Below are 55,925 nucleotides of genomic sequence, written 5' to 3' on the forward strand. Positions count from 1 at the left end.
AATTTTGCAATTCGCACATCACTACAATACATAACATGCTACATTACCTAATGTGTAACATACATAACATAATTCATTACCTAATGTATAACATACCACGAGTTTAGAATTATTTTGTTCTATCTCTCATATTAAGTGTTGGAAGAAAATGAGTTAGTAATTTTAGTAATTAATAATTACTTTTAAAATATATTTTAATTTTTAAATTTCTTCTAAATAATTTGTTTAAATCAAAATTATTTAAAGCATAAGTTATTATTTCTTTAAAAACTAGCTAAAGTTTTAAGTAATTTTTACTTTTAGAAAAAAATGAAAAATTTTCTACCAACGTTTAAAATGGGAAATAGAACAAAATAATTCTAACCTCGCGGTAAGTCTACAATTCATAACATTACCAACCAAAATGGAAATGTTGTTTCTAAACATTTACAATATTGAGGTGTTGTTAATGTTCTGAGTTTTTATTCATATCTTAGTAATTAATGATTGCAATAATTACATAATATTGTAGTAATAATGAGTAACAGTAAATTAACTCGTAAATGGACTAAAAAAGTGTTGGAGAAATTGATAACAGACGGAGCGGCTCGCTTAGTACCTGCATCATGGACAAAGAGTGAATGCTGGACACGCTTCCGTTGCGTTGAAGTTGGGGATGAGGTTTGTAGCTATACTTACTGCATATAAAATTATTTAGTTTTATAAATATTTCAATAAATCAATAATCACCTACATCTCTCAGGCATTGCATATTGCACACAATGCCAAACTGAGCAGCATTCAGGTTTAATAATTAATTGAATATCAAATGCTAAATAGAGTCAATTGACCTTAGTTATAATACACTTTATTTGATTTTTGTATAACTGTGAGTAATCATGTTATGATCAACAGGTTGTCAAGGAGTTTGCCGTTTGTAAGCAGTGTGGATTATGATTGTCAGTGCCAATTAATCATACTACAACTTTACAAAGACCGAACCGAACCGAACCCGAACTGTGCTTAAGACCGAACTGAACCGAACTCGAACATTAGATATAACCGAACCGAACCGGACCCGAACTTTAAAAAAAGGGTTCGATTCCCATCTCTAATTTTAACCCAATAATATATTTCCTGATGAACTATTGTCAGTGTCCATGCTCCAAAAGCTTGTGGGCTAGTGCTTTGTAATTTACTGAACTTTTTAAACTCAATTTTTCGGAGCTATTTAAAACTTTTTTATAAGTATTTAACTACATTTTTTTAAACAGAGTAATCGTTATGTTCATTATCTCTAGTATTTCGTGTAAACGCTGGAAATTGGGCAATATAAAGAAAGCAGTATCAGACAGGCATCAAATGTGGGAAATACATTTATAAAAAAAGCCATGCAGTTTTTTTAATTCACTTTATACCGCCTTTTTCTTCAAATTGTATGAAATTCGGTAGCTAAAATTAACAACCTATAAAAAATATACAAAGTTGTATAAAAATTTTACAAAATTGTTTTTTTCTAAGTAGATAAGTTTAGCCTTTTGCCACAAATTATTAAAACACTTTAAAAGTTGAAAGATGTGAACTGCTGTGGTCAGTGTGTCTAAAAAAATTACCTTAAATGTGGAGAAATGATGTGTGCAACTGCTGCTTGGCCATTAGTTTAAATTTGTACAAATTATTTGTAAATTTCTAAATGTATTCTCACAGTTAATATGGATCCTGATAATGTCGACCTAGATGACCCAAGAATGCCACTTATATAGGGTGATAGCGTATACATTAAGGTACCCTATGCAAATTTTGAAATCTTTCAATTTTGTCCGCGCAAAATAATTTAGTTTGAATAGGATGCCAAGCAAAATAATTATCGCATTACATCTTTTTCATCGCTTCTAACAAGGCTGAAAGCAACCACTATTAGAGTTGGAAGTTACTGGAAGAGAAAAGATAAAGTTTGTAGAGCAAGTTAACCATTGACAGACAACTTAAAAGATCGCAAATTATATGAATCAGGAAAGCAAGATGAAGGAAGTGAATTCCAAAGAACTGATGTTCGAGAAAAAAAATTAGACAAATAAGAGTTTATGGAGAACTTAATTAAATGACGAGTAACACGAGAATGAATTTTAATAGATGACACAAGAGATGCTAGCTCTTTAGAGCAGTGCCCATTACAGTATTTGTAGAAAAGAGAAAGAGAAGCAGCATTACAAAAATGTTATAATGGTTGGAGGTTGGCGGCAAGAGCATGCCCAAAAATGTTTACAATGCATTTTTGTACCTTGTCAAAAAGAAAAAGGGCATCATTAGAAGGACTACCCCAGATATGGCAACAGTATTTCATACAAGGACAGATTTGAGATTTATAGAGAAAAATAATAAAATCCGGAGTAAGAAAGTGTCGAGCACGATAAAGAGATGCAATCTTAGCAGATGCTTATTTTGCAATTGATTTGATATACCGTTTCCAAGAAAGATTGGAAGTAAGAGTTAATCCTAGAAGATAAAGAGTAAATGACTCATCGAGTACATTACTGTTCATAAACATAGGAAGATCTAAATTATTGCGGTAACAATCGACTGAAAAAAATTGAGTTTTTTTCTGAATTAAAGTTCACCAGCCACTGTAAGCCCCATGCTGTAGCAGAAGTGATATCTTTCAAGCTCAAATGCCCCCTACAAGCAATAAGATAGTGTGCCTTCTTATCATGACAAGAATAAATGGTAGTATCATCAGCAATGTAAGAATGTCAAGAAGCTGGTTAATGTAAATTAAAAAGTGTATAGGGCCAAAGATAGAACCTTGAGGAACTCCTGAAGTTACAGGGTATGAAAAGAGTGCTGTCCATTGAGGACAACTTTTATACTACGATTGGAAAGAAAGGACTCAATAATCTTAAAGATGTTACCAGATACACCGTAAGAAGAAAGATTATGGAGAAGACCAGCATACCAAGCTTTATCAAAAGCTTCAGATATGTCAAGAGCGATAGCCTTAACATCCTCACTTCTATCTAATGCACGATAAAACCTATCTGTTATTATTGTTAGCAAATCAGCTGTAGAATGATAAGATCGAAATCCATATTGATGATCAGAAAGTTATTTGATTCAAGATGAGAGATCAAGTATTTGTTAATGAAAGTTTCAAAAACCTTGCTTATGATAGGAAGAAGACTATTGGAATGGTTGTTAAACAAGTCAGATTTCTCTCCAGAGTTTTTAAATATATGGAAAACTGATGCCGCTTTCCAGCAGGCTGGAAAACAAGACTCCGATAAACACTTGTTAAGTAGTTTTGAAAGTATAGATGACAGCTCTGGAAAACACTTCTGCAAGACTACAACATGTATGTTGCCTGGACCACAAGCTGTAGAAGAGTCTAAGCAGGAAATCACTTTAGATATAGAAGCTGGAGTGATACGAATATCAAGCAATGGATCAACCTGTTTGACGGCTATAACAGATAGAACGCAACTAGTGGAATCAATAGATGATATTGATGAAAAGTTCTTAGCAAACAATTCAGCTTTGTCTTTAGGTGAGGTGACAAAGTCTGACCATACAAGAGAGGTGGAATAACAAATTTACCTTTATTATTGATACTGTTAAAGATTCTCCAGAAGTCATGAGAGCCTAACTTTTGTGATGAAAAATGAGATTTTATGACCTGAGCATAACGGGCGTTAAACAAAACCTTTTTACAATGGTTTCTAGCAATAGTAAACAGATGTCTGTTTTCTGGAGAATTGTTTTGCTGATAGATATGGAAGTAACAGTTTCAATTGGAAATTGCAGCAGCACAATGCGAGGAAAACCATGGAGAAGAGTGAAACTTGGAATCGTCGAGAGAGAATGAAAGATTTTATGCCAGCCTGAATCCATGAAGTTATGTAAGAAGCACATTTTTCAGCAGGAAGGTGAAAGGTTTCAACCCAAGGGCCATAACGAAGAAAATCACGGAAAGAATCCCAGTCAGCTTTAAGGTAGTTGTAAGAGGTACAATAATAGGAGGAATCTGATGATGAAGAAGAATGAGATAATAGTTTTAGAGAGATCAAACCATGATCAGAAGCACTTAAGGGTGAATGTGGAGAAACTGAACACTGACGAGGATCAGAAACAAGACATTATCAGACACAAGAAAAGTAAAGTAGAGAAGGTAAATGATTCAGGAAAGTCGGAAATGCGAGTTGGAAAATTGACTATTTGAGTTAAAGATTAAAAAAGGCAAAAGTTGAGGGCCTTAACGCCAGCAGTGTCACAGACACAAGAGCCAAGTCATTCAGTGTGATGAGCACTGTCACCAACAGTCACGAACAACAGCGATATTGGCTGATGGATAAAGAGAGAGGGCTTGATCAATTTGATCAGAAATAACATCGAAAAGAGTGCAGGCTTGAGATGAAGGAGAGCGAAGTAGAACAAAGAGAAAGGCAATAGAGTGATGTGGTGCTAAACAAAAGCGCATAAGAGTATAGTCTGTGGGTTCAAGCCTAGTTTCCCAACAAATGGGTGAATTCTTAAGAATGTAAATGCCCAGGCTAAGCATGTGAGTATTGCAGTCTTTACGAAAAAAAGGAAGATAACCATTATCACTAAGATCACAAGATGAGACAGCTGAACTCAAATTAGTCTCACAAAGAGCAAGTAGGTCTAGTGAACTTTGTAAGAGATAAGACTCAACAGAAGAAAAATTACTTCAAAGACCACCTATATTAGTGAATTATAGGTTTAGAGAACTTGGTGATGACAATGAATTTTTTGTGTTTTATAGTTTTTGGTACTTTTGTCATTTTAAATTTTTTAAAGAACTTGACTCAAAGCATAGATAGTACTCAGTACACTATTTAATAGTCCAAGCAATTGCCTTATTACTATTAATAAACCCTAAGCCGTAACAATGGGGTCCAAATGTGGTCTTGACAAAGCATACCAAAAGTACTAACAGAAACACCATCCATGTGCAACATGGCACTGTTAGTACTCTGATATTTTTCAGCTGTTGATGGAATCAGCCTCTCTGAGAGCTACCACAGAGTTCGGGAAATCTAACTACCAGCCGGTCTTAGAACCATAAAACTTAGTTTTAAAGCTGTACCCTCATTAGGAGATAATAGAATGAGTTGCCTAGTCATAAAAATAAGACATAAGCAAAACCTATGCATTGATGCAAGAAGATTTAGCGTTCAACATCCTAAACCGGAAACAATGTACTATAAATACATCTGTGCCAGCCTAATAGATGAAAAAGGGGTGCAAGGCTGGTCAACAGATAGAATCTGTTACTCAGCCAAGAGCCCCAAGGCAGAGGGTGTTTTAAGTCGGATTTGGCTTCTCCTCGCCTTTATTAGAGTTTTCTTTTAAAAAAAATAAAAAGAATGATTACAATTAGATATAGCTGTTGCACAAACAGGTGACAACCATGGAGTAGAATGAAGTTTAACTTGAAACCTGAAAGAATAAAAGCTTTCATAGTTACCATGATCTAGGAGGTTATATAGGAGGCACATGTATCAGCAGAGAGAGAGAAAATTCATCAGCCCAAAGACCATCATAAAGCAAAAATTTTCAAAATGAATTCTAGTCAGCTATAGATTAGTAGTAAGTATTGCAATGATAGGGTAAATTCGAAGAAGAAGTACAAGACGAAAGATTTTTGGAAATCACTGCATTCGCGGAACCACCTAAAGGAGAAAAAGAAGAAACTGTATACAAGCTAGGGCTAGATTTAAGACACATATCAAGGAGTTAAGGTAAGTGATTAGGTTGTCTAAAGAAAGTTAACTATTTTAGTAACAGATTGATAAATACAAAAGATATTGTAATGATGACAGGAAATGCACCTCTTCTTGCCTTTGCTAAGAAAGCGAATCCAACAAGACAGCAGGACATGAAATGGGTTGGACTGGATTTCATGTTTCTAGTTACTGGGTGATCATGGTGATAATATGCCAATGAACTTTCTATATTTTGTATTTGCATTGTTTCTAAATTGTTTTTTCATTAATGTTAATTTTATTAAAATAAAATATTTAATTACAAATGAAGATGCGGCATCATTGAGGTTTGAATTTTTGTGTCATGCCATGTATGTAAAGATAGTATTTTTTATTTATTGGTATTTTTTTGTCAAAATAACTATTTTTATAATGTTTTTAGTTGGTTTGTAGAAACATTTAAAGGAAACAACTGTTTTTAAAACTAATGCCATAATGACAGATAAGTACTTGAACAAGAGAGTTGTTTACTTTGCGTATTTCACACTCAGGTAAAGTAATCTAGTAACAGCTAGTAAGTTAAATTGTGAAAATAATTGAAAGATTTTTATTTTCAGAACTTTTAATTGTGAAATTTCTTCTGTAAAACTTGACATCACAAGTAAGCAACAAACGTCTTGTCTAGAACTCATTCAAAAATTAGCATATGCATGATCAGAAGCCCAATATAATGAATTTTATGAGATATTTGTTTCTTCATTGCCAACTACAGTTCTTGACTATTTTAATAATAATTGGCACAACATTCGTAATAAATGGGCCTTTGGCTTAAATTATGCATGTGCTAATTTTATGATCACCACTAACAACCATCTGGAAAATTTTAATGGAAAACTGAAAGAAATGGTTGACTGTAATAGTACGTCAAATAACTTTCTTGAGAATTTATATATTTTATTTGTCTCAACGCGAAATGATAGAGATTACAAAGCTATTTTCGAAATGCAGAAAATTTGTTTTGACTTTTTTGAACCTAATTCTACTGAATCAGGTTATAAAAATATTCTGACAACATATGCATTTGAGCAAGCATTGAAATAATTTTCCTTGCGTTCTGAAGTAAATTTTTTTTGTGACAATGAAAACCATATAGCTAAAAGCAGTGAAGGTATGCTTATAGTCACTTCTGATTCGTGTTGTTGTACATAAAGAAAAACAATGGGTCTACCATGCCGCCATATCTTTGCAGTTCGCCAGTTGCTTGGTTTGAATCTATTTGATGCCAAGCTATGTCAAGAAAGGTGGACAATGAAGTATTATTGTCAGCATCAAAGAGTTTTTAATACTTTGTCCGAAACTAAGGAGTCTTGTGTGGAGATTTGTGTTCCTCCAAGAAAAAAAACAATCCTTTCTCAGCACAAAAAAGTTCAAACTTGCACTTCGTACAACTTCATTATTAGCTACATTAATTTCAAAGTCAACTGGACCTTGTTTTAAACAGAAAATGGATCTTCTATAAGAACTGCAAAAGGGTTGGGAGCATGGCAAAGTCATGGTGTTAAATGAACTTGGTGAGACTTAAGGGTATCTGATATAGTCTCCCAGCAAGCAAACGACGTCATGTCAACGTCTTAGGGTGGTTGAAGTGTTAACGTCAGAAGTTTCAACGTCTATTTCACGTTGATTTGTAGTTGATAAACTAACGTTGAAGAAAAAGTTGTTGATTCAACGTCTTATCGAGGTGGAAACCTCAACGTCAGAATTTTCAACGTTTATTCCACGTTGATTTATTGTTAATAAACTAATGTGGATTTAATCAACGTTAAATCAACATGTCTTTTTACTTTCGTTTTGATATCGAGACAAATAAGACTTCTTATTAAAATAAAGATGGCTAATCACTCGCAGAAATGTGCTATTTTTAATTGTATTTTATTTAAAAGTGGTTGTTTTTACAACATTACATATATGTTTTTCATTTATGGGTAATAATTAAAGATTTTTTAGTTTATAATTTTCGTTTTTTATTCTCCTGGTTGGAAGTAAAAATGCTTCAATTTTAATATTATTAATGATTATTGAAAAGAATTCTCTTTTTCTTACGAAACATTGTTTTACACAGCTTCAATTACAAAAATACATTTTTTTATTTTTTTGTAACTAATTAGTTACAAAAATAAACTGGGTGTTATTTTAAGGTTTTCTTTTAAGTTCCATTTGTATTTGGAAAGGGTGGTTGAATTTTGTAGTTTTCTGTTTACAAATGATTGTTTGTGGTTTGCCCATCTCTTTTTCCATTCTCTTTCTAATAGTCCAATATATACTTTTGTTTAGGGCTGACACTATACATTTGTAAATTACATTTAAGACTCTGTCTACAGCTTTAAGTTAAAAAAAATTTAAATATTTTTATTTAATCTCGTATACAAACTTATATAGCTCTGAAATCATTCATCGAGCACTGTTAAATATACGCACCTAAAATTTTTACTTATATTTAAATATATATATATATATATATATATATATATATATATATATATATATATATATATATATATATATATATATATGACAATTTTATAAAAAAATCTTAATATTTAGTAGAACAATAACAATATTATTCCCAATATTGCAAAAACGGTATATAAAATATATTCCTGGCTAACCTGATAATATATTTATTTATAGAAATAAAAGTATTCAGTTGATATGTCATCACAGAATATGTAATGGAGAAAAATGAATAAAATAGTAATTGATTTATTTACTGAGACAGATAATACAACAAAAACAAATAAACAATAAATATTTATTACAGATTATAGAGTTGTTTCAAAAGAATCAATTGAGGAAAAACTTAAAGGTGTTGAAGAAACAGATTTTGACTCAGATTCCAATCTTGACTCGGGTAGTTCTGATTCTTGTGTCTTGAATTATGGAAACGTATAGATATAAATGTTTCCATGATTCAAGACACAAGAATCAGAATCAGACATAGATGACATAGAAAAAACAGTAAATGGAAATCTTCGTGAAAAATTAGTGGAATGGGTTGTTGTGAACCAAACTTCTTATTCTGCATCGAATCAACTCTTTTTTATTTTGAGAAACAATGGCCATGCGGAACTTCCAATTATTGAAAACTCCATGTAACATTCCTCTGCAGAATAAGTGTGGTGGCGATTACATTTATTATGGTTTGGAAACTAATATTTTAAAACATTAAAGTAAATTTCCATATCTGGAGAAAATTGAATTAGTTGTGAATGTTGATGGGATGCCATTATTTAAAAGTACTTCAGTCGCTTTATGGCCCATACTTTACTCATTTTCAAGTATTCAACCATTTTGAAAGAGCAAACCTTCTTCTGAAGAGAGCTTTATGTTTGATTTTGTAAACGAATTATCAATTTTATTACAAAATGAAATCAAAACTCCTGACAAACATTATTATGTTGTAAATGCAATGCATTTTTGTGAAGCTGCACCAAGCAGTGAACGCCTTAGAGATGAATAATAAGTTAAAAAGAGTTTAGCAGAGTGAGATAAAAGTACAAAAGAACAGATGTCCAGTGGAAAAAAAGAGCCTCAAAGTAGAAAAATATTTAAAAAATGATAAGTAAAATATTGTAAAAACAAAAAATAACAATAAACAATTGTCGAGATATGTAAGAGTCATTTTCTGTTGTTCTCCTAAGTTTTCGTTAGTGTCCAGCATAAGTGTGAGTGTAGACAGTATCAGTGATGGGGTAGAGTTATTCGTTTTATAAGTAGTTATTATGTGGTCTGTATTATTAGGGTGGTAAACATACATTATTGATATAAGTGTGTCATAGACGTCTCGAGTACCTTATGGGTTTGCGCCTTATGGTACAGTATGAACACAAGAAGACCTCCAGCTTTTGCCTAAAACCGACATCCCAAAAGAAGTTCCACTCTGGGTCTACACCAGGGTATTTTGTTAAGGTATCCCATTCTGTTATCCCAAAAAGACTATTCTTGGAGTATCCTGTCAGGGCAATTGCCACAGACTTCTGAATTGACACTGGGACCAGAGGACACTTAGTGGGGCTCAGTACAACTTGCATACAATTGTAAGTCACTTTTTTGACATGAGTGTCGATAAGTGCAGTGCTTTGTTGTAGTATAACGAGGGTCAGTGAGAGTTGTGAACTGTTTTGAGTCTTATAGATGTGTATGTAATGTAGACAGTCAATGCAGTGTACTTGTGTGTGTCTACTGTAATAGAATGTCTTGATGTTATGAGTTGTTAGTATAAAATTGGTTGAAAGTCATTAAAACTAGTGTAACGTAAGCTAGACGTGAATACTAGAAGTCCGATAACATGTATTTTAAAAATAACAAACTATTGCAGACTATGTATAGCATGGCTGACTTTGTGTCATATACAGTGAATATTTAATAATAAAAGATAATGGTAGGTTTCTTTACTATATCATTTGTGAGCTTTAGCTGTCATTTAACTTGCTGTTGTTTTGTATGCAACATTCATTCAAGTAAATCATTTAATATAGTATATATATATTATATATATATATAATATAGTATATATTATGTATATATATGTAATATATACTATAATATATGTATTATATATATGTAATATATACTATAATATATGTATATATATATATATATACATATAAAATATTTATATGTATATATATATATATATATATACATATATATATATATTTATATATATATATATATATATATATATATAATATATATATACTATATTTTATGTATATATATACTATATTTTATGTATATATATATAATATATATATATATATATATATATATATATATATATATATATATATATATATATATATATATATATATATATATATATATATATATATATGTTAGTTATATTTATAAAGTACTTTCTGTTTTCAAACTCAGGATTTCAACATATAGTATTACGGAGGTTGGTCCAAATAACTTTGCAAATAAGCGAAATGTCTAAAAAGTTACACACAATGGAACCAGAATGGTTAAATGTTTACAAAACAGTAATTGGTAGCTGTAATTTTAATTTTAAGTGTTGAAAATTGGAAAAGATGTTGATCTATATATTTTTATATATTTACATTTCTTTTTAATGGCTGCATGTTAAAAATAAATGAATTTAGTTGAATTTACAAAAAATAGATATAAAAACTCAAAAAATAAAATATATTAGTTTACATTAAAATTGTAAACTTCATGTATTCTTATGAAATAATGTAAATTAAAGATATTCTTTCCTCCTTTCTATACAATTTTATTCACTTGACCAAATTAGAATGTTTTTGCATTTATTTTCTAGAATCGATTAAGCGCTTTGAGCCTAAGGCAATAGACAAAGAAACTAGATTATTTATAGTCTCTTGCCTAAAGTATGCACCTTATCGTTTGAATGGAGGTAAACGGAAATCTGACAACCACGAAATAGACGATGAAGACACGAAAGTGATAAAGAAAAAAATCAAGATGAATTCGTAGTAGACGATAACGTTGAGTCAAGTGAAAGCGGAAGTAGTTTCGAAAAAGAAAAAGAAATTATCTCCTTTGTAAAAAACTTTAACATACATTTTAGTAAACTTTTTAAAGTGTTATGTTTCAACGTTGTTTTTTTGACGTTGAATCGATGTAGATATTAGAACGTCAATTTCTTGTTTTAAATCAATGTTTATAAATCAACATCAGTTCAATGTTAATTTATTGACGTTGAATCAATGTTGATATTTCATCGTCGATTTCTTGTTTCCAAATCAGCGTTTGTAAATCAACGTCAGTACAACGTTAATTTAATGACGTTGAATCAATGTTGATATTTCAACGTCGATATTTTGTTTCCATTTCAACGCTAAAATCAACGTCAATAAATCAACGCGTTATCGACGTTGAATCAACGTTGAAATGCTTGCTGGGCTATAATAGGATAGAAATGAGATCGATTTTAGAAATGTGTCTTCAGAGCAATATGTTACTGCCGATAATTCGCAACAAAACCAAGAAGAATGTTTTGTGCAGGACAAAGCGGGTGTTCTAGATATATATAAATTTCAAAATAGTTATATGCAATTGAGAGTGATAGTTATATTAAATAGAATTTATTAATTATGTAAGAATAAGATGGAATAATAGCATTTTGTACATATATTTTAGACACTCAGTTAAAAAAGATTTGCTTGCCTCAAAGTGTTGTCCAATATGGACGTCCTAAAGGTGCTACTCAAACAACTATAGGTCTTCCTAAAAAACGTCTTTGTCGATCTTCTGATGTGCCAGTTCCTTTTATAAAACTTGAATCTGCTAAAAGACATGCTTGTATGTTAAAAAATTGTTTTACATTTAAAGCTAATAAATAATAAGCTATTTTTAAAAGTTTTTCTTTTTAATTTATGTTGGGGATCATTCATAAAAAGTTTAACTAGTAAATAGTAGCAAAAGATTTTTTTTCTAGTATTAAGAAGATTTCTTTTCTTGCACAATTTTAAAGTTATATGTTTAATGACGATCACTGTGCAAAAACGGAAATGATCTCCTATCCATATTAAAAAGTCAAATACAACATGACATACTTTATGGGTGACCACTTAATTAAAATTAATAAATGTTTAAATTAATTTTTTTATTAATAGATGGTTATACTGCATTAGTTATTAAGATCAAATGGTTTTGTTATAGTGATGCTTAATTGGTTTTTAAAAGCTGACGACGTACAGAAAGCTCTTTCTGGTACCCTTATCAATAAGAGTGCTATAGAAAAAAACCGAATTGTATTCCATCATCTATTCTTGATGAAAGTGCATTAGAGTTGCTTCTTCATTGCAAATATACTTTAGCTTGAATGCATGGAAAGCACTTGATTAAGTAATCAAGGCTAAAAAAAATCAACGTATCTGGCCATGTGCTGTATGCCTGAAGAACACAAACGAAGAAATATTAAACTGACTGTTTCAGATTATATAGTTATATTTAAATAGTATAATATAGTTTCTAGTAATCTTATTATATTTGTCATTAATACATTTGTTAAATAAAAATTGAGTAAATCTACATATTATATATCATGTTACATACAATGTAATATATACATATGGTATAACAAATATGTTTACATGTTTGTATATATACAGTGGCGGATTTACCATATGCGAGGCCATAGGCAAGTTTTCTATTATATTAGTTGAGTTTTTAATTCTTGTGTTCTATTGTGTTTTGGATATTTATTAGAACGTAACGAAGCAAAAAACGCATATAGGTTTTAAATGTACATTAAGTATTTTTTTTATTTTGGATGAAGATGCACTAATAAGACTACTCAAAATGCGATACCATTTATTTTTTTCGCAGATTTTAGGAGGATCGATTACATTGACTTAAAAAGTTAACCTTTCTGACTTTTAAAGACGCAAACTCATCAATTAAATCAGAACAGTCCAAGGACCGACTTATTTTCAATGGAAATTAAAGCTAATGCAGATAAGCGGTCTTGGCCCATAGTGGAACGTAAATAGTTTTTTATGAGTTTTAATTTGGAAAATGACCTCTCTGCGCTTGCCACTGAAATAGGGGAAGTTAGTAAAATTCGTAGGGCAATAAATAAATTTGGAAAAATTTCGATTAAAGAATTTGCCGTAATATACTTCAAAATTTCCAGTGCATCTTTCGATTCCGCCGAAGCTTCCATTCTTAAAAGTGTATTTATTTCCGAGTATAACTCTTCATGGTTCACTTCCGATTCTTCTGTACTAGGATTTCTCAGTGATATTTCTAAATTTTTACAATCATTCAACAATTCATTTGCATCTAAACTTCGCATTTTTTCGGTACGGGTTAAAAAACCTAATATTTTGTTGTATGAATCAAGCATTTTGAATCGATAATAATGCGTGAAAATTTATTTTTAAAATGCCCTCTCCAGTTTGGGATTACTTCAAAAAAGTTGAAGGTAAGTTTATCATTTAAAAAATTTTCCTTAGTCACTAAAATCTTTATCACCTTCAATAAAATTATTTTAAAAATATGTGATCAAGGAGTTGTCTTTTATAAAATGTGGATTAGTAAGTAGAAGATTCCAATAGGTGTTAAAATTTATTTAGGTTTGTGAATAAAACAATAGTGAAAAAGAAAAATGTTTTTTACTTTCATTTTATTGATGAATATGTACGCAAGTTTTAAACAATAATTAATCATGGGCAATGATCGTCATTTGGAGCTTTGATGTCATTTCAATATTTTTTTAATATTATAAATTTACTACATAACAATCTTCAAATAATACGGTAATGAAAGATTTCTGGTTTTATGAAATCAAGTAAATTTAGACAAAATCATAGACACCAAATAGACAAAAAATTATGCTTTGTAGACTTATGAAGTGAAAATTATTTTTTAACTGAGCAATCTTAGGACACCATCAAAAATTTGATAGACACAACAAGGACAAAAAATTAAACATTTGTTGTGTCCATTACAACATAAAGAATTGTCTATGTCTGTGTTGTAAGTCTATCCATAGACTAGTCTGGTTACTACCGGCAAATGCCTGCTTTGCCTTTGCTTAAAACCGCCGCTGTATATATATAAAAAAAATGTTTACATGTTTGTATATATATATATATAAAATATGTTTACATGTTTGTATATATATATATATAAAATATGTTTACATGTTTGTATATATATATATAAAATATGTTTACATGTTTGTATATATATATATAAAATATGTTTACATGTTTGTATATATATATATAAAATATGTTTACATGTTTGTATATATATATATAAAATATGTTTACATGTTTGTATATATATATATAAAATATGTTTACATGTTTGTATATATATATATAAAATATGTTTACATGTTTGTGTATATATATATATATATATATATATATATATATATATATATATATATACATATGTATATATATATATATATATACATATATATATATATATATATATATATATGCATATATATATGCATATATATAAATATATATACATATATATATATATATATATATATATATATATATATATATATATATATATATATATATATATATATATATATATATATATATAAATTATGTTAGTGTATTCTACAAACAGAGTGCTCAATGTTCTAAAAGAACAGAGCAATAATAAATTAGTAAAAACACTTATCTAATTTTTGATTACTTCAACACTGTGTTTCACCATCAGTAGGTTCATCAGGAAGAATGTCAAAACATAAAAAAGTTTTCAAATTATAGAAAAATTATTTCACAGGAAGTTGGGAATTGTTATAGTTAATTATGTAATAACTGTAGTATTTTGCAACTAGGAAGTTGCATCAATTACATTAGATAATTAAAAAATCATGAAAAGAATTCTTTAGAATTAGGATAAATTTGGACTGGTCATTTGTTTTTATAATTTTTTAAAAGGAACTTATTTTCATGTCTGCATTTAGAAATTAATTCTGATTTTTTATTCAGTAAATTTTCTTGATCTAAATGAGTAATAATTTCACATTTTTCTTGTAAACATAGTATACATTTTTTGGAAATGTTATTATAGGCAGGCGCAGTTTTTAGGATAGACCAGTTTAATTTAAAATTAATATTTTTTTCTTTTAGTTGCCAAATATATTTAGACAGCATGGTCTCTTTTGAGTATTTTTTATGTTTAAAAGATTGTTTGTGATTGGCATAACGTTTTTTCCATTTGCCCTCGGTTAAGCCAATATAATGTTTATCAGGGTTGTTTTGCGAGGAAACAATGCATTTGTAAATAATATTTTTTGATAAGCATATGCCATTCATAGGGCAGTCAAGTTACAATTTTCAGTATTTTTTTCTTTGAGAAATTCATTTTTATTAATCAATGCAAAATTATGGCCTTTTATAACTCTTTCAATATTTTTTGTACAGCTATAACTTACTTTAATAGTGTTTCTGTTAAAAATTTTGTGCAATTTATTAGAGGGAGGGAAATATTTATCAACTATTTTTAAAAACGCTTTTCCAATGTTTGTTAAAACATTTTTGCTGTTCGGAAGGTTGAACCAAAGTCTATTTCTATTTCTATTTCGCTTTTTTGCAATTTTTGTTTTAAAGTTCAGCTCGAAATTTTTAATCCGCTTTTTTTAAGAAAATCTTCATACACGCGTTTGGAAGAGTTAAAAATATTTTCATTAGAGGAGTTTTGATTAAGTCTATTGTTAATTGAAATGGGAATTTGTTTTAAGATTTGAGAGGGATGATTTGAATTTATATTAATATACGATAATTCATCATTAGGTTTTTTATAAGGCCTATAAGAGTTTTCTGAGAGGTTAAATGTGACATCAAGAAAATTCACAATTTTTAAATTAATGTTTATCTCAATTTGGAAGCCAATGTTTTTGAAAATTTCTATAATATTTTTTCTGACTTTGTCAAGTTGAGGCCCTGATTTTTTTTGTATTATTATCAAGCCATCATCGCGGTACAAGCCTAATTGATTAAAATGAACTATTTTAGCTTGGGAATTTAAAATATATAAGACTACAAATTCGCAAATTTCTGCTCAGTCGTAACTTCCCATTGTTACATCAAAGCATTTGTGCGTGGTTTTTTTCTTTCACGTCTCGTTCTTAAAATAGAGTAAAGTTTTTCTGCAATGTTTAATTAGACGAATAGTGTCGTCTGTAATTTCAGTATGGGTTTTTCCAAATTCTATTGTTTTATCTAAAATTTCTGCTGTAATTGAGGGGTAAAAATCATTAATATCAAATTGTATAAACGTGCATTCATTTTTATTACTAATTTTAGAAAACCAATTTATAACATCAGTGGTGTTTTTCCACTAAGCTCCAGGTTTATATTTGTTAAGCACTCTTAATTGTATTTTACATAAAATAAACATGGAAACTAACAATTTTAATTATTCCCTAAAAAATATCCCAATCCCAGACAAAAAAAGTTATACCATTTCTTTAATTGAAAAAATAGAACACTTTTTAAAAGAATTCGTTGGAAAGCCCATTTTTTCTTAGAATCTGAAAACGAAAAAAGCCCTATAATTGAAAATAACCAAAAAGAAAATTTCGGATTCAAAACAAAAAACGCCCCACCATTTATTCCTAACCTAGAAAACTTTAAAAACGATTTATTACACTTGATTAAAACAATAAAATTTCGAAATATTAAAAATGATTTCCAAAAGGAACTCAAGTTAGACATTATTAATATAAAATCAAACCCTAATATTTTAGTTTTTGCTTATAAAACAAGCAACATATACCAAATTGCCACAGATAATCACCAAAATTACTGCGCGATAATATTTCTAATAACTACGCAAATCCCCGAAAAACTTAGAAAATTCAATTAATTTAGAAGGCCAAAACATTTGCTAAAACAACCCAGTGGGCACAGTACGTTTTTAAAACGTTTTTAAAACGTTTTTTAGACGTCTTTATAAGGTTTAAACCTAATAAAAACGTCCAAAAAAAAGGTTTTGAAAACGTACTGTGCCCACTGGGAATTAATTTAGATGCTAGAATTGAATCAGTCGCACCAGCGCACAGTGGGCCAGAATGCACTTTTACTGGACAAAATTCATAACTAATTTAATATTAGAGCTATATTCACTAAAATTAGTATGAGTACTAATATGATGTCTGCGCTTTTTATGAAGGTAATATTTTTTTATTTCGTTGCTATGGATACCTTTATTTTGCTTAGCAACAACCTACTTTTGTTATCTGCAGATATTTTATAAGTGCTATATTCACTAAATTTGGCATGAGTACCAATATGAGATCACACTTCTTACAAAAGTGATAATTTTTTAAATTTAGTTGTTATGGATACTTATATTGCTCAGTTACCGGATACTTTCCTTAGTTACAAAGTGGTAAATTGATATTTGAATATCTTATCGGATTTTTGACCCACCTATATTGAATAAAAATTGAGTATTTAGGTAAATAATGTTTTAGGAATAATAAAAGCAAAAAATAGTGCAAGAAAACGTTATCAATTTTAAATTACATCAAAAAATTATAAAACAATAATATCGTTTGAAGATTGTTTAAGTAATTGTAAAACATCTGAAGGAAATGCTTTATGATTTGTTTGGTGTGATGTTGATTTACGCAATGATGAAATAACAGGATCACTGGAAACTAGGAGTCTATTGATAAGATCAGTATTTGTTGCTTTTCTGGATGTTTTTCGGCTGAAAATTTTCGCGATAAGATTTAAAGTCTTTATTTCTAGCCTCTTGAGCTTCCTCTGACATAAGTCCGATGGGTAATGTAAGGCTTTTAATTATGTCATGTCCATGTATCAATACTTTGTAAACTGATTGAGCCATGTAATACCATGGATAAAGGGACACATATAGTCTAAAAGTGTCAAAACAATAATCCTTGAACTTTAAGCAGTCTATTTCATATCCTGAAGAGAGCGTTACCAAGATAATGTAAAATCTGAATATAAGGTTTTGGTCAATACCCAGAATTTCAGCTGTTTGTTCATATGCTGCAAAAGCATGCCTTGAGGTATTGCCATCATTACTTGTTCCAGAACCACCACTTTTAGGGAAACCAAGAACAAGTCCCATTTTGTTCATAAAATCAGTCTGAATCTTTTGTTTAGCTACAGATGCCTTTTCTTTGTGTTCTTTAGATCTTGCTTGCCACTTTCTTGTTTCTTTTTTATATGCAATGTGCAATAACATCTCAAAAAATCGAATCCATGCATGAAGACTGGAAAGACCATATTTGAACTCTCTGTTAGTATAATCTATATTAAGGATATCAAGACTATTCATATTTTTTGGAGAGACACCACACACTGAACAGCATTGGTATGAGTTATTTTTTTCAGATAATATTGTTTGAACCTTCCCATCAATCATTGTAAGTTCAATAATACAATTCACTTCAATAGAAGATCCGCAAACCTCTAATAAAATCATACCCAAGCTTTCTATCTCACTTTTAATGTACTGATCTTCTTCAACCACAGATTCCTTGGATTCCATTTTGTATGCAAATCTTATGGGTCTACAATAGGCTGTGGAGGACGACTTTTGATTTCTCCAAATAGGCACCTTTTCGTTGCTGTTGTTAAATCCAGTCAAATCCAATGGGACAAGACAAGTAATAAATAATGATAACATTTCAATTTTGCATCTCTGACATCATTGTAAGCGGGGTAGATGTTATATTCTTTATCCAAGGCTCCACTTCTAATCAATTGATAGGAAGCTTTTGTCAGATTTGCATCAATTATTAAAGCCAGTGCTTCGTCTGCTGAATATTTAGTTGCTTTATCTGTATTTGATATATTTAAAACATTCTTGGCAGCAATAACAACTGATTCATCTCTAAATTTTTTATTAGCAGCAAAAAATAATTCATTGGATGAATGAGATTCAATTAAACAAGATACACGCCGTTTTTTAGTTTTATTAGAACTATTATCAAATGCAACTGGTTTTCAACCACGTCTACTTGCAGTTGGTTCATTGTCTTTTTTTCTGACAATTAAATTTTCATTAAGCCAGTTCACAAACTTCTTTTCAAAATTTTTCACAGTATAGTTTGCAGATTTCCACTTTTTTTTATACAAGTAAACAAATCGTTGAACAGCATGTCTAAAATCAACGTCTTTAAAATCAGCAAATTTTGGCTGAATAAATTTTAATATATCTTCAGTAATATTTTGTTTTGAAATACTAAGATTGTTTTTTTGGAGAAAATTATGAATGTCTAAGTTTAACAAAACCATATCTAAATAATTATTGTAACAAGTATTTTGTATTTAAAAGTAAAATGTTATAATATATGCCGCCTGGACTACTAATACTTGTTAGTAATTAAGTTACTACAAGTGTTAGTAATTAAAATTAAAAGTAATTAAATTACTGTCAGTGTTAGTAATTAAATTACTAACAACTACCGAAAATATGTTGTTGCTATGTTATGCAAAGTAAGGTATCCATAGTAACCAAAAAAAGTTAACCTCATAAGAATTCTGAATCTTATTTTAATACATACCCCCAATATTGTGTATTTAGCGCAAGTAAAATACTGTTAAAACAACGTTAATGTAAAAATGAGTTGTTGCTATGCAAAATTTAGTACCATAGCAACCAAGTTAAAACATACATAAAATCTGAACGGGGATTTAAGGGGACGAGCAATCAATTAAAACTCGATTGAAGCATCATATAGCTCAATAAATATAAGACAACACATGGCAAATTGTGGTAATTATTAGTTATTGTGCGGCAAAAAATAAGTTTCTTAAGAAACTTTTTTTTTTAATCTGTGATTTTCAAAGTATAGCTGAGATAACATGCTATGACAAATTTATTTCACACATTGGTTTTTCTTATCTCTAAATACTCTAGAATAACATGTACTAATTTTTTGTTTCAAAAACGTAGATGTAATTGAAATATAACACAACGTTGATGCCACCGTTAATTACTTATTTATAATTTTTTTATTTTTTTATTTTATCTCAATATTCAAATGCTTAGAGTCCTGGTAACTAAGGGATTTAATATAAATAAATTATCAATAGATTTCTCCTAATATATGTAGATACTAAAATTAAATAGGTTTTCAAGATTAGACAACTAAAATTTTTCCCATTTTGTCCACCTACTGGCCCACTGTGCAGCGCAAGCGTTTATCACACTAAAAGATCATAAACCAAATTTTGAAAATAAACTCCTTTGTAAGCTACTAGTACCTTCAAAAAGTGAACGAGGGCACGTTAGTAAAATTAAATTAGACAAAATAATTTATATATATAAATTAGATAAGTGTTTTTACTAATTTATATATATATATATATATATATACATATATATATATATATATATATATATATATATATATATATATATATATATATATATATATATATATATATATATATATATATATATATATATATATATATATATACATAAATTATGTCAGCGTATTTTACAAACAGAGTGCTCAATGTTCTAAAAGAACAGAGCAATAATAAATTAGTAAAAACACTTATCTAATTTTTTTTTTCTTTCTTCTACACTGTGTAGAAGAAAGAAAAAATTAGATAAGTGTTTTTACTAATTTATATATATATATATATATATATATATATATATATATATATATATATATATATATATATATAACAACCGCCCTCCGCAAATAATAATGCAAATCCCTATCTCTATCAACAACAGATTATCACAAAATTCCTCGAATGAAAAAACATTTAATTTATTTATACCAGAATACGAAGATGAACTAAGAAGAAATGGCTTCACTAATTTTAATTTAAAGTATAACCCTCAAAAAAGAGAAAAAAAGACAAGAAAAAGAAATATAATATGGTTTAACCCCCTCAGTGTAAAAGCGTCTCTACCAATGTCGGACATATCTTCCTGAACTTAATCGACAAACACTTTCCAACATCCCACCCCCTAAGTAAACTATTCAATCGAAACACCATCAAATTGAGTTACTGCTGCACCAAAAATATCGAAAGTATAATAAAAAGCCACAACAAGAAAATTAGTTCAGAAAGACCAAAAGAATACCCACCCTGCAATTGCATAAAAAAAGAAAACTGCCCTATAATAGGAAAATGTAGAGCCTCTAATGTTATTTATAAATGTATAGTATCCCCCCTAACACCCCAGAAAAAGTATATATTGGTCTAGCAGAAGGTGAATGGAAGAAAAGATGGGCTAACCACAAACACTCATTCACAAACAAAAAGATGAAAAATTCAACCACCCTTTCAAAGTATATATGGCAGATAAAAGAAAACTTAAAAATAACACCAAAATTAACTTGGTCAATAATTAAACAAGTCCCCGCCTACAGCAACGTATCAAAAAAATGCTTGCTTTGCCTTCATGAAAAACTTTGCATAATATCATACAAAGGTACGCAAAAAATTATTAAATAAAAAAACAGAAATTATTTCTAAGTGCCGTCACGAAAACAAGTTCTTGCTTGACAACCACGAGCCCAAAGATTAAAAAACCAAACCACGCTCGCAAATAGTATATATATATATATATATATATATATATATATATATATATATATATATATATATATATATATATATATATATATATATATATATATATATATTTATATATATATATACAAGGCCGTAGACAACTTTTTTTGATGTTTAAGCTAAGAAACTTTGAAACATGAAGAAAACGCCATATTTAAGTATGTTCACATATATGAGGAATGAGGATGCTACGCAAAAAATTGCGGTGACTGGGAACAATAAAATCCCCAAAACGTTAGCCCCCCATTCCCCAGCCCCAAATAGAAGGGCAATAAGTCAAATTTGTAGTTTCTTTTTAATTTTAAACTTTATTTATATTCATCTACAAATTTCAAATTTGATTCAATAGTCTCTTTTCGATCAGCTTTTATGACTTTATAAAGTTTACACCGCCCTCAATTTAAGGGGGGCGGGTGTAAACTTTATAAGGTCATATATATATATATATATATATATATATATATATATATATATATATATATATATATATATATATATATATATATATATATATATATATATATATATATATATATATATATATATATATATATATATATATATATATATATATATTTATATATACACACACACAAAGTGACCCATAAGTCACTTTACATTTTAGAAATTAAATAACTTTTTCTTAAATGACTTTATTTAATTAATTTTTAGAGTCTGTAAGTTAGTTCTGACTTATAAATAGTAAAACGCAACAAGGAGAAACAACAATTTTAAAATGAGGGTATTTTAATTGAAGCAAATTTTAAATTTCACCTATCTTCTGTTGATTGGTTTATTTTAACAAGAGCTTTGAAAAATAACATCAAAAAAAAAAAGAAATTTTTTGAAAATACACGAAAAGAAATTAAAGAATTTAACAAATGGTCATAGTTTACTTTTTAATACTTCAGATATTATAAAGAATCTTTCTTCATTTAAGCTTTCAGAAGACGAATTAGACATCCTTAAAAATGTACTGAACTTCTCTATCCCACCACAACATCTTAAAAGAACCGATATATACCTTTCATTCGAACTCATAAACCGATTTCTACAGAATAATTTAAAAAACAATAATAACTCCAGTCAACTTAAAGCTGAACTTTCTTATCTTGCTAATTCCTATGTATATAAATATCGTTCATCTAAAGAAACTGTAAAAAAGCATGGGATTCTGAAAAAGTTATGTAAAAATCCAGATATCATTATTTTAAAACCAGATAAAGGAAATGGCGTGGTTATTCTAGATAAAGAAATTTATGACAACAGTCTCTATAAAATCATTAATGATCCATCCAAATTTAAAAAACTTTAAAAAGGTGTCACTACCACCAGAGAACCACCATAAGATGATTTCTTTTGACGATAATATAAGTTTCAGACCTATCGTATCATCCATTGATACTTATAATTATCAATTAGCTAAATTTCTTAGAGAACTATTAAGGAAGTAATAGAGAACTATTAAGGAAGTAATTGGCGTTATTAAGGAAGTAATTGGCAAGAAAAATTTAGACAAATGCTCTGCCAAAAAATTTGAAATTCAATAATAAACTAGTTGTTGATAACGCTATGGTAGCAGGAACGCTTAACAACTTTTTCGTTAATGTTGGTAAAAGTTTAGCCGGTAAAATTGAACCATCTAAAATAAGCTTTAAATCATATTTGACATCAAATAACACTATTATGTCAAATCATGAACTTACGAAGGAAGAATTAATGAATTCAGTATCTATGTTAAAACCTAACAAAAGTTCAGGTTTAGATGATGTCATCAGTAATGTCGTTATTAATACACTAAAATATATAACAATACCACTTTTACATATTTTTAATTCATCTTTAAAACATGGAGTTTTTCCTGAAAAACTAAAAAGTGCAAAGGTTACACCAATTTTTAAAACAGGTGATCCTTCTGATGTTTCCAACTACAGACCGATCTCAGTTCTTAATTGTTTTTCTTAAAAGATTTTGGAGCGTGTAATGTATAATAGACTTTATTCCTTCTTAAATGTAAATAATATTCTTTACAATAAACAATTTGGTTTTAAATCCGGTCATTCGACCGATCATGCAATAACTAATCTTGTACAAGAAATATTTAAAGCTTTTGATGAACAAAAATTTACTTTAGGTGTCTTTATTGATCTAAGCAAAGCGTTTGATATCATAATATTCTCCTATATAAACTTGAAAATTATGGTATCAAAAATTCTAACTTAGATTGGTTTAAGAGTTATTTGAAGAATAGAAATCAATGCATTTTATATGATGGCGAAAAAACAGATTTAATGACAATTAACTGCGGAGTCCCCCAAGGATCAATTTTAGGACCGCTTTTGTTTCTCATTTATATAAATGACTTGAGTAAATTTTCGAATATCTTAAACTCAATTTTATTTGCCGACGGTACTAATGTATTTTATTCTAATAAAGATATTAATATTTTATTTGCAACAATGAACAAAGAGCTTGAGAAACTAAGCGAATGGTTTATATCGAATAAATTGTCCGTAAGTATTTAAAAAACAAAATATACTTTCTTCCATCGTCTTCATGATAAAGAAAACGTTCCTTTAAAACTTCCTGAGCTTTTTATTAATAACTCTTATGTCAAAAGAGAGCGTTCTTTGTTGTTTCTAGGTGTAGTTTTAGATGAAAATGTAACGTAGAAAGAGCACATACGTATAATCCATAATAAAATCTCAAAAAATATAGGCCTCTTATATAAAGCAAAACAGTTGTTAAACCAAACTTGTTTGAAATTTATTTATTTTTCTTTTATTCATTGCTATCTAAATTACGCTAACGTTGCTTGGTGTAGCACTAATGTATCTAAAAATAAAAAGCTTTTAATTAAACAAAAACACGCTGTAAAAATTATTGGAAATGTGGATCGCTTCTCGCACACTAAATTTATTTTTAATAAATTCAAAATACTCAACGTATTTCAACTTAATTTATATCATATTCTTATATTTATGTTCAAAGTAGACAATAAAATGGCACCCATTTTATTTAACTCATTTTTTGAAAAAATAAATCATTTATACCCAACAAGATTTTCAAATAACAATTATATTCAACCAAAAGCATATTATTCTGCTACTAAGTTCTCGATTGCAATCAGAGGACCTAAATTATGGAACACATTATTGGATAATGAGTTAAAAAAATTCCTTCCCTTGATCAATTTAAAAATAAAATAAAAAATAAACTTTTGATAATTGACAATGAACAAGACTTCTTCTGAAACTTTTAAATAGGAGTAATCAATCGTTTTATTTACTTGTTATTTACTTTATTTTTGATCATATTTATTTTTGATTTTAATCTGAATCTTTACCTTTCTTTGATGTTCATGTTTTATCTCATTTTTATTTATTTTTAAATTCAAAATCTTAATAAATAAAAGTTTGAAAAGAAATAAAATTATGTGTGTAAAAAGTATTTTTTATATTTGCATTTTATGCATATATTACATTGTGATAACGGTAATACTTTTTTGTTATTTATATTCTTGTTTTGAAGGGGCTTGGCGATAAGACTGAATTTATTTTCTTCTTGCCCCAGCCGTGTTTATACATTTTGTAAAAGTCTAATTTTGTAAAATAATTCTTTATGGCGAAATACATGCATACATAACTACTATCTCCACTAATACCATCGGAATTTTGCACTAAAGATTCTCTCGCCTTTTCTAAAGAATTAAACCAAGCTAACCTTCATAAACATTTCTTAGTATCTTACGATATTACAAGTTTGTACACCAATATTCCACTACAAGAAACAATAGATATTGCCGTCAATAGCATTATAAATAGTAAAGTTAATCTTAAAATTAGTAAAAGTGATTTAAAAAAACTCTTCAATTTTGCAACATCTCAAACTCATTTTCTCTTCAAAGGACAAATTTATGACCAAATTGATGGTGTTGCTATGGGTTCTCCCTTAGCACCTGTTCTTGCTAATCTTTTCATGGGAAATTTTGAAGATAAATGGCTCAAATCATATAACGGAGAAAAACCAGCTTTTTATAAACGGTATGTAGATGACATTTTTGCTGCTTTCACTTCTGAAAATCACGCCGATTTTTTTTTGGAGTATATCAATAATAAACAAAATTCTATTACTTTTACAATGGAAAAAGAAATTCAATCAAAAATATCATTTTTGGACCTAACTCTAAATAAAACAAACAATTCCACAATTACCACTGTTTTTCATAAGATAACTTTCTTGGGACTTTACACAAACTTTCTCGGGACTCTAAACAAACTTAGCTTTACTTCATTTTCATACAAAGTTAGTCTGGTTAAATGTTTAACCGATAGAGCTTATAAAATAAACAGCACTAGTCTCGGTCTTAGTCATGATATTAACGATCTTTTTAAAGTTCTAAAACGCAACTTGTGCCCCTCTTGGTTGATTAAGAAAATCCATAGCTCGACATTTCATCACGTTCGGAAAAACTAGAAAATTATCAATATTTTAAACTTCCTTATATTGGAAAAATATCTGATTTAACTAAACAAAGACTTAACGCAATCATTAAAAGATATTGTAAATCAGTCACCGTAAAATTGGTTTTTATTTCCTTTAAAATTTCAAAGTTTTTTTCCCCAAAAGATCCCTTTCCAACAGACTTTAATTTATTCGTTGTTTATAAATTTGAATGCGCAGGCTGTAAATCCTGTTATATTGGCGAAACTACTCGCCATTTAAAGACACGAATAATCGAGCACCAAAAAAGGGATAAAACTCACACATTTATAAATATATTCATTCAAATGAAAGCTGTTTTAATAGTTTTAATCATGCTAATTTTTCAATTTTGGATTCGGCCTCCAACAAATTTATATTAAAACTCAAAGAAAGCATGCAAATAGAAAGAGTGGGAAAAACCCACTATTAATAAACAAATGAACCATGTAAAAATGTCAATTTTAATCTAGTTCCTTTTAACATTACCGGTTCTTATATATATCTATATCTATATATCTCTATATATATCTATATATCTATATATCTATATATCTATATATATATATATCTATATATATATATATATATATATATATATATATATATATATATATATATATATATATATATATATATATATATATATATATATATATATATATATATATATATATATATATATATATATATATATATATATATATATATATATAGTCTAAAAGGTTGGAATAAGGGATTGCATCTTTAATTTAATACTTTCTTGTTATAGGTAGTGATAGGCCCTATGTTCTCATAGGTTATGGTAACGATTCTCGTAACTCGGTTAAATTGTTCTCATTGGCTCCAGCCTATCGATATATGTATAGTATTTGGCCCTCTCAAAACATATTAAAATCAAACCTGTCTTATATTAATGAATAGATATCGTGAAGTTAATGTTAATAACCCATATTTGAGTGGGCTTTTTAAGAAATTCTGTGATCGAGCTCACATCTGACAATATTGTTTCAGGGTTTAAATCATGTGGCATTTATCCATACAATCTATCTGCTGTTCTAAATATAAATTCTTACCTAATTCTGTTTATTTTATACAATAGCTACTTAAAGACTTAATTAACTGAAGCTAGAGTAACAACAAAACATACATTGGAAGAGGCAATTAGTTTCTAAATAGATTCAAGTACAAATAAATCTGCAAACATGTTTAAATTGTACAAAATTCAATACTCTGTTTAAGTATATTTTTATGTACATAAAGCATATTTTAAAACTAACAACAGCTCTTTTTAAATGTAAAAAAATTTTTCGTACTGTTTTACTTGTGACCAACGCCAACACCTTAAATAAGCTGTAAAATGAAGAACATTTGTTTAAGGTATCGCGCACAACTATCAATTAAAATTGATTAATATTAGTTTATTCGGCAATTTGCCCGAGCTGTGTCAAAAATATTACGCAGATTGAATTGTGTAGTTATAACAATTACTTTTATAATAATATTGATACGGTCGGACAATTTGTCTTAGAAGTTTTCTTAAATATCTCTAAGAAAAATAAAAACTACCTGCATTCTTTTTTCAAATTATAAGATAAGACGGCATTTCCTTTTTGTAATAAATTAAACTCTTTTATTAGGGTCATTTATAACCCCATGCGTTTTTACTTACTCCATTACAGTGTAAAAATATCTGAATTTATTTATAAAGGAAGTATTTACTATACGCAACTTAATGGAAGTATACAAACTCTAATGCGTGAACGATGGTAGATGGTAAATTAATGTTACGCGCTGTAGGCAAGTATGTAAGACCAACGTTTAGCAAAGCATTTTTTAAAACAATCAATCTAACTAGGATTTAGAGGAACAACGAGTGATTTAAGGAACTTTATGAAGGAGAGCATTCCGAAGTAAAAATTGATCTTGCAATCTTATTTATTTTATCATTATCGTATACCCACTTAATACGTATTATTTTATTGGGTGGTTAAAAAAATTAAATAAAAAAGCGCATCACGCGTGCTATTGCATTGAAACGTTTTGAACCAAACAGATTGTAATTTTAAACCAAACAGATTGTAATTTTAAAAGTAAAAGTTTATTTTTTAATACTAAAAAAAAAGTTAAAAACATTTGGTAAACTAAACTACCTTAATTAACATTAATAAAGGGTTTAAAGCAAGCTCTTGAAATATTTCGCGCCATTGGTAAGGACGCGTTAACTTTCTATTTAAATGCTATTTCGCGGTGCTCTGAGACAAGACCGTTAGGTCTTCTTGGAGCACCTGGAACAAAAATTTAGAAAAAAATATGAAATTTGGGAGATTGTCTGGTTTATTACGCCAGTCATGTTTGTGACTGATTAAATATCTTTAAACGCTCAATTTGCATTCATCTGCAACTCCTGAGCTACTTTCACGGTCAAAAGCCACAATTATTTGTTACGTAAATAATTTATTTAATTTTTTTCTCAGTGAAGTGTCAATATTAGAATTGAAAGTAAATCCTTTAACTTTAAATGCAGCATATGGATTTGAATTTGTTTATTCAGAAATTAGAAATTTATATTAAATATTTAACACAATAAAAAAATTTTCAATTTCTAATGAAGTAGTGCAACACCAGACACTGCTATGCTGACAGCGACACGCGCTGTGTCTATTATTTGCTATTTTTTTTATCAATGTGATCTTTGAAGCTATTTACCAAGACTGCATATGCTGCATTTGACGCTATTGCGTTTCGTGCAGTTACCACGCGCTTAGGTAAAAAATACTTCCTTTCCTCGCAATCTTTGACTACTTGCTTATTAAATCGTCTATTGTGCCCTCGTAGGCAGTATTTCAACATTGATGGCGCATACACCTGAGAATTCTATTTTGAACAAATTTAAGTTGCTGAATCAAATCAACTCAATTTCTTCTCTCTTCAAGAGTTGAAAGTCCAAGGGTATGAAGCCTCTTCTCGATGACTCATGTTTGATTTCTGTGATTGTCTTTGTTGCTCTATATTGAATACACTCTAGCCTACATATATCAAGATGTGGTCTGATATGGTGCACAAGATTTTCCACAAGGACTCTGCTTATAAAAGCTTTTTTGAGAGAGCCTAACACGCAATTGGATCTTGCTGCTGCCGCTTCTACTTGATATTTTACTTTCAAATCATAAGAAACGATTATTCCCAGATCGCGTTCATTTTTAGTGCTTTCAAGTATTTTACTGTTTCCTAATTGATCAAGCATCGTTTAGTTTTGAGTCGATTTGTTGATTAGGACTCCAACATGCATCACTTTGCATTTTTCTACGTTCATCTGAATGAGCCATATTTTACGCCAACGTACTACTTCGTCTATGTCATTTTGCAGTGTTACAGCGTCTGTTCATTATTATGCCTAAAAATTTTGCTGTCGTCAGCATATATATTTGATGTGCTTTACTGTCTTGTAGATCGTTTATATAAAGTATAAATAATAGAGTTCCAAGCACTGAGCCCTGTGGAACAACACTTGTGACTTTCTTCCAATTTGGTTTATGATTACCGATTGTAACCCTCTGTTGTCCGTTTGCTTGCTAGTTAGCTATCGACATGAGTTCTACATATGCCGTATACTTTGTCAAACGCTTTTGTAAAAAAAATATAGATAACGTCTGTGGCATAACCTAAGAAGCGTGCGTCTGTTAATTTGTCTCTTGTTTCTAATAACTTGGTGCCACAACCTTGCTTCGGAAGAAAATCGTGCTGCTCTTTGGTGATTAAGTTGTTTTTGATGCAATACTTCATTAGGATATTGTGAAAGAAACTCTTCATCAGTTTGCAAGGGACAGATATGAGAGATACTGGTCGATAACTAGTTTTTTTTGTTTGCTCTTTTTTAAAAAAACTGGTGTGACATTTAACTTTCTCCATAATTTAGGTATTTGACTTTCAGCAAAAGATTTATAAAATATGAGTTTGAGTAGCATAAAAAAAGCAGAGGAACAGTTTTTTAACACTCGGTTCTTATTTAATTGCTTCGTCAGAGTTATTGCCTGCTTTAAGATACTTGTTCCAGAATATTCTTTTATTTTTAAAAATCCTTAACCTCTTAGCCTCCTTAACCTTTTGCGTGTTCCACGGTTCTTTCTTTTGATTAAATGGTTTTGTAGTAGATGGAATGTGCAAATCACTGCCTTGTTCTATTTGTCGATAAAGACCGAGTAGTTATTATTCATTAAAATTTTTTTTAATATGTTGTTCCAGTCGTATTCTTGTATTCGTGTTGAAATAGCCTGCCCTATTCAAGATGTATCTTTTATAAACCTAAAAAGTGTGTTACAGCAAGAGATTATAAAAAAGATCTCAGATAAAATTTCAAATGTATAAGAATACCGGAAATATTGCAAATAATTTAAAAAAGCTACTAGAAGCCCTTACTTGCACACAACCAACCTCAGTAGAAAGCAATAGAGTGTTTTCTTTATCGCCTAATTTCGCAAAACAAGACAAAATTAGACTGCCAAATAATTTTACTAAGTTATTTCCTAACCAACTAAGTTCAAAAAATGTTTACTTGTTTAAGGAAAACTAATTTTTCTCAATATATGTTTGTACAGATTTTGTATACACATAAAAATACAAATTTTTTATTTACGTACAAGTTTGAAATGAAATAACAAATTTTGTTTTGTTATTAAAAGTTGCGGTTGGCGCTCTTATATTTATATATTTATTTATGAATTGATATTTTCTCGGCAAATTCTGGGGAAATCGGGAAATTTATTTTAAGTTTCTTGTCTCCCAAGATCAATATAACATTGGGAATTGATACCCTCTAAAAAAACACATAAATTATTTAATTTCTATTATTTTTTTGAAATTTTATAATAGATATAGGGTTTAATCAAATGTTTCAACCCAATTCGGATCCAATATTAATATGAATAATGTAAAAGAAAATCTTAAAAGATTTTTAATGTAGTAAAATCTAAGTCTGAGGTCAATGATTCTCGAAAAAGTCTCATAGACTTCTAAGATAAGATAACGTAAAGTGAAATAATTTGATAAGGAGATCAAAGCGGAAAGATTGTTATCACACATACAGCCAGATATAGGAGGACCTTGGAAAAGCTGGAAGATAGCGGAAAGAGATCAATACTGAGAATTTCAAATCTCACAGAACATGCACCTAAAACTTTAGTCTTGGCAACTATAAAAATTTCAATCCTAGATAAAATTGTAATCAATGTAATAAATAAATGTAATAAACTGCAATTGTAATCAAATAGTGTACAAAAAGTAACACAGTAAAATTGTTAATGTAAATGATATTACAAGATGCTTCTACATTGAAGATTCACAGTGACAACAAGTTTTAGATAATTAGCTTTGTTACTCAGAATACCAACTTTCTACAAAATACTTAAAGAAAAATTGGTTGTTACATCCAAGGTTTAATTATAATTGAATCATAACTGGGCATTTGGCTGCATGATAAAAACAAACTTTAGTTCTGCCTCTATAGTGGAGGCGAAAAGAGTTTTCTTTTCCTCTATAGAGAAAACTCTTTTCTAAAAGATTTCTTTTCAGCGAAATTTTATCGTTATATTCTGTTTCGTTAACAATAATTTTATATGGCAGAATATTCGGTTTTGAATAGTTTTTCCAAATTATTTTCTTCAATATGCTCCAAGTTTTTTTAACATTGTCATTATTTTTTTGAAATTGATTTGAGTAATAGATTTTTTTGAATTCTTTCTAATTTTTTCAAATAAATTTTTGTACAACTTGTATCTTGATAAGTTTGTTTCGTTTCTATTTTTTAAATACTTGATGTAAAGTTTTTGCATTGTTTAGCCTAAACAATGCAATGAAATGAACACTAATGGAATGAAGAAATTATCCTAAACTTTAGGATAACTTCTTCATTCCATTAGTGATCCAAGGGCAGTTGAAATATTTAAGTTTTATTTCTTTTTTTTTGATAGGGAAATGTTTTATTCTAGCGTTTTAGAAAAATATCAATAAAAGCATTATATGCGGAGTTTGTGTTTCCAAGTTTGCATTCTTGGTATACTTTACCCCAATCTATTGCCGACAGTGAGACTTTCAGATTTTGAATAGAGAATTGATTAATTTTTCTTTTATAAATTTTAGTTTTAGAATTGATAGTTGTTCTTGTATCTTGAAATGATGAAAAATGTATAGAAAAATGATCTGATATATCCTTTTTAATGATTCCTGCTTTTGAGGAGGTTTCTAGTAAAAAGTTTATCAATATATTGTCAATAGCAGAAACGGAGTTAGAATTTACTTGGTTGGGTTTGTTGATGATTGGAAGAATTCATATCTGGAACATGTTGTCAAAAAATAATTTAGTAATCGCGTGTTCATCGTAATTAAGTTTATGTTTAGGTCCCCAATACGGAGAAACTTTTTCTCTCAATATTTATTTTTAGGAAAATTTCTTTTAAATAACTTGAATATGTGCTTATTTCACCCTTGGTAGGTCTATATCAGGTCGATAATAATTTTTAATTTTTTATTTGTTATATCAATCGTGAAGACTTCGTCTTATTTTAATTGCTTGATCATTTTGGATATATGGAGCCACCTCTCCTCCCCTTTTGTTTGTCTTTCGTTCAAAAGATATGAGTTTATAATTAGGAATTTAAAAATTGAGATGTTTTTAAGGATTTTTAATTTAAAGCTTGAGATGATTCATCAGAACACCATGTTTACAAATCATACTAAATAAGCAGATCTTACTAAATAATTTCTTTGTGCAAAAGAATATTTAAAACTTTGTCTCTGATTTGGCAACGGATGACATTTTGATTCGAGCCATAACCAGAAATAAATACATTCGCTAGTAAATAGTTCAAGATGGACTTAAATACCCCGCTAACAAAAGCGATGTAATAAAACTTCTGCACAAAGACCTTGATGAACAGCAACGAAACAAAAAAATTGACACCATAAAATTAAAAGCAGCAAATAAAGCAAAGTTTAGCATGAATGTCAATGAGGTTATTACTTTAAGAGGACGAAGATGTTTTGGATTTAATATTCATGATAAAATTGAAAGTATCACGCATAAAAAGTGAAATTCTAACTTTTCCCAGATTTGATCTTTCCCAGATAGTTTAAAAATAGCAAAAATAACTCTAATGCTTAAAACAGGTGATCATACAAACTTAACAAATTATCTCAGCTCTACCAGCTTTTCAAAAGATATTAGAAATAGTAACGTATAGCAGAATGCGCACTTATTTGTAAAAATCAAATTGGTTTTCAGAGAAAATTTTTTACTGAACTCGTTATTTTCTAAGTAACGCGCAGTATCGCCGATTCCTTTAAGAATTCTCAACGTACACTACCCGGTGGGCAGAGGACGTAAAAAAGACGTCTTTTAAACGTCTATTGGACGTTTTGGACGTCTTTTAAACGTTCAAAAGACGTCTTATTTAGGTCCTGTGCCCACTGGGTATATTCATTGATTTGTCATAAGCTTTTGATAATCACCATACTTTACTAAAAAGCTGGAAAGTTATGGTATAAGAGATAAAATCCTAAATTGGTTTAAAAGTTGTCTTAGTAACCGTTAACAATCTCCTTATAACTTAGCTTAAAAATATTAATCTTCGTCGCATATATTACCAAATATAAAATATGTTATTCCCCAAGGACCATTCCTCAAACATTCTTCTTTTTAACGGAAAATTAAACGGAATTTAACGGAAGTAGAAAATTTACGTAGTAATTTAAGTAGAAAATAAAGGAAGTAGAAAATAACGGAAGAAGAAATTTTAGCGGGATTTATACGAAAATTTAACGGAATTTAACGGAAGTTTTCTTTTCAACACAAAATATATTTATCTATTTTCAGTATTTTAATTGCGTTGTATTACACTTTATTTTACTTATCACAACAAAAAGTACAATATTTGTCAAAATCTATATATGGATTATAAAGAATATTGTATATTTTTTGTGATATAGATTGTAAAGGGCTTCATTACAAGATCCTGTGATCTTTTTTTAAAAAAATTAAAAACCTAAACTTGCAGCCATCTCAAACTTATGGGTTGTGTAGTATGTCTCCTAATCATTTTACCCATAAAACGTTTCATTTAGTTGTTGTTATATGATTTTTTTCTTTATATCATTATTCACAACGATACTAAAATGCATCATTATGAAAGAATTATGCCTTTATTTATCTTAAGTATCAATGCGTCTACTGTTACCGTTACAACCTAAACATCATAAAATAGGTTTTTTTACTTCATCTTAGATATAATTTGTGCCTTGTACTTTTTTTTATTATTTTATTGTATTTGTAAATAAACATATAATGTATAAGGTAATGTGGGGTAACATTGACACATCTTTATAAAATTTTCAGCTATGGCAAACTAAATTTGGTATGCAATATTTCTATGTGTTTACCAATAATAATGATGCCATAAACTGAAAAAAAATATTAATTAGATATCTAATATTATTGATAGATAATTAGAGCATGTTTTATGGTGTAAATGTTAAAATTACATCATGGGCGGTAAAATTATTATTGGAATATTGACAAACAAAATAGAGAAAACATTATTAATATCTATCAGCACCAACCCACATTTTCGTTTTAAAACTAAACAGCATTAAGAAGTTGTAAAACTGCAATGAAAATGTAATGTTATATTATTTTTCAAAAGATATCAATTAGCTTCAGTTCAGTGTCTACTTAAAAATATAAAAATTTAATATATGGTTAAAATTTTTTCTCTCTAAGAATTGTCAAGCCATTAAGTTCTACATCACATTAATGACTCAATATCTGATTACGACGAAATCCCGCAGCGCTGTAATTTTTGTTGGATTTCTTCGTTACAAACCTTTTGTTGTTTGGTTTAATTTAAAACAAGATAGTTTTTTACATTTCCAGGTTTTGATGATTTGTTCTTACCAATATTATGCAACATTGTTAGGTGTAGGTTTTAACTTTTTGCAAGAGTTGGCTTTTAGATCTGATGACATTTGATGTATTGATATATATATATATTTTTTTAGAATTACTCTTTTCATTTAGGGTTTGCTTTGTTTGGTTCCATTTCATGTAATTGTGAAAGATTCATCAGATGTGAGACACTCCGCCAACTTTGTTTGATTCTTGGCCCATGGGGTAATCAATCAATCAATATGTTCTGAATTACATGATCTTACAATTTAAAGACGTTTATAAATAGTATAATTACTAATGATGCATAAACGCCTAATAATAATGATGTTAACATAACAACTCTAAAAATCATAACGTTAATAATAATAATAACATTAAAAAATAACTATAATAATAAAAATGACATTAATAACAATAAAAAATAATGGTATTGTTAAAAAATAATGATATTAATAAAAATAAAGATAATAACAATAATAACAATGATAATAATGGTATATTCAGTGCTTTTTTTCTCCTAGAACATTTTCTTATAAATCAGTTATATGATTTTAAGAAAATATTATTTACTTTTTATTTTTAATTTGAGTTTTCTTTATTTTTTATCTTTTACCGTTAATAAAACGCATCCGCCATTTGACATACCAAAGAGTTGACTTCGGGTAATTTAATCATTTCTGTCAATGTTACCCCAAAACTGAAATATGCGTTTAAAAGAAAATGTCACAAAAAATATTTAAATTTAACATCGTAAAAACAAATGTAAAAATGATATTATGTAAGGTTTTACTTATCTTTTGACTAAAGTTTTTCAGTAACAAAAAACTAGAAATTAGTTTAACTTATGCCCTCTGTATTGTGTTATTATTTACACTTACTATTATGTGGATAAATATATTTGTTATATTTGTTCATTTAATATCTGACTACAACATCTGTTAAGTTAATTTAAACAATAATCAACGGGTGATTGGTAAAAATATTTAATCTAATACATGTCAATGTTACCCACATGTCAAAGTAACCCCGTGTTACCTTACATACAGCGAGCAGGGAAAACAGTCCACTATAAACAACCAGTTTTATAAATATTTGCTCCAATTTTTTCTTCAAAACCATGAGTCTCGTCTACTTTAAAAAAAAGGTACAGTGAAATAGAGAAACTTGCTAAAAACGATGTATTAGTTTAAAGACTTGGATTAGATCGTATCGAAGGCGCCGAAATTCAAGTGATGGCAGATTTAATGTTTTTAGCCTTTTGCAGAATTGAAGATGTCTCAAGCTGGAAGCCCATTTTGTTCATTTGTGTTGAACAAATCAACCAAGGCTAATTAGTTTTTAAATAAAGAGCCTAAATAGATATTACATATTCAAAGTGTGATCTTATAAACTTCATATGACTTGAAATCCATATTTTCATCAATGAAAGTGAATATCTTTTTTAGAATGCCAAGAATTTATAAGGATTTAGAGACAACTGTTTTAATATGTGTCCTCCACTTTAGATTAGATGTAAAAATGACTTCTTAACAACGCTCTTTAGTAGAGCTTTTAGTAAAGCTTCTTTAGTAGAGCTTCTTAGTAGAGCTTCTTTAGTAGAGCTTTTTAGGCATTTAATATTCTTCTTATTCTTTAATAAAGTAACAAAAACAAAATATATTTTAAAAGAAAACTTTATTATACTGTTAATTTTACTTTACAAATTTAGCTCAGAGTAATTTCCTTATAAAATTGCAAAGTATTTAGTTTTTTACAATTATGTCACTAATTGCAAAATAATGTTAAAATAATAGTGGGAGAGTAATAATAATAGAGAGAAACTAATTTAAGTTTACAAATTCTAGTGTACAATATACGTGTGTAAAGTTTATACAAATAGATTTTAAATAGATAACTAACTAAAATTAGGTTTAACTGACTAAAAAAAGGCATAAAATAGGCCTTTTAACCCTTTTCTTGAATTCCAGTACATTATCATTTGATATTTTTTAAGAAAAATCGTTAAAAAAAATCAAACTATACGAGTATTATGTAATAATTCAAATAAATATTTTTCACTCTAAATATAAAAATTCATATCAAGTACAGAGGCAATTCTACGAATAAAATGAGGGGGGGGGGGGCGAATCTTTAAAAAGTATCGACTGCTTCCTAAAAAATAAATAAAAAAAAGTCTTCAACAGTAGGTTTTGTAACAAAGTCTTAGTAACTAATAAACTGCTAACACATTTTTTCGAAAAAATATTTTCTTTAAATTGCTAGTGTACACTAACATCTTAAAGCCAAATAATTGCGTATATAGTGTCAATGAATCACAAAAATAAATGCACTCTTGATTTTGTAAATCTAGGCCACCTTAATCGCGTTTGAATATTGTAAATTTTGACTCCCTGTACAAATCTTAGCTCATTTAAGTTTATAATGCGTTAAGATGTTAATAAAGTTTATCAAACTCACATTAAAATAAATATTTTACTTTAGTCTTTTAAATGCATTAAGTTTCGCTTTACAGGTAGTAATCATTAACTGCCAAATGTGCTTCAAATAATCTCTCCTTTGGAGTACGAATAATTTCTTCGAACTGCATGCGTGTTAATCCGTTCAAGCTTCGACGTTATCATCTTTAGTAATGTGAGTGAAAGTTAGATTATTGCAGTTCATCTAAAATTAGTTTAAAATTTATTATTTGTTTAAAATATTTATAATGCAATACATAAAACAAGCATGAGTTTTACCCAATTTAAAAAGAAATTATGTTTTTACTTTTAAGTGGAGTTTTATGAAGATTGAATTTTATTTAATGGATATTAAATTTTTCAATTTACAATTCGAGCTTTTCGGTTTATAAAATTACATAAGTATTATAATGAATTGATGTATTAACTCCTGAATCTGTGTAACTTTATTTTTAAAATAGTAATTTTTGTTAATATAAAATTAATGGAGAAACAAGTAAAAAGAAACCAATTTTGTGCTACTCTTTTTTTTTCAAAGTTTGCTATAATTTAAATGACACTTACAAAACACTTGCCAGTTTCACTTGCCATAATTAAATATATATATAAATATATATGCCCACATTTGTCGATAAAGGTATAACATGCTTCTGCAAAGTGTTTATGTATATTTGAAATACGTTTTCTAAATATATGTTTTTAGTTTTTAATTAAATTTTAGATAAAAAATGAGTGAATTAAACCATGCGGCTATTCAAAAGTTAAAAGTTGCTGAGCTAAAAGCTGAACTAACTAAAAGAGGACTTGATACTAAAGGGAAAAAAGATGAATTAATTCAAAGGCTCATGGAAAATATTGAAAAAGAAAATCATATTCCACAAGAACAGGAAGCAATAAAAGAAGATGTTGAGAATAACGAAGATGAACATATTACCAATGAAAAAAATTGTGAAGATAACTTTTCAGAAGAAAATTTAAATATTGAAGAAGACATTGAAAACAAATCTAAAGACCATTTAACTCATGAAAATAAAGATACATCTGAAAATTTAACTAATACAGATAAAGATATAACTAATGATGAAATTATAACTGATAATGTGAATTTAGCTAATTTAGCAGAAAACAACTCAAAAGCAGATAAAAATACAACTGAAGCATTTAATGAAGTGGGCAACGAAAATTCAGAAGAAGTAAGCAAAGATGTAGAAGAAGTGAGCAAAACTGTCGAAGAAGAGACCAAAAGTTTTGAAGACGAAAGTAAAAGCGTCGAAGAGGAAATTCTAGAAAACACAGTTGATTCAAACGAAAATTGTGAAGATAATTCAGTAAAAGATAGTACTTTAGTTGACCAAGTAGCCTCCAATAATTTTTCTCAAAGTAGCGATCCTCTTACAAGTGAAAACCAAGAAGAACCTATGGAAGTGTCATTAGGTTTGTGATTAAAATTTGTAGATGTAGTTTCAATTATAAAGTAATTTTCATATTTAAAAAAGTTAAGACATTTGGTAATAGGTGAAAGATTTCTTAATGTTTGAATATTGTTTTGCAATTTTTATTGATTGACAGGGTCCAGAAAAACTACTCCAGATTAAAAAAAATAGGTAATCCTGCAGTTAAGTGCCCTAAATTAGTTTAATATTTATGTTTAAAAAAATGATGAAGAGTGTAAATAGCATGTTATTAAAAAATAATGATATATTAATTATTATATATTATTAACAATATTTCTTGTTCATTTTAACAACACTTGTTCAAAAAAAAGGTCTGATTATTGATTGAGGTTTGATTAAAAATGTTTTATTATACTTAGCAACAATACTTATATTTTATTGACATATGTAAAAATAAGTATTGTTTTTAAAGCTAAATTATATTTTAATGTTTTTAAAAGTTAACATCTTAGATAAGCTTTTATAAAATTTAAAGTTCAAACATCTGGTATAGTATGTAAACTTATCCTTATAAATTTCTTATAATAAATTACGATATTTCTAGGGGTTATATATACCCTCGTTATTCAAGTAATATAAAAAACCGTTTAAAAAACAAACAAATGATAAAACTTCAATGTAATGTGTTCTTGCGTCTTAAAAAAGAAAAATAAGGTTTCAAAAATGACGATGTGACGTAATCACCGTTGTCTTCATTCAAACCGCCTTCATTTGGAGAACACTGGTGAAACTATATTTCTAAGGACTCTCTCACTTTTCTCTTAAAAAAGTCTTCCTATCTGTTAAAGTAGAAGAAGACTATTTTAAGAGAAAAGTGAGAGAGTCCTTAGAAATACAGTTTCACCAGTGTTCTCCAAATGAAGGCGGTTTGAATGAAGACAACGGTGATTACGCCACATGTTAATGTTTGTGTTTTTTCCTTTTTTCATTAATGTTATATATAAAACTTAGGTATAAAAAAAAGAAAAAATAATTTAGATCTTAACTTGCTATTGTTAATAAAAAAAAAATTTTTAACTATAAAAAGTTTTAAGAATGCTCAGTTTGTTTTATGAAGCGAAGTGAATACAGCTACGGCTTGTTAAAAACAAGCCGCTCTAATAAAATATAAAAGCTCAAAAAATACCTTTGATAAAATAAATATAAAAATAAATTTGTCTGTGAAAACAAAATGTTGTGTTTTTTATTTTTTTTTAATTTAAAAGCTATTTAAGAAGAGTCAGATCCAAGTTTAGTTACATTTTTCATTTTGTCAAAGTGATATCTAAGAACTGAAACAATTCCATTCCATAAACTGAAATGCAGCAAAAACGTTTTATTGTGAACGCAAATTTAAAAAGGGAAAACCCAAGCTCGTGTGTAAATTATATCGTTTAAAAAAACCTCTATGGCGAACACACCATTCATTAAACAAACCAGATATTTTATAGAAACATAAACTATACAGAATTCTGAAATTAGGCTTAGAAATGGAATTTTTTTGATATCTTGATAAATAAATTGTTTTGGTTTAATGAATTTTAAACTTATTTAATAAGGTTTATTTAAGATATCAACACAACTTGTGTCTGCACTTTAAGATCCCTTGAAATAAACAATAAATTAAAGTATGTAAGTTTTGACTGTTATCCTTTTTGCATAAATTGATCATTTTGTTTTAAATAAATTTTTGCAATATTATAAATTGATCCTTTTAATAATTCAGTGTTTCATAGTTTTTAATAAACTAATAGTTTGAAAATCAGAAATATTTCTAGATATCACAATTTCTAATCACTTAATTCGCACCTTGAGTTTTAAAAAAAGCTAAGATTCTATTTATATTATTTAGTGTTTAAACAAGTTTTATAAAAATAACATGTTGTACCTTAAAGGTATTATTGTTTTAACAGGTTAAGTACTCAACATAATAGAAATTTGATATGTTTACTTATTGGGAAATCGGACTTCACATCAGCTCCATTTGAACTAATATTAATCTAACTAGTTAAATTTATATAAACTATATATTAATTTATATAGCTATATCAGTCTTCTCCGTTTAGCCAGCGCTTTCGCACTTTTTGCGCTCGCTCTTTTGCTGTCTTTTTGCGCTCGTTCACACACCTGCGAAAAACTTTGACAAACATAAAAATAAACTGCTTGCCAAAAAACTAAAAGCATTTTGTTTTAAATTGCAACAAAACTTTTTTGTTCATTTGCGCAACTTTTATGAAAAATCGCTTTTTTTTACCCGTTTTTTTTTTTTTTTAAATTATTTTATCTATTTATTCAAAGCATTTTTTTTTACTATTTTGATTTTTATTTAAATATCAGAAAAAATGAATTTTTTAAAATGTGCAGGCTAATTAAAAAATGGCGGTTCTGCCGGCGCTTTTTTGTGCGCTGGTGTTAAATTTCAAACGGAGAAGACTGCTATATATGATTATAAATTTAAACTTAGAAATATTACAAAATTTATGTAAGAAATAAAATTGATTAAGAAACAAGTAATAATAAATATCTACATTAAAGTTTAATAATATTAAGTCTTTCACTTCGATTTAGCATTTGTCTACTCTATATTCAGGTAATCAAAGATAATGCCAAATAATAGTTTTTTCTAGAGATGTGGCATCTGAAAGACTGAAAAGAATACTCATACACAGTTTTGTCTTTCTTGTAAATATTTGTAAGTTTGTGTCCTTTTTCAAATACTGAATTTTGAAAAATGTGTCAGCAGCTTCTAGTAATTCTGCTACAAAGATTTTTACAGCTTGTTTGCCTTGAATTTGTGCCAAGATTAAAGTCTGAATATTTCACAATTTCAAAGTCTACTTCTGACTGAGCTGACACTTTGTCAGATATTACATCTACATTTATATTACATTTATATACACACACACACACACACACACACACACACACACACACACACACACACACACACACACACACACACAGCGGTGTACACTGGATTTTTAGATGTTTGAATTTTGACGCTTACAGGTATTGTGCAAACTCAAAACCTTTGTATGTTTATGCTTATATCAAAAAAGAATGTTTTGCATAGAATTGGGGTGATTGGAGCTTGGGAACAAAAAAAACCCTAATTTTTGGGCCCACTCGGCCCTTAACGTGGGAGCAACGCGTTTATAAAATATTTTCTTTACTAATTTTATCTAAATTTATATTCATCAACAAATTTCATGCAATAGTCTTTTATTCTTCAAAAACTATGACCATATAAAGTTTTAACCCCCCTCAATTTGAGGGGGCTGTAAACATTGCAGGGTAATAAAAACTGAACACTAAGATATTATTGCATGAAACTTGAAATTTATTGATAAATATGAATTTAGATAAAAGTATTTTATCTAAATTCACTCGTTGCTCCCTTAATGTGGGAGCAACGAGTTTATAATATTTTATAAACTCGTTGCTCCCACATTAAGGGCTGGGTGGGCCAAAAAATTGGGGTTTATTTGTTCTTAAGCTCCCCAATTCTTTGCAAAACATTCTTTTTTGATATAAGCATAAATATACAAAAGTTTGGAGTTTGCACTATGTCTGTAAGTGTCAAAACTCAAACATCTAAAAATCCAGTGTACACCACTTATATATATATATATATATATATATATATATATATATATATATATATATATATATATATATATATATATATATATATATATATATATATATTAACAAAGAAAAAACAACTTTTTTTATGGTACTTAAAGTTTCATGCCTATACGGCAATCATCAGCCATTGAATACAAATTCAAAAACAAAACCCGCTAAAAATGACAAAATACTGTGTAGTGGGATCTTAACGACGCTAAGACATACTTGATGGCAACGAAAAAACAAAATATTAGCTAATCACCGGTGTCAAAAAAAGAATATATATATATTAGGGTGGTTCAAAAAACAACTTTTTAAAAAATAGTCTGCTGCACTTAACTAAATGTGTTCTATATAATACAAAAACATTAGGTTTAAAATTTTTTTTGAATAAAAAATATTTTTAGAGGTGCCTCAAGACTCTTAAGAATTTGACAGGTCCCTAATATTTTGAAAAAAAAAAGTTTTTCTAAAGTATATCAACCTGGTACTCAAAAGAAGCGAAGTTATATAAAAACTTCAAAAATACTAATCAAATTATGTAAAAAAAATGTTAAAAAAAATTATTTTTAGAAAACTTAAAAATATTGACTTGTTTTTTTTTTTCGTCTTAAGCGATTATATCTGAAAAAAATATTTTTATTTTAAATTGATTTAAAAGGTTACATTAGAATAAAAAAAAGATACACAAAATTACATTTACATAAAAAATACATACATTTTTAAATAAGAAATAAGAATATGCTAATAAAATCTGTAATATAAAACTTACAATATTTTGACAATTTAAAAAATATATGTTTAAAACATTTATTTTTGTAAACAAATAATAGTTTAAAAGATTTATGGTTTTGCAAATGTTGCTCCGAGAATCATAGAAAAAAGAGAACCATAGTGTTAAAGTAATAGCTCATTTGATAATATATTCTTAAATCAATTTATGCAAGAAATCTTAAAACGTAACAAATCTCAAATAATGCAATTTAAAAAAAATTTCAACAGAATACTCTAGAATTTTATTTCGATAATTTTTTGAACCAATAGAATTAGCCTATTTTTTGAACCAATAGAATTAGTTTGTTCATAGATAGGGTGGGTTTTTAGTGTTCGCGCATATTCTCTTTATTTTTATGCACCAAGATGTTTTGAGAACATTCAAGTTTATGTATGTTTCCATGTATGTCTGTAAAACAAAAAATTTTTGTTTAACGGACATACATAAACTTGAATGTTCTCAAAACAACTAAAAAATCTGGACATATACTACATCCTCATTCACCACTAGTCCAGGCTTGGCCAGAAGGACATGAAAAAATATAATATATTGTTTTGATGATTTGACCATGGTTTTTTAACATTTTAAAAAGGCGCTCAAAAAAATGGTTTTTAATTTTAGAAAAGCGCTTTAAAATAAAGTAACTAATGAATTTAATTAAAGTATCAATGAAAATTATATAACATTTTTTTATAATAAATGTTATTTAAGAAAAAATAAATAATAATTTAATATTTATAAGATACGACTTTAAAAAATGATTGTCTCTTTAATAAACTTTATTCAAGAATCATTAAAATTAATGCACTCTTTATCAATATCACTTAGATATAAGTTGTTACTTCATTTAAAAGGGTTTCACATAACATTATATTACTAAAACATTAGTAGAGATAAACGATTCAATGTTATTTATTCCCAACGTAATTTAAATAATTTTATCATTATAGTGTATTTATAGTAAGATTAATTTTTTTTTTTTTTTGAAAAATAATCTAACTAAAAACTAAAATTTGGTTCAAGTTTTTGTTCAATTTCTCTATAGTTAAGTTAAGATAATTTTTTTAGCGCATTTTTTAAAAGTATACAAATTTTCAAGACATCTGTGTACAGCCGTGGTCAAGTTTTCGAAATCAAATAGTATTTGTGTGGTCATATTATGGCATGAAATCACATGCCTTTCTGGCCAAGCCTGCTAGTCATTTCACCAATCTGCTTTTGATCTTTTTTTACTAAGATTCTGGGAGGATTATGAATAGAGCTAACACTGGTTTCATCAATATTCCATATGTTAAATGCTGTAATACCTTGATTTTGTTCAATAGCTACTTTATAGTACTGAAAAGTAAGTGCTACATTTTCTCTATTAAAAGCAGTTGAGAGCACCAAACTTGTTGCCTCGGACTTTCTAAGCGATAATACTTTAGAATATTTTTTTCAAAAGATTTTCAGCCTATCTTTTCCAGCCATTTAGTTTCTATCTCAAGATGCATCATACTTTTTTTGGTTTGTTTTCCCAAATTGGTAAACCAATTCCGAACATCTCTTAAAATCAATCCTTACTAAAGATCAGCAGTTTTTAGAATGTAATCTACTAGAAATTTATCTTTTTCTACAAGCCAACATTGCTTTTTTTTTTAAACCTGATTCAATGAATTGATTTCTGTGTCTTCTTAAGATTGTTTCAGGAATGTCCAAGTCCATAGAAGCTCTGTAGATAGACACCTCATTGTTTACTATAAGTTTTACAGGTCTTTCTATGTCTTCTTAGTAACGGGTGATGTGGAAGTTATCAGACAAAATAAAAACGTCAATAACTTATTTATAAATAAAAAAACAAACTACTATTATATTTTTTTAAAATAAAGCATTTATCTTTTAATAAAAATATATTATTTTTTGTATGAAAAAAACACCACCATCTGCAATTGATCTCAATTTTGCTCTGACGCCTTTCATATGCGACTGTAAAAAGTTTAAATCAATTTCTTGTAGTTTTAGTTTAATGCGATCAATCAAAACTTGCTCTGTTGAAGCTTGCCAATCTCCCTCGTAAACCTTCTGTGCCAAATGTACCAAAAATTTTCAATTGGTCGTGCTTGAGACACATTTGGGGGATTGGATTCTTTATCAACGTAATAGACGTTGGTCCATCCAATTTAGAGAATCTTTAGAATAATGAGAACTTGCTAAATCTGGCCAAAATACATAGTTAAAGTCTCCATGATACTTGTGAATAAATGGAAGAAGTCGTTTTTCTAAACATTCATTAATATAGATTAATGAATTGATCGCTACAGCCTTGGAAGTGCGAAACAATGGCTCGGACATACCACGGTCAGATATGGCTATCCACATTAATAATTTTTTTGGAAATTTCTCTTTTCCTATAAAACGAACACTTTCTGGGCATGTCTTTTTGTTGTTATAGAGTTGGTTAACTAGTTTCCTGCTTTTTTTCTTTGCCTTTATTTTTGTTCTTTAGTGTATTTTGGAGTCTTTTCACGTTTTCTATATTTAATATTCATTTTTTTTAACTGACGACCAATTATCGATTGATTTACACCGAATTTAAAAAAATTTTCAAAATGATTTACAATTTTTTTTTTATATATATTAGGTTTATTTACAAAAAACATTTTTAGTCGCTTTCGAAAAGATTCTCGTTTAGCTGCATTTAACCTCATTTTACCACAAAAACTGATTATTATACTCAAATAATAATCTGTTTTTGTGATAAAATCAAAGATAAGCCACAAAAACTAATTATTATGCTCAAATAATAAAATTAGGTTTTGTCCGATAAATTCCGCATCACCCGTTATTTATGAGTATAAAATAATACTATGAGTATTTATTTTAGACATCTTGGTCACGGCTGTTTGCAAGTTTTTTTTATATTAAGTGTTGCAGAAAAACCTGTTTCAAAAACAAAGAAATCAAAAACTAACAAAATAGGAAATCAAAATAAATTTAAATAGAAAAAAATATTAAAAAATTAATAATTTAAGTATTTTGTGTACTGTTTTTCTTTTTGTTTCTATAGAGTGGTTGTTATTTTCAGCTACAAAATTGATTAAAACAAAGCAAAAAAAAAAAAAAAAAAAAACACTTTTTAGTTGACATTAAAAAAAATGATTTCTCTATATTTTATTTGTTTTTGTTTTTTAAAAGCGAAAATATAAATTGCTATTTGTTTGTAAAATATATTTATATAATTTTAATGTAACAAGTATATTTTGCCCCTATATGAAAAAATCTATGTAATGCATGCTTATACTTTTATATACTTTTATTATTTAATTATATTTATTTGCTCTAAAGTATACGCACATTTAGCTTATTTGGATAAGGGGTTAATATTGTATAATATACACTGAAATGTCAGTGGTTTGTATCCTACTTCATCCCAAGTTTTGTTTTTCTACCCGCCCCTCCTTTTTTGGGAATAAGTAATTGCTCAGCTTTACGTGAGTAAAAATTTGAGCTATGAAAAAACATTATAAACTTTAAGCAACATTTTTTAAAGAGTTTAGTTTTTCTATAATTAAAAAAGAATAATTAATAAAATAGATAAAAGAAGTAATAATTTTATAAAAAAACCACATTTTAAATGACAATTATGTTAGATATAAGCATTATTTACTAATGAAAAAAACTCAAAGAAAATTAAAAACTATGAAATCTTTATCTATTAGGCTAATTAATTTATCGAAATATTTAGTAACACAAAATACATTTGTTTATAGTAAGCGGCAATTTTTTTTTTTTTTTGTACGGGATTGTCCATAAAGTACATACGCATTTTTTTTTTTTGTTGACCCCCCTCCGTCCCAGGCATTTTGCGCTAATTTATGAGTAATTTTTAATTTAGAATCTCCTTTTATATATAATTAACCCACTGCCCTCCCATCTCATATACGCTATCTGCAGACCCCCTCTTCCCCTAGGAGCGTACGTATTTTATGGACAATCCCTATACGAAGCAAAAAGTAAAAAAACCACAAAAGAAATTTAAAAACTTTTATTTATCATCTTGCAAGCACAAGAATATTTATACAACTTTTGATTGAAATAAAAAAAAATTGACTTAAATTTCTATTTAATAATAAAAAAAAATTAATAAAAAAGTTTATTTTATTTTTTATTTTTTATTATATTTTATTTTTATTTAGTTTTTTTTATTTTAGTTTTTTTTATTGCAATGATAAATTTTTTTAGTTTGAAGAAAGGTAATACTTTAAGCTTAAAGCAAAGATCATAATAATATAAATTAATTCTGATAAAAAATGAATGATTTAATTTAAACTAATTAATAAAAATATAATTTTATTCTGGAAAAAAAATTTTTTTATTTAAAAATATATAATTTAATTCTGATTAAACAAATATATTTAATTTTAATAAAATTAAAGTTGATGCTTGGGTTTAACTTAACTGTCAAATTTATTTAAAAATATTAAATATTGTTCAATATTTAAATTTTATTGAAGAAAAATTATTTCTAACAAAAATAAAAACAATACACAAGTTATTTAAATTATTAACTTTTTTTCTTCTTTCTTTAAATATATTTTTCATTTCTATTTTTTTCTTCTTCTTTAAATTTATTTTAATTTCTATTTTTGATTTTTTTTAAACCTATTTTTGATTTTCTATTTTGTTAGTTTTGCTTTCTTTGTTTTAGTAACTTTTTGTTTTTTTCCGCAATGGCTTGCAAATTGCAAACAGCCATGACCAAGTTGTCTAAAATGAAATACTCATGCGTGGACATACAAGATGAAAAGTTGCATGTGTTACCTGGGAAGGCTTGCAAAGGTCTTTTAAATCCATTCTTACTTCTTGGCATTTCATTAATTCTTTATTTTTTTGTTTCGCTGAAAATAAATGAAAAATACTAAAAACTTTTAAATATCTGTACAATTATTTTTGGTACCCAAAACAAACTTTTGTGTTTATTGCAACAACACATTTGTTGTAGTATTGCAACAACACATGTGCAGTGGTAGAACAACTTATTATGAGCCTCTTATGGCCAATACATGCAACAAACATTTCAGTTTGAATTCATCATTCAAGACAGTAGCACAACTGATGTGCCTCCAAGGTACACACATCTCCAAGGTACACTCTCCTCTATATATCTATATATCTGGGTGTTAGCTAGTCTGATGGCACTGCATATAACATGGAATTCCCAATTGGTTTAGAATATTAAGTATTTTAAAACTAAAAGTTTTAAAATACTAAAATACTCAAAAACTTTCCATACAATATAGAATATTTTTATTAATAGTCGTCAATTAAAAAGTCAGCTATTTTAAAAATAGCTAGAGGATCGTGAAAACCCTCAAAATGTTTTTTCATAAAAGTTTATTTATTTTTTTAATTTTTTTTTACCTTTATAATGTAAAAATGAAAACAAACATAAAAGATGAAAATGTATGTAAACAATTGTTTAAACTTTTTAAAACTGTATTTAAAAGTTATGTATGCAATTAAAATATCAAACTCATTCATTCAAAGTTTAATTGTGAATAATTTTCTTTTGTTCTTGTTTTTTCTCTACTATTTTGTACAAAGAAGAGATATAATACACAAAAAAGCTTAAGAAGATTGCTCAGAATTATAAATTAACATTTATACAGTATAAAAATATCTTTTATTCCTGCTATGAATATACCCTGCCAAAAAAAATCTTTTTAAAGGAATTTATGTGTCTAAAAAATTTTACATTTGTGGAACCCTAATTTGCTCAAATAAATTGAGTAAGGGGACTGGGGACCGTGGGTGCAAACCATGGCTTGCCTTGAGATTTTTTTCAAATGCAATGTAACCTTTAATTTTTCTTGAACTCTTTCAATTTGAAAGATAACTTAAATAAATTGGTACCTTCAGGATTTACTAGACCCTTTCAAAAAAATTCCTTAGAGCTCACATTCAAACTCAAAAAGAAAAATTATTCAAAGTGATTCTTGGGTCCCCAAAGTGTAATAAAGTTACTCTAAAAGTAATGTACTATGATGAAAAGCTAGAAAAGTGTAGACTAAATAAGAATTTTAAATGGATTAATCTTTGTTCACACAAGTTTCTAATGAAACCATTCAAAAAAAGTTAGGCTTTTATTACTGACTTTTTTTCAAAAGCAGTAAACAGTACTTTTTTCATATATATGTAAAGTATATCTATATGTTAAATGGGAGAAAATATTTCAAAGTTTAGCTAACAAAATTTGAACTCTTATTCTATGCTATTATATCACTAATTAAATTCAATCAAATTTGAGACACTTAAGGTTTGTCTACAAATAGTTTCAGGCAGTTCGGAGAGGAAAGGTTAGTAATCTAGTGATGATTTAATACAGAGGGAGGAGGAGAGGTGTCTAATTTTGTGATGCATCAGATTTCTTTTTCTTTTTAGCTTTCAAATTAAAAAAACCTTTCTTTTGAATAAATGAGTGCCTAGGCAAACATAAACACCTAAAATTAATAGTAATATAATTATAATATAAAAACTAAAAGTTATAATTATTGTTAAGCAACAATAAAAATTGATATAAAACATTACTTTAAAATAAAACAAAGTAATACAAGAATAAAAAAAGCTTTCTTCGCCATTTGAACCTGCAACTTAGTTTTCATGTATCTAGTAACATCCCCGACACTATGGAAACTTATTAGTTTCAAGAATATTAAAGTTATATATTTGTTATAAATTCAATATCCTCAGAGGCTATTTGTCTGTTAAGTTTTTGTTTTAATTAATTTATACAATTTTATATAAAACTATAGATGTGCAAAAGTTAATATAAAATTTTGAAAATTAAAATTTATATGTATTGAAATGTATTAATTAGTTAACTAAAAGCAGCTAAGAAACTTTAAAGTATTAATGTATTTAAAAATACGCAAATTAATTTTTTAGGGGAGGGGGGCAAACTTGTTGCATAATTTTAGAAAGTAGGGGGAGGGGGCAGTAAAGTATGATAGTTTGTTACTTGGGGTGTGGGGATTGAAGTACATAACTGTCAAAAAATGCTAACATAATTTATGGACAACTACCTACAGGATTTGATTTACATGAGCTCAACTGTGTAAATAAGCCTCTTAATATTACAATAATGTTTGAAATTAACTTTTATATAAATTTTTGTAGCAATATGGATGAAGATTTGTAATTATAAGTAATTAATTGAATTGTGTTTTTATTGGATTTTAAATTTGTTTAGATAAAGAAGTTCAAGAGAAAATACCGGAAGCATCAAATCAGAAATTGGATAACATAGAAAAAATGGAATTGTCAACAAAGAATGAGCATAAAGATGAGAAATGCGATGAACAAGATTCTGAAGATGAAGAAATAGACTATGTATGTCCTCCAGAGTTTGATGAAAGAGAAGAGATGAGAAAAATGTTTTGTGGTGGACTTGATAAAGCTACAACTGATGAACAATTCAAGGAGTTATTTTCAAAGTTTGGCGAAATTACAGATTTTATTATTATACGAAAAGAAAATTCAAAAAGTGACAGGTTGTTTGGATTTGTTACTTTTGCAAAGTGTGATGATTTAGAGCAATGTTTGTTAAGTCGCCCACATAAGTTTCTTGAAAAAGAGTTAGATGTAAAGAGAGCAGTGCCACGTGGTCAAGATGACTCTACAGGTCACTTCAAAGTAAAAAAACTTCATGTAGCCAATATTCCTGAAGATTTTAAAGCTAAAGATTTGAAAACTTACTTAAGAAGTCGTCATCCAAGTAAATTTGGAAAAATTGAAGAAATTAATTTTTTAAAAACAAAAGATGAGGATGGAAATTTGACAGACAAAAATCGCGGTTTTGGTTTTATTACTGTTTCAAATGAAGATTATGCAGATAGAATTGCTATTGCTGAATCAAAGTTTACATTATCTGGTCATTCTATGAGAATTAGCAAAGCTAAACCAAGAGTGAACGATGCAGGTATATAATTATACATTATGTTTTGTGTAATTGCATAAAGTTTTCTTATTCTTTATAACCTCTTGTATTTTAAAGTTATGGTTTAGGAGATATAAATAAATTTAATATAAGTAACAATATTTCAACAAATATTCTTATAAAATTAATCTATAACAGGGTCAATGGAATGCTTACCATATTTGAAAAGGAAATTATTTACTTGACTTTGGTTTCTTGTGCTGTGTTGAAATGTTTTACCAGTATAATCACATTTTGTATGTACGAATTATTGAAATGGTTTAATGCTTCAACTTTTCAAGATCGACAAATAATTTAACAGAATCTTAGAATGCCATAGTTAATGAAATAGTTGTCAGAGATAGGTTACAAATATTTCATTTATTGCCATATTTACGCATTTTTAATTTTAAAAAATGTTTGGAAAATGTTCTGATAATAAATTTGGTTTTTGTTATGTCAAGGTGAAGGAAATATGATAAAAATTAGAGCAAACCTTTTGCTGCGTTAATTTTTAACCCATTTTGAGATTTAATGTTAGGTATTGAAGGAGCTAAAAAAAATTTTGTGTAGTTTATTCTGCATTGATTACAATAGATCTGATCCAATTACTACTATTTGCAGCTTCACATGTGATTATCAAAAACTTTGTTTTCACTCTTCTAGTTTGAGAGGACTTGCATTGACAATTACAGTTTATTTAAGTGGATTGTTTTTTAAATTGTTGTAATAGGCATTTTTGGAAATAGATCTTCTTTAAAATATCATTTTAGAGAAAATATAATTGATGAGCGATGATTACATCTCTATATAAGTAAATTTTACTCATTTTATGTACAAAATTTGTTGTGAACACTTCTTTAGTTAAACATAAACTATTTTATTTAAGAAATATTTAAGTTCTTGAAAGTTGTGGCTTATTAATTCTAGCATTGTATGTATAAACATTGTAAATTAAATGCAATGTTAGAATTAATAATATAATATTATTGATTATTGTTAAGTATTGGCTATTTAAAGTCTTTTAAACATTTAGACTATAAATAAAGTAAACAGTTATTGATAGACAGTAACTACTCAAATATAGTTAAACTGTTCTGTAATGTAATTTTAATAAGCAGCCCTCAAAATCAAATTGAGCATTTTGCTATGTTGGGATAAAAGCTGACCTTTCCAAACTTAACCTTGGTCATAGAGGAAGGTGATGTCATTGACTTCTTTTGCAAAAATCCTTATTTAGTTTTATGATGTTGATGACATCAGAAAACTAAATAAAAGCAAGCAGTTGCTCCCTTTATTTTTCCCTTTTTAGTTGCCTCTTTTATTGCTTTTTGTATTTGTTTATTTTTTATTTAGCTATGAATATTTTTTTTTAAGTTTTTAATTAATTTTTTAATTAAAAACTTTATTTACTTAATATATTTTGATCAGTTTAAAAAAAAAATTTCTCACTCAACACTTTTAAAGAAAAAAAAGTTTTATCTACAGAACCTTTAATGCATTACTATTCAGATGGTCTTTGGATGAGAAATGCTGTTGATAAGTTTTAATAATGATCAATTCAAACACAAAAATTTTGTACTTGTCCATAATGTTCACAACATTTTGCTTTGGGCACTATTCAACTATCAATTTTAAAATAGATATCTAAACGTTGTATTCTTGATTATCAACTCTTTAATGCATCATTAGACTGAACCCTCAATAAGCAATGTTGATCACCACTTCTATACTAGGTGCAATTGGTATTGGTATAAAATAGTTAATGATGACTATGGTGATGATGATAATGATGATGATAATGATGATGATGATGATGATGATGATGATGATGATGATGATGATGATGATGATGATGATGATGATGATGATGATGATGATGATGATGGCAGATTTGAAAATGCAAGGTATACTTTAGTTTTAAAGTCACCAAAAAACCTTTGGCAATCAATAACTCAAAAAAAACAAGCCTTGACTTGCCAACAACTCTTATCCTGGAGTCTAAAAACCGGAGTGTTCATGTGGAAAATTTTATATTGGTGAAACAAAGCTCAAGGTTTCAACACGCATTTGACAACATCTGACATACTTATAAGAGATAATAGAAAAAATTGGGCTTGGCAGGATAATCCAAAAATTGCCATGGTGTCTTTGGCTGGAATAAAAACAACATAATTAGCATTGGATTGTTATTTTAAGAGAAAAGTGAGAGTCTTTAAAAATACAATATTACCAGTGTTCTCCAAATTAAGGTGCTTTAAATGAAAATGAAGATGATTATGTCACCTTGGAAACCTTATTTTTCTTGTTTTATTAATATTATATTATTATTAAGACGCAAGAACGCATTAAATTAAAGTTTTACTATTTGTTTTTTTTAATGGTTTCTTATATCACTTGAATAACGAAGGTATATATAACCCCTAGAAATATTGTTATTATAGTAAAAATAATCTTATAAGGATAAGTTTATATACCATAAATATGTTTTAACCTAATTTATTCATATTTTTGAAAGTTTTCTAGTTTTGCTTCATTTGAGACCCAGCATAACATACTTTTGAAAAAACTTTTTACACAATATATATATATATATATATATTGTTTTTGTTTTTTAAAGGTGCACTAAGAGGAGCATATCGTAAATCAGGATATAGTCAAGGCTGGGATGATTGGGGAAGTTATGGTGCTTATGGCTACAATCAAGGGTATGGAGGTTATGGCTATGGGCAAGGCTATGGAGCGTATGATTACTATGGTGGTGGGTATGGAGGTTATGGTTATAGTCCACAGCGAACATCTCGAGGTGGAAATCGTTTTAATCCATACTAAAATGGTGAGTGTTATTTAGCTAATTTTTGAGGGGAAAAAAAAATTTGTTTTTTGAAATCTTTTTTTAAACTAGTTTAATATCTAATGCCAGAAATTAAATATATTAAAGCAATATAATCTTAAAATTAAAGAAAAGTGAGTTTTTTTTTTTTTTTTTTTTACATATATACTATAGTTGGTATATTTTATTAATTTTATAAATTTTAGTTATAGGACGGTAAGTATTTTCTTTACTGATTTTTAATCGTTCTCGCTTTTTGCTGCTAATTTTTCAATTCAAACATGGGTTTTTGATTATTTTTTTTTTGTTAAATTTGATAAATTTTTTATTATTTATAAGTTATAGCACACTAAAATTTTAATTAAATTTGGCGTTTGCACCATGAGTGCCATGGACGCAAGTAATTTTTTGCGACGTTTATCGTTAATGATTGTTCGCCGTTGGAGTTGTGAAATATCATTGAGAGTATCGACCCAGCAATATCCGTCAGCCAGCATTACGACATGCATTTATTTAGAAAATATATTTTGTAAAAGTGAGGATCAATTTTGCGATGAAAACCACTTAATAGTCGTTTGTTTTTGAAATCTAATATATATTTTTTTATTTCTACGTTTAATTGTTAACATCTTAGAAAACGCTTTTTTTTCCTACAAATTGATCCTTGCACTTAGATTTTAAAACTGTTTTGTTTAATGTATCTATATATAAAGATTTTATACTTATTTATATAGTATATTTTTAATGAACTGTTAATATTTCTTTTCAATCCATTATCCAGGCAGTGGCAAAAACTTTCTAATCCTCGAGTGTCTTCACGTATCAGCAACTTCTCAATAATCGTACTGAATGAAGTCTTGTAAATACTTATCAAACAGAATCAACCGTTCAAAGTATAGTCCAAAGTCTTCGTGAACTAATTGTCTCTTGCGGTTTCTTATTTTTATATAATTTCCTTTCATAAAACTTTAGTTTTAGTTAGATGTTTTTAGTAGGATATCGAAGATTCGATGCATTGTCGTATGTTGGCTGGTTTGCGTCGAAACATGTTTAGTTTATTTAATATTTACCCATTTTGGGTGTCAGATTATTTCATTTATAAAATATATAAGAGTATTTTATTGACATTATTTCTATCAAGACTTTTTTTTTTACAATTATTTTTGAAATATAAACATTTGAACAGATATTTAGATTGTAACTTTTAAATGATGGATCGTGCTAATATTAACTCATTTAATAAAGACTTATATTTATTACTTTGATAACTTCGATATATAGACTTTTGCTTTTAGGGGAACCTGTTGAGCATATTGACTATTGTCAATACGCTTAGTATAACCTCAAATTTAGATCTTGGTGTAATTTAAAATTATTACTTCGGTCAATAAAAATAAAATTTGTCGTGGTAAATTAAATAAGTTTAGTAAAATTCTTGTTTATCCAAATAATTTTATGCGGTCTCAAATCAAATATTTTGGATCTTTTAAAAGACAAAAAAATTTCATGTGGCAATTATCTAGGTAAAGTGTTCTCGCAGTTTTGAAACTGCATTTTAAACTCAATATTGTCCAGAAAGTGAATCAAAAATTTACTTAAGATGCTCG

The 55,925-nt window shown here is 28.0% G+C and overlaps 1 protein-coding gene and 1 long non-coding RNA gene across 3 annotated transcripts; both read left to right on the forward strand.

Annotated features, from left to right (window-relative positions):
* The first annotated feature begins 7,584 nt into the window (after positions 1-7,584).
* LOC136078306 (uncharacterized) lies at positions 7,585-11,321 on the forward strand. Of its 2 annotated transcripts, XR_010637706.1 has the most exons (3): positions 7,585-7,684; positions 10,638-10,754; positions 11,044-11,321. It is a non-coding gene; the product is annotated as an uncharacterized LOC136078306 (long non-coding RNA). The 2 variants fall into 2 exon arrangements; XR_010637705.1 differs by having other exon boundaries at positions 10,638-11,321.
* Positions 11,322-37,633: 26,312 nt separating this feature from the next.
* Positions 37,634-55,562, forward strand: LOC100210423 (uncharacterized). Its single transcript, XM_065793809.1, has 5 exons — positions 37,634-37,868; positions 38,415-39,127; positions 50,760-51,488; positions 54,106-54,321; positions 55,100-55,562. Exons 2-4 carry the CDS (start codon positions 38,422-38,424, stop codon positions 54,315-54,317), a joined length of 1,647 nt encoding a protein of 548 aa, XP_065649881.1. The 5' UTR covers positions 37,634-37,868; positions 38,415-38,421; the 3' UTR covers positions 54,318-54,321; positions 55,100-55,562.
* The last annotated feature ends 363 nt before the right edge of the window (positions 55,563-55,925 follow it).

Source organism: Hydra vulgaris, chromosome 03, assembly GCF_038396675.1.
Source record: "Hydra vulgaris chromosome 03, alternate assembly HydraT2T_AEP".
Taxonomy (NCBI): domain Eukaryota; kingdom Metazoa; phylum Cnidaria; class Hydrozoa; order Anthoathecata; family Hydridae; genus Hydra; species Hydra vulgaris.

What these genes read in the sequence shown, in the direction of transcription:
- LOC100210423 (XM_065793809.1), top strand. Translation starts at nt 38,422, where the DNA reads ATGAGTGAATTAAACCATGCGGCTATTCAAAAGTTAAAAGTTGCTGAG. An exon ending in ACCTATGGAAGTGTCATTAG is followed by an intron (nt 39,128 to 50,759) that starts GTTTGTGATTAA and finishes AAATTTGTTTAG; the next exon opens with ATAAAGAAGTTCAAGAGAAA. An exon ending in ACCAAGAGTGAACGATGCAG is followed by an intron (nt 51,489 to 54,105) that starts GTATATAATTAT and finishes TGTTTTTTAAAG; the next exon opens with GTGCACTAAGAGGAGCATAT.